Consider the following 72,089-nt stretch of genomic DNA (forward strand, 5'->3'; position numbering starts at 1 on the left):
ATTAATACATTAACTAATACTCCTACATAAATTAACTAACTTAGTTCATAAATTTAAGAAAAAAAAACTTACTTCATAAATTCTTATTTAATAATAAATGGTTAAATTATTATTAAATAAACTAAATATTTTATCTTTTAAAATATCAACTAAACTAATATATTTACAGATCGAGCTTTTAATTTTTTAAATATTATAAAATATTTTTTTTATTGATTTAAATTAGTTATCCTTTAATACACGTTGAATCAACCTGTTAACAATGATTTAATACAGTTAATTGAATAATAACATTTTCACTCATTTAACGAAACACAATCTAATTAATTTTATTTTTAAATTATAAAATTAAATTTTTTTACAGTTTTTATTTTAAATCATTTAATTCATACTCAATTTTTTCTAATTTTAAATTAATATTTATTAATTTTAAAATTATAAGACAACTTTTTTTTCAAAAAGCAAATATATATCACTAGCAATATAAATACATTGTATGATTATGTTTATTTTCATATTGCGTACTTACTGTATATTACTAGTTTTAAATATTTATTTTTTATTTAATTAAATAAAAAATAAAACATAATAAATATACATCACTAACAATACGAGCACATTGTATGGCTGCGTTTATTTTCATATTGCACTTCCATTACACTATACACACTAAATGTGTTTGAAGGATTACGAGGACAACGTGAATGGCTTGTAAGTATATATGCCCTATGCTCCTCTTTTTAACACCTTGATATTTATATAGTTGTAGTATTAATTATAAGAACAAAATTTAGAAATTTGATGAAAATTATAAATTGGACTAGACAACATAGTTATTATATCACTTATTTTCTAACATAGTTATAATAAATCCTTGTAATGCTTCAAATATTTGTTATGTTTAATTTTTTTATTTAATTAAAACTAGTAATATACAGTAAGTACGCAATATGAAAATAAATGTAACCATACAATGTGCTTATATTGTTAGTGATATATATTTGATTTTTAAAAAAAAAAAGTTGTCTTATAATTTTAAAATTAATAAATATTAATTTAAAGTTAGAAAAAAATGGAGTATGAATTAAATGATTTAAAAATAAAAACTGTAAAAAAAAATTAAGCACCCACTGGGCGTTCAACGCCAGTAAGGGTAGCCATCTGGGCGTTAAACGCCAGAGAGGAGCATCTTCTGGGCGTTAAACGCTAGAAAGAAGCACCTTCTGGGCGTTTAACGCCAGATTGACAGCATCCTGGGCGTTCAGAAAAATGCCCAGTGACAAAGGACCTCCTGGCGTTCAACGCCAGAAAGATGTATCAGCTGGGCGTTGAACGCTCAGGAGAAGCAACATTTGGGCGTTAAACACCCAAAACATGCAGCGTTTGGGCGTTTAACGCCAGGATGGTGGGGAGGAGGTAAAATTCGTTTTTCTTCAAAAATTTTCTAATTTTTATGTTTTAATTCATGATTTCTTGCATAAACATGTTTCCAAATATCATCCTTCAATTCCAAAAATTTTAATCCTAATTTCTAAAAACACTAATTTCTAAAATCCCTTTTTCAAAAATATCAAATATATCTTAATCCATAAACCCAAATATTTTTCCAATCCAACTCTTTTTCAAATCTTTTTCAAACTCATCATATCTTTTGAATTTCGAAATTGCCTCTCCCTCTATTCCTCTCCTATCCTTTCTTTTGCTTGAGGACAAGCAAACATTTAAGTTTGGTGTGATTTGCCATGATCACTGAGCTAAAACTCATCAAGATCATGGCACCTAAGGGAACAGGAAGAGCAAGGATGTGACTTAAAGGAACTGAAGCGTCAGAAGCTATTCCTTGAAGGACCAAGCACCCCACAGACTAGAGGAACATCCACTTCCCAAAATAAAGGTCGTTGAGTTCTAATCTTTGCCTTAACTCTGTGATAACTGTTCTTATTAGAAATTTACCTTAGAAGTTATATATTAGTAGTAGTAATTATTATCTCTACTTTGATTTTAATTCCAATTAAGTTATAATTTATTTTTCTCATCATCATCAAACATGAATAAAATAGTAGATTTTTAGAATAAAGAGGCAATATTTTTTTCGAGTTCTTAATAAGAAAAATTCTAATTATTTATATGTGGTGGCAATACTTTTTGTCTTCTGAATGAATGCTTGAACAGTGCATATTTTTGATATTGAATTTTATGAATGTTAAAATTGTTGGCTCCTGAAAGAATGATGAACAAGAGAAATGTTATTGATGATCTGAAAAATCATGGAAGTGATTCTTGAAGCAAGAAAAAGCAGTGAAAAAGCAAAAGCTTGTGCGAAAAAAAAAGGGAATAAAATAGAAAGAAAAAGAAAAAGCAAGCAGAAAAAGCCAATAGCCCTTAAAACCAAAAGGCAGGGGTAAAAAGGATCCAAGGTTTTGAGCATCAATGGATAGGAGGGCCCAAGGAAATAAATCCAGGCCTAAGCGGCTAAATCAAGCTGTCCCTAACCATGTGCTTGTGGCATGCAGGTCCAAGTGAAAAGCTTGAGACTGAGTGGTTAAAGTCGTGATCCAAATCAAAAAGAGTGTGCTTAAGAGCTCTGGACACCTCTAACTGGGGACTCTAGCAAAGCTGAGTCACAATCTGAAAAGGTTCACCCAGTCATGTGTCTGTGGCATTTATGTATCCAGTGGTAATACTGGAAAACAAAGTGCTTAGGGCCACGGCCAAGACTCATAAAGTAACTGTGTTCAAGAATCAACATACTACACTAGGAGAATCAATAATACTATCTGAATTCTGAGTTCCTTTGGATGCCAATCATTCTGAATTTCAAAGGATAAAGGGAGATGCCAAAACTGTTCAGAAACAAAAAGCTACTAGCCCCGCTCATCTAATTAGAATCTGAGCTTCACTTAAAACTCGGAGATTTTATTACTCCTTAAATTCTTTTTATCCTATTTTATTTATCTAGTTGCTTGAGGACAAGCAACAGTTTAAGTTTGGTGTTGTGATGAGCGGATATTTTATACGCTTTTTGGAGGTAATTTCATGTAGACTTTAGCATGTTTTAATTAGTTTTTAATAGAATATTATTAGTTTTTAGGCAAAAATCATATTTCTGGACTTTAATATGAGTTTGTGTATTTTTCTGTGATTTCAGGTATTTTCTGGCTGAAATTGAGGGAGTTGAGCAAAAATCTGAGTTAGGCTGAAAAAGGACTGCTGATGTTGTTGGATCCTGACCTTCCTGCACTCGGAATGGATTTTTTGGAGCTACAGGAGTCTAATTGGCGTGCTCTCAACGGCGTTGGAAAGTAGACATCCAGGGATTTCCAGCAATATATAATAGTCCATACTTTGCGCGAAGATAGACGACGTAACTTGGCGTTAAACGGCAAGTACATGCTGCTGTCTGGAGTTAAACGCCAGAAAAACGTCATGATCCGGAGTTGAATGCCCAAAACACGTTATAACTTGGAGTTCAACTCCAAGAAAGGCCTCAACTCGTGGATAGCTTTAGTCTCAGCCCCAGCACACACCAAGTGGGCCCCAGAAGTGGATTTCTGCACCAATTATCTTAGTTTACTCATATTCTGTAAACCTAGGTTACTAGTTTACTATTTAAACAACTTTTAGAGACTTATCTTGCACCTCATGACATTTTCAGATCTGAATTATATGCACTTTGACGGCATGAGTCTCTAAACTCCATTGTTGGGGGTGAGGAGCTCTGCAGCATCTCGATGAATTAATACAATTCCTTTGTTTTCCATTCAAAACACGCTTGTTCTTATCTAAGATGTTCATTCGCGCTTAATTATGAAGAAGGTGATGATCCGTGACACTCATCACCTTCCTCAATCATGAACGTGTGCCTGACAACCACCTCCGTTCTACATCAGATTGAATGAGTATCTCTTAGATTCCCTAATCAGAATCTTCGTGGTATAAGCCGGATTGATGGCGGCATTCATGAGAATCCGGAAAGTCTAAACCTTGTCTGTGGTATTCCGAGTAGGATTCTGGGATTGAATGACTGTGACGAGCTTCAAACTCCTGAAGGCTGGGCGTTAGTGACAGACGCAAAAGAATCAATGGATTCTATTCCAACCTGATTGAGAACCGACAGATGATTAGCCGTGCTGTGACAGAGCATAGGAACGTTTTCACTGAGAGGATGGGAAGTAGCCATTGACAACGGTGACACCCTACATAGCGCTTGCCATGGAAGGAACCTTGCGTGTGGGAAAAGGATTTCAAGGAAGAGTTGAAGTTCAGAGGACAAAGCATCTCCAAAACTCCAACATATTCTTCATTAAAAAGTAACACTTCCTTATTCCAAATACTTTGACTTCTTATCATTAAATCCAATTAATCTTATTGGCATCCTGACTAGGATTAATAAAATAAACATAGATTGCTTCAAACCAATAATCTCCGTGGGATCGACCCTTACTCACGTAAGGTATTACTTGGACGACCCAGTGCACTTGCTGGTTAGTTGTACGGATTACAAATTCGTGCACCTCATGTCTTTTGAATCGAAGACCGCAGCTCGTGCATTGTCTAGGAAGATCAGCATATAAGGCGCTGACAACACCTTCATGACGAACCTTCAAAATATCTGGATCGAACTCCATCCCAATGGAATCCTAAAACACGAATTCATTTAAATTACTATCTCAAATCAACAAACTAAAAAGGGAGGGAAACTAATAAAAGTATAGTTACCAGTCCGGTGGGTGGATTGGTGGGTGGATTAGTTACCGAGATCACACTGTGGTTCACTAGTGAACTAATCAAATCAAGATATGCAGGTGGTGGTTGACTTGTCGAAGCATTGGCATGGGGACGAGACATCATTTATGATGGAGCAGTTGGGAGGCTTGGACGTAAAGGTGGCAAGGTTCCCCATGTAAATGTAAAATTTGGCCCTGCATATCAGGTAATGGATTTGAGATGGGCGTACTTATTGAGGCACCATGTCCTTGCAAAGAGCTCCCATGAATAATTTGTGTTGAAGATGGAACTTGAGGTGGAAGAAACTGTAGTTGAGGTGCTTGTCCATGATTTTGCAGGTTAGAGGAAATTGGTCCAGTTGATTAGGCAACTATTCATGTATAAACATAGTTCTATTTGGACCATGACCCATATTGGTGTCATTATTAACATTTATTGGTTCAAACAGACTCCTAGGACATTTTTGCAATGGAAATGCTGGATTCAAGCCAGAAGGACGAGTAGCATGAGCATTGACAGCAGGGGGAGCAACCCCCATATTAAAGGGGTACTGTGAAGAATTAGATAGATCATTAGATAACTTCCTTTTCCTAGAGAATCTAACATTTGATTGCATAGAACTACTGTTTCTACTACAGTCTACTAATCCTGGATTCACATATTTCCAATTAAACTCCTCTTCTTCAGTGTCCTGCCATGATGCCAATGGAAACTTGCTCCCTAAACAATTTTTGCTAGGCTGCTCCACTAACAAAAGCTTAGTACTAGGAATTTCATGGCCTTTGTGACAACCATATGCCTCAATAAGAGCTCTTGGACTTTGACGTTGTTGTTCATCATTGAGATTATAAGTCTTGGAAGTTTGAAATATGTTCCAACCATCACTAGAAAATCTCTTTTGCTGCCATTCATTCAACCCTCCTTCTCTTGTGTTACCAATAATTTCTGTTGAGTCCAATCTATCGCCACCAACCTATGAGGACGAAAACCAACACAGCGTCAGAATGTAGTTTATCTCTCTGTAGGATCTCTTTTTCTATTAAGAGGTATAAATAGACACTTTTCTATTAAAACAAAAATTTGGTGGCTACATCATTCAGGTTGAGACAAAAAGTCTTAACGTATCAACAAAATCACTGATATTTTGCATACAACACATATTTCACACAAAAGCTTACATTATCCTTAATTGAACTAGAGTGTGTTAAGGGTTTCGTGACTTAATTCCAAAATATCAAGAGGTACAGTAGTAGATAATTAACAATTAGAATAAATAGAGGTGAGAGATAGAAAATAGGATAAAGAAAGGTTGAGGTATCAATATGATACTTTTAAGAAATATTATTCAGAAAAGAAGGAAGAAGAATGAGTAATGAAAGAAGATTCACTTGGGATTTGAGAGGCCAAACTCTCCACTAAATAGTCACTCCACTTATTCCCTGCCTAAAAGCTTTTCAGCTTTCTTATTTATAATATCTATATCCTAACTACTTCCCTAAACATGTGGAATAACAATAATTTGAAGTTTTAATCAGTTACGTGTTTTCCCCTCCTTCTATAAGTAAATTTAAAAGGAGTTAAATCCCGATTTGGTCTCTCCTGATTTGTTACAATACCCCTTATGAAGAGCCACCTTGTCCTCAAGGTGGAAAGATGGAAAGGCCAACTGCAGTTTGTCGGCCCGCTCCCATGTACTTTCAAATTCGGAAAGATTCTGCGACTTGATTAGCATTTCTAGGTTTCCTTGGTTGCTCATACGGTTGTCCAGAACTTGTTCAGGTTCCACTAGTAGTTCTCCTTCCTCGGTGAGAGCCTCAGATAAGCTTTGTGATTCCACTGAAGATCCCAAACTCTTCTTAAGTAGTGAAACATGAAAAATAGGATATATCTTTGCAGAGGGTGGTAGCCGAAGTTTATAAGCCGCCACACCAATTTTCTTTAATACTTCATATGGACCATAAAATCTGACACCGAGCTTCTGATTCGATCTGGTGGCAAGAGACTACATCCTATATGGGTGGATCTTTAAAAACACGAAGTCTCCTACTTCAAAAGTTACATCTCTCCTCTTTTTATCAGCAGCTTGCTTCATGCGATTCTGGGCTCTATTCAACTGAAATTGTAACTCATCGAGTGTCTGATTGTGGTCTTCCATTAGTAGTTTAACTTCCTCTACTGTAGATTCCAACCCCCCTCTTAACAATGGAGGTGGCTCCCTCTCGTATAAAGCTCGAAAAGGGGTCATGCAAATGGACCCGTGATAAGTAGTATTATACCAGAACTCAGCCCAAAGCAGCCAAGTGGACCACTATTTTGGCTTAGAGCCTGTGAGGCAGTGAAGATAGGTCTCTAAGCACTTGTTAACAGCCTCCGTTTGGCTGTCGGTTCGTGGATGATATACAGAGGACATCTTCAAGGAGGTTCCATCCTGTTTGAATACTTCAAACCAAAAGGCACTCATGAATATTTTGTCGCGGTCAGAGACAATGGAGGATGGAAACCCATGGAGGTGAACAACCTCCTTAATGAACAAGAGAGCAATGTCTTTCGCTGAGAAGGGATGTGCAAGCAGGTAGAAATGAGTATATTTGGAGAGTCGATCAACCACTACCAAAATTGTGTCCATCCCTTTAGACTGTTGTAACCCTCCGATGAAGTCCATAGAAATGTCAGCCCATACATTTGTGGGTATGGGAAGAGGTTGAAGTAGGCATGCCGGTTAAAGGGTGGAATGCTTATTTTTCTGACATACTTCACAATTTTTTACGAACTCTATCAGATCCGACTTCATACCTTCCCAATAGAGAATGGAGGAAATTCTCTTGTAGGTTCTAAAAAACCCAGAATGGCCCGCCAATTTAGAGCTATGAAACTCCATCAAAAGCTTAGGGATCTACTTGGAGGTCTTGGCAATCACCAGCCGCCCTTTATACATTAACTTGCCATTGATTAAATCAAATCCAAACACTGTCTTATCTCCTTTTAACAGCTTCTGCATAATGGTCTTTAACTTTTCATCTTCCAAAACCTCAGTCTCTAGTTCCCTCCATTCAGCAGCTATGGGAAAAGAAAGAGATGAGAAGTGGAACTTCCTTAAAAGAGCATCCGCAACTCAATTTTCAGTCCCTGCCTTGTACCGAATGTCAAAATTATACCCCAATAACTTGGATAACCATTTTTGGTGTCTTTCATCTGCAACTTTCTGGTCAAGGAAGTATTTTAAAGATTTTTGGTTTGTGAATACCATGAAATGCTGTCCGAGAAAATAGTGCCTCCATTTTTGGATGGCCAACACAATAGCCATTAATTCTCTTTCATACATGGATTTGTTTTGAGCTGTTGTAGAAAGTGTTTGGCTCATGAAGGCAATGGGGCACCCTTCTTGCATTAGAACTACACCAACTCCCTTTCCCGATGCATCTGTCTCAATCTGGAAGGGTTTGGAGAAGCGTGGGACTACCAACATAGGTAATGAGACCATTGCTTGTTTAAGCTGTTGAAATGCACCTTCCGCCTCATCAATCCAGTAGACATAATCTTTTTTTAGTAGCTGGGTCAGTGGCCAGGCAATGCCACCATATTCTTTGACGAATCTTCGATAATATCCCGTGAGGCCAAGAAAATCACGTAAACCTTTAAGGTACTTGGGTCGTGGCCAATCTAACATAACCTGGAGTTTTTTGGGGTCGGCTGCCACACCTTTTGATGATATGATATGGCCCAAATACTCAATGCAAGATCTTTCAAAGCAACATTTCTTTTTGTTGACCAACAATTGATTTTGATGTAACAATTTCAACACTTGCAACAAATGTCCGCGATGGATGTCTACATCCTTGCTGTAAATTAGGATGTCATAAAAAAACAATGTAAACTTACGCAGAAAGGGTTTGAGGATATTGTTCATTAGTGCCAAAAAAGTAGATGGTGCGTTGGAAAGCCCAAATGGAATTACTAGGAATTCGTAATGACCCTCAAGCATGCAGAAAGCGGTCTTGTGGATATCTTCCTCTTTCATCTGGATCTGATGGTATCCAGATTTCAAATCGAGTTTGGAGAAAACTGCACCCCCCTCTAATTCGTCCAATAACTCTTCGATTATAGGAATCGAAAATTTGTCCAAAACGATGATTTTGTTGAGCACCCAATAATCAATACAAAATTACCATCCGCCATTCTTTTTCTTCATAAGAATTACTGGACTAGAGAATGGACTAGTGCTAGGTCTGATAATTCCTATTTGAAGCATTTCCTTAACTATCTTCTCCATTTCCTCCTTCTGATAGTGAGGATACTAATAAGTCCGTATGTTGGGAATATCTGAATTCTCTTTTAATACTATGGCATGGTCATGTGATCTCTGAGGAGGAAGACCAGATGGGGATTGGAACAGATCATCGAATTGGCTCAAGAGTTCAGTTGTCTCAGGAGAGATGGTGACAAAATCTTCATCGGCTTCAGGGCGGAATAATGGAGTAACCAATAATCCTTTTCAACATTTTGCAGGGCTTGTAGAGTCACCTTACTACTGGCATAAGTCCATCCCAAGGTTGGATCACCCTGTAATGTAACCTTCGAACCATCTTGTACCCAGATAAGCGATAAAGTGTTGTAGTCGCCTTCAAATTTCCCAAGACTGGCGACCCACCCAGCACCCAAAACCACTTCGGATTGTCCTAAGTCCATAACCAAAACGTTTGCAATGATGGAAATTCCTTGCACCAGAATTTTGACATTCTAGCATCAACCTAACCCCTGCTCAATCGCGCCATTACCCACCTCGATGTGGAACGGAGGTAGGCGTATTAGTGGCAAACCCAAGGTGGAGACTAGAGTAGAAGAAATGAAATTAGCCTCAACATCTGGGTCTACCAAAATAACCACCTCCCTACCATTGATGACCCCACAAACTTTCAGAGACAGTGTGTGAAGAGCTATATCAGGTTCTGCCATGGTAGGAGCTACGTCAAGGTCTTGTGGTTTGTCATCATCCTCACCCAAAAGGATCAGCTGTTGGTGGCAAAATTTGCATGTGTGACTAGGATTTCACTTGTCACCACATCGAAAACATAATCCCTGTCGTTGTCGCTCACTCCACCCTTCATGGGAAATCTAACGGGAAGTAGGCTTGGATCCACTAGAATTAGAAGCAATAAAGGGCCAGTGTCATTCTTTGATTCTGATTTGGAAGTAGTAACAATGGTGGGCTTACTCTGGCCTACCGGAAGAGAGTGAGTATTGAGCCTGGCCCAATTAGAGTTTTTAGAAACCCCCCACCCTGAGCGTGATGTTGTATCTTGCTTTCTACCCCCTGGGTGCATTCTTTCCTCTTCCCATGCTAAATTCCTGGCTTCAATAACCATTGCTCGATCCATTAACTCCTGGAGGTTTTCAAAATCCTCCACTTTCAACTCTGATTTAATGGTCGATTTGAGATCTTCATGAAACATGCACAATAAGGTGTCATCTCCCAATTGTCAGTGAGAGCGCGTCGCTAGTTCGAAATCGCGGCGGTATGCCATCATTGAACCTGTTTGCTTCACCCGCAGTAATGGAGCTAGTGGGTTTGCCGCCGTGCCAGGTTCAAAGCGCTTAAGCAAGTCTTGTTTGAAGTAGATACACGTATGGAAAGTGGATTGGGATTCCCACCATTCGAACCACGTCAAAGCGTCACCATGAAGTGCTAGCACCGTGTATTCAAGCTTGTCCCCCATCGGAATTTCTGAGATGCAAAAATAGCGATCCATTCGCACTAGCCATCCGCTCGGGTCCAACCCATCAAAGGAAGGGATGTCCACAGAGTGATTGCCATCGCCCCTGTTCGGAATGGGTTGTCGTTGACATGCGCCTCTAGGATCGTCGTTGCGTGAGTGTCCACCTTCGCCTTGGGGTGTTGGTTGCTATGAACGTAGCACCAGTTCTTCCATTTGTTTCATCATTGTTTCCAATAATTGGGTTTCTTCAACGACTTGTTTTTCCAAACCATCCACGCGTTCTTCCATGGCAACGGTGGTGCGAGTAGAGACTATCTATAGGTACTAATCCCAGATCGAGGGCTGATACTGATTGTTAAGGGTTTCCTCACTTAATCCCAGAATATCAAGAGGTATAGTAGTAGATAATTAACAATTAGAATAAATAGAGGTGAGAGATAGAAGATAGGATAGAGAAAGATTGAGGTATCAATATGATACTCTCAAGAAATATTATTCAAAAAAGAAGGAAGAAGAATGAGTAATGAAAGAAGATTCACTTGGCATTCGAGAGGCCAAACTCTCCACTAAATAGTTACTCCACTTATTCCCTGCCTAAAGCATGTGGAATAACAATAATTTGAAGTTTCAATCAGTTACATGTTTTTCTCTCCTTCTATAAGTAAATTTAAAAGGAGTTAAATCCGATTTGGTCTCTCCTGGTTTGTTACAAAGTGTTCCATCTACTGCAAGGATTGTGGTTTAATAACATGTGCCCTAAGAATCGGTCCACGAAAATCATATGCCCCAAGGTGATTAGCAAAGGATTGTTGATTATTAACTGCTAGTAGAGATTACAATTGAGCTTCAATATTGCTTAGGACAAAGGGAAGGAAGATCTTTGACCAGGTACCAAAGAGACGCTGCAGAACAGAATGCAGATTGGGCTGGACCTGCCTGTATGCTTCATAGTAAACCTTGGCACACAATAGAATTGTTTCAATCTTTCAATAACATAATAAAATAAAAATGAAATATAAGTAGAAATAACCATGCTCTAATTGACCTACTTGAGGTAGACATAAAGAGAAGTGTTCAACATATTCCTAGCCAAAATTCTTCACAATACTGTCCAGAAGATAGAGAGAAGGAAGTTTTTTATCAGCAGGCACTTGACAGAGGATAGATTTAAACAATTGAGGAACCATGTAAACAACTGAGATTTAAATAATATTATAGCTTAGCTTTACTAATTTGCTACTGTAGAAATATCAGCAAAAATGCTTGACAGAATATCATCGTTATTTGCTAAATTAGAACTCAAGAGCAAAAGTAACATTTAAAAAGCCATTCTTTACAATTTCTTTACAGACAATTCTCATCATGCCTCTTTTTTTTTTTGCGGTAGGAAAATTGATCTCTGAAACTCAATCTTAAAAAAGGGTTGAGACTTTATTAACAGGATAAACCTTAAACCTTAACACATGTTCTTAATTACTCTACCTCTGAGATCACCAATATATGAGATACAGCTAGGGCCTGCCCCAATTTCACATTGTATGCTTCAATTTCGTTCCAGTTCACTTTCGTCCTTTCTACAGGATTCATGTGCCAATTGCTAGTTATCCGGAAAGTTATGTTATCCTAAAAGTTCTGTTCTTAGTTGAATAATAATAATAAATAATGATTTAGAATCCATTTTTTCTAATAAATCAAATTCAAGAACAGATGGAACGATGAAGCCCATTAGAATTGGAAGTAATGACTTTTCCTCCTATTCGCAATCAAATAAGACCGTAAAGCAAATAAAAAATAAAATATAAAATTAGATTGGACAAAAAAACTTAAATGCTGATTTATGGGTAACTGCAAAATTGAAACAACACCCATAGAGGGACAACTTTTGACCCCAATAAAAGTAGGGTTTTCTTGTTACAAATGGTGCAAAAAGTGATAACTTTTCGCAGCAATGGAGACAGAATTCAAGAATCCAGTTGCAAATGGCATCGGCGATGCCCTTGGCGTGTTTCCTTTGTTGGCCGGCAATGATAGTGAGATCGGTAATGAAGGGGTTCACATTGGAGTAAAGTTCTGACAACAAGAGCCCATACGTCCGAACAATTTCTTCGGCAGAGAAAACCTTGAGGTAGCCTTGGCGCTGTGAAAGTAGGGCGTTAAACCGGCCGACGAGCATGGAAGAAGAAGGCTCTTGCGTGATACCATTCGCCATTTGTGCGCAATAGAATTTTAGAAAACTTTTAACCTTGTCGAAGGAGAACTGGAGTTATGTCGAATTGAGAGAATATGAGATTGGATGAGATGTAAACGGCATTGTGGCTTCTAAATTACTATTTATAGAATTTTAATTAAAATTTGCTCAGGTTCAACAACAATTCTAATTTATTCAAGTATTCAACTCTGTTATCCAACAACAAAATTTAATCCAATGACGTATCCAACAACAAAAAATTTGCTTAGGTTCAGCAACAATGGTAAAAAATCAAATACAACAGCAACAACCACCAGATTCAACAACAATTCTAGTTAAAATTTTCTCAAGTTCAACAACAATTCTAATTTATTCAAAATTGACATTGAACCAGTGAAAGAACAGGGTCGAAAATTCAAAGAGAGCTCACCTGGTTGACTGGTTCTGAGATGTGACAAAACAAGAAGACGATGACCACCACCACCTGACGGAATAGATGATGCTTGACTGGTTTTGTCTGCTTTTACCACCGACTAAGCAAAGCAGGGGTACGAGACTGCGACGACGAGCTTATGAGTGCAAGGTCGAGAGCGAGAGAGTGATTAGTGCAAGACCGAAAGCGAGAGAGTGATGAGGTGAGGCTGTGAGAGACTGAGAGTGACAACTGACGAGGTGAGGGAAGAAATGAGAGAGTGACACGGTGAGGTGAGGCTGTGGAGTGTCAAGAGAGATGAGGCTGAGGGTGGGGACTCCATTCAGATTAGGTTTTAAGTTTTAACAAAGAGGGGTTAAAGCACCTGAAACCACCCCGTTTTTAGGTAAAATTAAAAAAAAACCCGAACCAGGTTGCATTAACCAGGACAAACCAGTTTTCACCGAATCTCATGCTTATCCAGTTTGATAAGTGACTCGGCCCGGTCAGATAACCGAATGACCGAGTTTTCGGTCCACCCGGATTTGATAATATTGTTGTCTGTACCTGTTAAAACATAATTAAATATATAAATAATTTTTTATTATTAACAATTCTGAGATATTTTAAATTTATTATAAATATTTTTGTATATTTTAAATATTTTAAAAGTTTAAAAATTCTTATAAATATTAAATATGACATATTATATATAAATATTAAATATGATATATTATATATAAATATTTTTATTAAAAAATATTTTTAAATAATATTTTCATTTTTATATAAAAAGAAAAATAATCAAGTCTTTTAACAAACTTCAGGCCAGACCAGATTGAATAACAGGCCAGACTTAGTGTGTTAAAAAATGTCTATAGTAGGTCAGACTCGGGCTAACTAACTACATGACAGGCTAGACCTGTTAAGAGCAAAGCCTGGTCTGTTTACACCCCTAATTCTAAGTCCCTGCCACCTAATACCCTATGTTGTTGCCATGCGCGTCAAGTCAGCATACCTTCGAATCTCCATAATCATGTGGGCTTGCAATGAAGGAGTTCTTTGTTAATCAAGTAATAACAACAAAAGTGATTAAAAACAAGAAATGCCTAAATCACATAAAAAGGATGCTTAAGACTGTATCATAAAATTCTTTTAGCAAATCATAAAATTTTATTACTATTTTATATTTTCCATACGCCAAACAATAGAATTCAAGAAAAACATATTAATCTAATAAAATGAAATAAGAAAAAACTAACACAAACTCATGAACTGCATTCCTCAGTGATTATTAAAACCAATGCTGGGTATGAGTAGATCATATTTAATCCAGAATCCAACATGCTAGCATATGTAAGATAAATCTGACGAAATTCTTAAAGCTGTACAGCCTTAGCAATTTTTTTATGGTTTTTCTCGTCCTACTTTTTCTTGTTTTCATCATGTCAATGAACATTCCATAAGGAGAAAAGGAAAATTAGATCCATTTATCACAAAGGTAAAAAAACAAAAAAAAATACTCAATATATATCATAATATATAGTGATCAAATAAAAGAACATACTTCTCCTTATCAACCATCTCCAAATCATAACTAATTATAGTATTCTAATAACACTTTACTTTAGGTTCATTATCAGTTCATGATTAAAAGCTTCCTCATAAAACTTCAAATAAATATTAGCACAAAATAAAAAGGAAAGTAACTACTATGAGTAAATTTATCAAAACAAAAAATGCATACTGTGTTTAACTTGAGAATAAAAGAGATTTATACTAAAGAAAGTGGAATTAAGGATCCAGCAAAGATTAAAGATAACACAACTACACAGCTTAAGATTTTAAAATAACATAACTACACAACTTATGATTTTAAGAACTCAGAGGCAAATAAGAGAGATCCTGACTTCAGGGTCCAAATACCCTACGTACAACAACGTCGTAATGATCACATTCGCAGCACCTGCTGCCCGGCTGCGAAGGAGCAGTTGCGACACGGTTCTGCAGTTGATGCGGGTTCATCGGCACCCTCTTCTCCTTCTCCCTCCATCGTGTTTTCTTCTCTGCTTCTTCCGTCTCTAATGCTTCTCTTTTTAATTTTTGATTTTTTTAGTGAAAAATGTAAACAAACAAACAAACATATATATAAGGATGAGAGATAAAGAATGATTTTGGAAGTGATAAACAGCTGGAAGTGTAACAGCCCAGACCACCCACTAGCACGATATTATCCGCTTTGGCACACAAGACCTCACGGTTTTGCCTTTGACAATAGCGATGATAGCCGAAGCCCCCCACACTCACTCGTCAAAACACGTCATGCTAGGGAGAGGTATCCACACCCTTATAAGGCATGTTTCATTCCCCTCCCCAACCGATGTGGGACCTTACAATCCACCCTCCTAGGGAAGCCCAACACCCTCACTGGCACATCGATCCGGGCTCCGGCTCTGATACCATCTGTAACAGCCCAGACCACCCGCTAGCACGATATTATCTGCTTTGGCATACAAGACCTTAAGGTCTAGCAGGTGGTCTGGGCTGTTACAGATGGTATCAGAGCCGAAGCCCGTATCGATGTGCCAACGATGGCGCTGGGCTCCCTTAGAGGGGTGGATTGTAAGGTCCCACATCGGTTGGGGAAGGAAACGAAGCATGCCTTATAAGGGTGTGGATACCTCTCCCTAGCATAACGCATTTTGACGAGTGAGTGTGGGGGCTTCGGTTATCATACCTATCGTCAAAGGCAAAACCGTGAGGCCTTGTGTCCCAAAGCGGACAATATCGTGCTAGTGGGTGGTCTGGGCTGTTACAAATGGTATCAAAGTCAGAGCCCGAATCGATGTGTCAGCGAGAGCGCTGGGCTCCTTTAGGGGGGTCGATTGTAAGGTCCCACATCAATTGGGAAGGGAAACGAAACATGCCTTATAAGGGTGTGGATACCTCTCCCTAGAATGACGTGTTTTGACGAGTGAGTGTGGGGGACTTCGGCTATCATTCCTATCGTCAAAGGCAAAACCGTAAGGCCTTGTGTGCCAAAGTGGACAATATCGTGCTAGCGGGTGGTTTGGGCTGTTACAGATGGTATCAGAGCCGGAGCCCGAATCGATGTGCCATCAAGGGCTCTAGGCTCCCTTAGAGGGGTGGATTGTAAGGTCCCACATCGGTTGGGGAGGGAAACGAAACATGCCTTATAAGGGTGTGGATACCTCTCCTTAGCATGACGCATTTTGACGAGTGTGTTTGGGGTCTTCGGCTATCATCCCTATCATCAAAAGCAAAACTGTGAGGCCTTGTGAGCTAAAGTGGACAATATCGTGCTAGCGGGTGGTTTGGGCTGTTACAGATGGTATCAGAGCCAGAGCCCGGATCGATGTGCCAGCGAGGGCGCTAGGCTCCCCTTATGTGGGTGGATTGTAAGGTCCCACATCGGTTGGGGAGGGAAAAGTAGCATGCCTTATAAGGGTGTGTATACCTCTCCCTAGCATGACGCATTTTGACGAGTGAGTGTAGGGGGCTTCGATTATCATCCCTATTGTCAAAGGCAAAACCGTGAGGCGTTGTGTGCCAAAGCGGACAATATCATATTAGCGGGTGATCTGGACTGTTACATGCTCCACATTCACACATCTCACATCTCCATGAAAGATCTCTATCAAACATCAAATCAAGTAAGCCTTCATTCGGTACAGTAGACACAGGCAAAGAAAGATGAAATGAAAATCATAGAGCACTTAAATGAGATGAATAAAATACTATATAACACAAAGTATTACATATAAATTGATATATATAATAAATAAATATTCAAATTTAAAAATAAAAAGAAAACAAAAGAAGAAATTTATAGGATCAATGACATCAGATTTGCAATCACAAACCTTATCACTTGTCAGAATCTAAATCCAAATTTTGGGAGAAAGTCAAACAACCACCAATCACCAAAACCACTTCTACATCATATAAAAAATATCTGAATGCTACAAACCACATCCTAAGAACAAAACTATGAATAATCTTTCAATGGAATAAACGAAAATATATCAGAGAGAAAAATATAAGTAAACAATTGATGAATTGAACTTCTAATTTTTTTCTCTTTAATAAAATCACTTAGTCTTGTGTATTTGTAGTGTATATTTGATACTTTTAAGGTTTGCTTTAATTTATTAAATTTTAATGATTAGAAACTCAACAAAAAGAAAAAGAACACAAAATTTGTAAATGAAATAATTAATTTTTAATGTGCAATAATGAACGTAAATGTTCATAAATATGAGTTTGTTGAGTCTTACAATACAAATTAATTAAAATTGGATCTATTAGAAATTAGGATTTTGTGAATAGTTCCTATATAAGATTGTGCATGAGGATAGAAATAAGCAATTTAGAAACCTTTGATCCTAATATAAGCTCATTCATCCGTGCACCAAGTTTGATTTTCTGGTTGTAATCTTTATTATGTTGTAATGAATTATGATGAAAAATTTTGGTATCATCTTTAGATTTATTGTTCTTCCATGTGTGAATAATGATGATGATCCCAATGTATATATCCCTTCTTTTACTTTGGATTTATGGGGTGAGTGATGTCCTACTATAAATGGGGGAAAGGTTGATTTTCAAAGCATGTGTTTCCTATCTAACTTGTTTGAGCAGTTTATCTCCGATAACTTCCATCTCTTGAGTAATTAACAAATGTTGTTATTTGTATACATTGGAAAGAAATATTGGTGTTGCCATTTGTCAGTATAATTTTGTGTTCTCCATTAATTGATACTTATTTTGATTCACTTGAATTCTATAGTTAGATCCATGAACAAGATGTGTAATATAATTTTTATAGTTTTCTCTTTTGATGTTCCTAATTGTTTGTTGCTTCGTCATTACAGCTATTGATTTGAAAATAACACTTCCTTGCTTATAAAAAATCATTAATGGAGGAAGGTTTGCTTCATAATTAATCAATGCATCAAAATTCCCTACAAATATGTTCTTTTGTTGTTCTTTGCTCAAGTTGAAAACATGATCAATATGCAAGTGAATGAAAGAAAAAAATGTTAGATTGTTAAATGTACATATAAAGAAAGTGATAGATACATAATTGGTTGGTTTTTCATTGTATGAAGTCATAATTTTGATTTTGTGTTCTTTATATTGACCTTTCAGGCATATGAACGAATGGGTGTTGATTTTGTGTTCTTTATTCTACAATATGAGAATTATCAAATTTTTTTTACATTTCTAAAAAACTGAAAATCTATCTTTTGAATTATAGTATTTTGTAGAGAGAAGGGGGCTTATTTAATTAGATCACTTATTGTGATAGAGTTTTTCTACTATTCAACTCTGCTTCAACTCTCAAAATTCTTATTTTAGAAAAATAATATGATAGAAGAAGCTATTCAACCAATGTCATTAAGTTATTATGTAAATACAATGCAATTGGTGATATAAAACGGAGTGTAAATTTAGATATTACTGATTGTTTTGGTGATATAATCTAGATTGAGCAGTAAGAGATAATCTAGATTTATGCCTATTATTATATTTATATTTTTTATATTATATTTGCACTTTTCTTGATCTTTTTATAATTATATTCTCATGCAAAACATCGTATTTCATGTTTTATATATATTATTACTTGGTATTATGTAGCATGACTGAAGTTTTTTTTAAATTAATTTTATCTTTTTGAGATTTAAATAATAATTATAGAACTATTTTTCTTTTTTGCCTTTTACTCTTGTTTGTTTCTATCTAAAGACATTTTTTTATTTAGTGATGGTTCTCATATTCTTTTGGAAAAAAAATTGTTGCCTCCATCTAATTTTTTAATCTGTGGGTAATATTGTTTTAAGCTCAAGTGATTTCGTGGCTGGAAGTGTCTCCAATTTTTGTGTTCAAATCAAGTCATTTGGTATATACGTAGATTCTATAGTTTGAGAATTTGAGTTATTTTTTGTTCAACTTTTTTTGAAACTATTAATGTATGTTAATTATATGTGTGTGTTAACTTATCGGTATCTAAAATAATACAATTTCTGTTAATAACCCAACAAGTGACATTGCATGTTTGAAGGATCCACAATGCAAGGTGATTTCTATAAAATTGTATACTCAATGAAGTATATGAGTAGATATTGATACTAAAGATTATTGTTCAGTTCTTTTGTATAAATGGTCTTTTTATTACAGTGAATATTTTTGCCTTTCTCATATTATTTAGGATGTTATTAGTCAGAGTGTCAAATGTTCACATAATCCAAGTGTTAAGCATGGTAGTGGTCTATTTATCAGAGATGAGGAATAATTTGTTATTCTAAAAGATTCAAATTATAATTGTGATGAGTATATGGATGAGTGTGGTATTTGATGTTTAGTTTTTAGTTTTAATAACTAAATTATTTTCCTAATATAAATTAAGTTGGTCTTTTAGTTAACTTTTTATCAAGGTTCGGAAAACCGAACCAGTCATCAAACCGCTCTAACTACTGGTTCATTGGTTTACTAGTCTAACCGGTCTAACCAGTGGTTTAACCGAAAAAACCGTTTTAAAATAAAATAATAAATAAATTATAAATAATCACCTTAAAATATAATTATAGTATAATATAAATATTAAAATAATTTTTAAATTTAAAAAACTACATTAAATGTCATCAATCAAATTCTTATAATCTTATTAATATACAAACTCAAGTTAAATAGTATAAAGAAAACTCAAATATTAAATGTCAATATAAAGATTTATCAATCATCAAAACATCAAGATGTTCTTGTGAGTTTCTTTTTTTCTGAGAAAGACAGGGTTTTCCCTTGTCCAAGGCACCAACGACCAGTATTCACCTCATACAATTCTGGAACATGAGTAAGCTCTTCACCTCTATGATATCTATCATTAGTCTTTGGAAGGACTTGTTAGAGAATGACCAAGTATGTTGCTTTCTTTTTCCCTTTTGCTCCTTTCTCAAATCTTACCTTACCATTTGATATCTTTTGCTTTCAGCTGCGAATAGAGCATAGGCAAGGTCGAGTAAGGGAAAATATACTTCCCTTCCACATACAAATATTCAAACAACTCAGGCAGGTATGCAGGAGATGGAAGACATTCAAAACAAAAGAGAACTCCAGCATGGTAGTGTTCTTAGTTCTTACCACCATCACATGTATCAATTAGATAAGTGGTTAATGGAAATACAAAACAATCAAAATAATGCATGCTTTTTTCTCAAGGTGTGATAGAATCTTATGGCATGGGAGAGGCATTCACCAATTATCTTATGTTCGTGGGGAGTCATGATTCTCTTATCATAGACCTGTGTATAGCATATTCTCAGCAGAAGTTGATCAAAGAAGCTCTAGTGTCCAAAATATTTCAGCAAAACCAGCCTTCAGCATTCCAAAACCAGCAAAACCAGCAACTACAAAACACTAAAATATGCCTACACCATTAAGCATTTAGCACATTGAAACATTCCAAAACACTAAATCTTCACCCAGCAAAACTAGCAACTACAAAATAAAGCCATTAGCAAATTTGAACAAAAAAATTAGGAGCCATCAGCAACTAGTAAACCAGAGTAACAAACTAACAGAGCCATCAGTAAACTAACAGAGCAATCGAGCCATTGAGAAATTAGAAAACAGTCACACTAAAACAGAGTAACAAACTAACAGAGGGAACGAGCCATCAGTAAAGAAGAAGAAGACTGAAGAATAAGACCAAAAATTGAGCTGCAAACCAAGTTACCAACAAACAGAAATCTGCAAACCAGCCAGTTAATTTTCATATTATTTATTTTATTTCTCATGCTAACCATCAACCAGAAATCTACTAACCAACAAACAGATTATTTATTTCTCATGCTAACCAAGAAACAGATTTTTTGATAGTCATGCTAACCAACAAACAGAGAAAGTTCACAATTAAACTGAAATCTGAGTTCAGTCAGTTCACAGAGGAAGTCAAAGTTCACAGAGGCGAAGAACAAAGAAGATGAGCAGAGGACGAGTCACTCACCGCGCGACGATGAAGACGATGGGACGGGCTACTGCCTGCTCGTGTTGAGAAGATGAAGACGACACAGATGGAGGGCTACTGGGCAAGGAACCAGGCGAAGAAGGAGGGTTACTTGGGCTGACGACCAGGCGACGGCGGTGGCGCTGATGACCGGTGACCGCGGCGACGAAGGAGGGCACGGTGGCAGGCTAAGGTTCGGGGCGGCTAGGGTTTACTCTTCTCTCACTCTGAGATGAATATGATTAAGATTCAGCAGTGAATGGGTTCGGGGGAAGAAAGGGGGGGTTGGGGTGCAGGGTACTCCACGGGTAGGGTCGGGTTAAGGGGTTTTTTTTTTAAACAATAAAACGGCATCGTTTATGCAGAACTGGCCTGTCACTGGTTCGGCCTAACCGGCCGGTTTTTGGCTGATTTGCCGGTTCTTTGCCGATTCTTTTCAGCACGGTTTTTACAGGAGGACTGGACCGTTTGCATTGCCAGTTCGCAGTTAAACCAGTCGAACTGGCCGGTCCGGTCCGGTTTTCAGAACCTTACTTTTTATTGACATGTTATCGTTAAACGTCCTTTACCTTATTCGCTAGCAACACGCAGTCAACAAAAAATTAATTGAATGACCAAATTAAAGCATGAATCTTTGAGAGACTAAATTAATTTGTGATTTTTTCAGAACTATTTTAAACATTAGCCCTTTTTAAATAGGATCATAATAACTTCCAAATATAGGCATAACAAGTTAAGATTTAAGAAATGTCATATGTAATGTTACTTAATCTCAATGGTGGTAACTGGTAAGTTTAATTTGTTCTATTTATACATTATGATTATTTATTTTAAAATTGTTTGGTGTTGTGGGTACCAAACTAAAGTTGGTCAGTGTTTTTCATCCCAAACTAACCTATTTTCAAGCGGAGCCAATCCACTCTCTTAATTGATACTTTCTCTAGAATATTTCGGAGGGTCATAAACCTTAACAATGGATTTTATAGTTGATCCAATAAAATAAAAAAATACTCCACCCTAAATTTTTTCCTAAACATTAATATTAGGATAACCATCTGCATACTTAATGAATTGAACATTCAGCTAGGGGTGTGCAAAAAAATTGGTTTTACTGAACTGAATTGAAACTGAACTGAAACTGTTTTAAATAAACCAGATTTTTTAAATAAAAAACTGAACTGAAACCATAGTTTTTATGAAAACCAGTTTATTAAAAACCAATTTTTATGGTTCAATTTAGTTTTAAACCAAATTAAAACTGGTTTTATTTAAACTCTAAAATTAGTTTTTACATATTCTTTTTTCTCTCTCTCCCCCTTCACTCTCTCTCTCTCTCTCTCCCCTTCCTCTCTCTCTCCTCCTCTCCCTCTCTCTTTCTCCCCATTCTCTCTCTCTCTCTCTCTCTCTCTCTCTCTCTCTCTCTCTTTCCATCTCTCTTCTTCTCTTTCTCCCTCTCCCTCCTTTCCCACTCTCTTTCCTCTCTCTCTTTCTCTCCCCCTCCTATCTCTCTCTCTCTCTCTCTCTCTCTCTCTCCTTTTCCCCTTTCTTTCTCCCTCCCCCTTCCTTCTACTCTCTCTCCTCCCCTCTCTCTCCCATTTTTTCCTCTCTCTCCCTCTCTCTCTCCCCTCCCCTCTTTCCTCTCTCTCTCCCCTCCTCTTTCTTCCTCTCTCTATCCCTTTCTTTCTCTCTCTCTCTCCTCCCCTCTTTCTTCCCCCTTCTCTCTCCCTTTTTTCTCTCTCTCCCCCTCCACTCTTTCCTCTCTCTCTTCCCCTCCCATCTTTCCTTCTCTCTCTTCCCCTTTCTTTCTCTCTCTCACCCCCTCCCATCTCTCTTTCTCCCTCTCCCTCCCCCTTCCTTCCTCTCTCTCTCTCCTCCCCTCTCTCTTCCTCTCTTCCCTTTTTTTCTCTTTCTCTCCTATCACTCCTCTCTCTCTCCCGTCCCTCCCCTTTTTCTTCCTCTCTCTATCTCTCATTTTCCTCTTTCTCCCCTTACTCTCTCTCTCTCTCTCTCGTTTTCCTCTCTCCTTCTCTCTCTCTCCTTTCTTTTCTCCCCTCTCCTTCTCTCTCCCACTCCCATCCCATCCCCCTCTCTCTCTCTTCCTCTTTTCCCTCTCTCTATTTCTCTCCCTCCCCTCCCTCTTTCTCCCTCTTTCTCTCTTTCTCATTTTTCTCTTTTTTCTTTCTCTCTCCTATTCCTCTCTCCTTCCTTTCTTTCTCTCTCCTTTCCTCTCTCTTTCTTCTCATTTCTCTCTCTCCTTCTTTTCTTTCTCTCTTAGTCTTTTCTCACTCTATATCCCTTTTTTTCTCTCTCCCCCTCTTTTCTCCAAAAAAGAAAGAGAATGAGAGAAAAAGAGAGAGAAGAGGAAAAAAGAGAGAAAGAGGAAAGATAGGAAAATGGGAGAGAAGAAGAGGAGGAGAGAGAGGAAGAGAGAGAAGAGAGTGGAAAAAAGAGTGCAAGGAGAGAGAGAGAGGATGATAGAGAGGGAGAGAAAGTGAGAGAGACAAAGAAAAAGAGAGAGAGGAAGAGGGAGAGGAAGAGAGAGATAGAGAGGAAGATGGATAGGGATATGGGAGAGAGAAATGGGAGAAAGGGATAGAGGGGAGAAAAGGGAGAGAGAAAGAAAGGGGATGGGAGAAAAAAGGGGCAAGGGAGAGAGAGATGGGAGGGGAGAGAGAGATAAGGAAAGAGAGGGGGAGAGAGAGAAAAGGAAAAGGGGGAGAGAGAGAGAGAGAGGAAGACAAAGAGAGGAAAGGGGGAGAAACAGGGGGAGAGAGAAAAGAGGAAGAGAAAAGAGAAAGAAAAGAAGAGGAAAAGAAGAGAGAAAGGGAGAGAGAGAGAGAGGGGAGGGAAAGAAGACAGGGAGAGAGAGAGAAAGAGAGAGAGGGAGGAAGAGAGAGAATATAAAATCTAATTTTATAAATACTGAGAGAGAGAGAGAGCGAAAAAAAGAGAAGGAGAAAGGGAGAGAAAGAGAGAGAGGAGGGGGAGAGGAAAGGAGAGAGAGAGAGAGAGAGAGAGAGAGAGAAAGAAAGAGAGAGGAGGGAAAAAAGTCGGGGAGAAAGAGGGAGAGAAGGGGAGAGAGAGAGGGGGGAAGAGAGAGAATATAAAATCTAATTTTATATACGTTGAGAGAGAGGGAGCGAAAGAGAGAGAGAAGGAGAGAGGGAGAGAAAGAGAGAGAGGATGGGGAGAGAAAGGGGAGAGAAAGAGAGAGAAAAAGGGATAAGGGAGAGAGAGAATGAGAGAATTGATAGAGAGGGAGAGAGAGAGAGAGAGAGAGAGAGAGAGAGAGAGAGAGGGGAGGGAGAGAGAGGGAGAAGGACAGAGAGAGAGGAAGACAAAGAGAGGGGAGAGGGAGAGAGAGAGAGAGAGAGAGGAAGAGGGAAAGAAGGGAGATAGAGAGAGGAAGAGGAGAGAGAGGGAGATAAGAAGAGAGAGTGGGAGAGAGAGAAAGGAGGGGAGAGAAGGAGAGAAGAGAGAGAGAGGGGGAGAGAGAGAGAGAGAGGAGGGGGATAGAGAGAGGGAGAATGGGAGAGAGAACAAATGTAAAAACTAATTTTATATATATTAAAAGTTTCAATAATTTTTCTGTCTGTTCAACTAATGTGAACAAAAATTATGGTCCTATGATGACAGCAAACCCAATTTAATCCACAAAGAGACACCTACAAAACTAACATTCTCTAATCCTAATCAGGTAAAAGCGTGTACAATCCCATAACCTTACTGAATCGGAACACCAGAATATTGATAACGAGAGCAATTAATCAATCAGGAATGAGGAATGAATCCGAAAAACCCTAGATCAAGGAGAAGCAGAAACCTAGAATGAATCAAGCATTGGCGGTTTTAGGGATGACGGGAAAGGCGGCACCCTTGGATTGGGAGTGATTAAGGGAGGCTCGTTCCTTGATCTTCTGCATCTGAAGCATGCGCTCCATGAGGAGCTCATACTGGCACTTCTCGTAGGAGTGACGCTCGTTCTCGCACTTCCATGAAAGGTAGAGCTCGGCCTGGCGGCACTTGTTGAGAGGGATGAGGAGGTGTGCGCACTGGTCCCTGTATGCAAGGGGAACCTTCGCTTCCACCATCTCCTCCTGTGTCGCTATCATCTTCTGCGATGAACCGGGAACCTCCATCTCTCACTCTCTCTGCACGATCACTTTCACTGCTTCTCTTTGTAACACACTGCTCGCTATCTGCGCTTCCTCCCTTATATTGTCTTCACTTCCCTCGCAATATTGAACATGCATCTTAATTCTTACCCAATCATTTTTTTATAAATTAAAAACACTCGATCAAAATATTTTTAGAGTAAAGTATGTTTTTGTCCCCAACTTTAAAGTTATTGCTAACGTTTCAATCGTCTTAATCGTCTTTATTTTTATGGCGCCCATCAGAAATCCCACGACGACGTTAAACACGAATTTTTAGCCATTTTTGTGAATTACACCAAGTAGACTTCAATATTTAAAAAAAAATTCACAAAGTAGTTACCTATTATAGTTTAATTATTTTCCGGGGGTTTTCGTGGAAGAAATCATCTCATCATAAAAGTGTTAGCATACACTTGGAATCATAGTTGTCAGAACCGGACGGGACCGACCGGTTCGACCGGAAAACCCGTAAACCGGATCCTATGCTGGTCCGGTCCGATATTTAGACCGTGTAAGGTAGAGAACCGATCAAATTCGGTGTGAACCGGTGAGAACCGGTCAAATTCGGCAAAAATCGGACCGGTCCGGGCCGTGGAAAATTTTTCAAAATGCTCCAAATGGGGTTCGAACCACTTCCTCCAACATAAAGCAAGCATGCTTCTACCACTAGGCTGAAATGTTTCTCATTAATTAATATACAAATTATAATACATATAGCATATTTTCTTTTCACTTATATTCAATTTATTTTAATTTCAAAGTCACTCATTTTTAAATCAATTACATTTTATTTAACTATAAATTTTATTAAATATATACAAATTAAAAAGATAAACAAAAAATTTAATTAATCACTATCTAATTTTTTTAATGATTATATGATATCTATTAATATTATTTTTTTAATATATTATTTAATTTTTTGTCTTCATATAAGGTTGATGTTGAAAATTGTTAGATGATATAGTTAAACTAGTCAAATAATTAAATTTTATATAATTATTTAATTATACCGAGTTAACCGATTCGACCAGTGACCCACCGGTTGAACTAGTCACCCAGTGACCCAGTAACCTCATCGGTTCGATCACCGGTTCGGTTTTGACAACTATGCTTGGAATAAGCCAATATGTGATGAAAATAGCAAGATAACCATCAAGTGCCATCTATGTGTATTTTATTTTTGAGTAAAATATAATTTTTTAATATTTATAATCAAGGGCAGAGCCACATAGAAGGTAGGGGGTGGGGGCAATGGCCTCCCCTAACCCTCAATTTTTTTCTATAAATTATACATAAAATTTAATTTAGCCCCCCTAAATATTTTATTTTATTTTATTTTAAATATAAAATTAATTTTTTGCCCCTCCCTCACATTGAGGTTAGCTCCGCCCCTGTTTATAATGTTTTTTAAAATTGTTCATAACCTTTAATTTCATTTAATTTTATTCTAATATTTTTTATTTATATTAAAACTACTTGGTTACATGGTTACATGGATGTGTAGCATCCCCGTTTTTATAAAACATTAAATATAATAACTTTTGTAAAAAAATCAATCATTTTTTTTGTAAGAAGAATCAATTAATATGGAATTTGGATCTTCTAAATTTTAAATTTTTACTTTAGAGGATAAAGTGAGATCTTTCACTATTGAATGCTTTTTTTTTCATATGTTCTCTTGGTTCCACCTATGAAATAAATGGCAATAGATCATACTTTACCCTCTAAATTGAAATTCAAAATTTAGAGGATCCAAATCCATTAATATGTAGATTATCAACATTCCAAAAGGATCAAATTTGGTATGTAAATTTTGTCTAAATTATATAAGCACAAATATCTAGCCTAAAATTTTTAGAATTGCTGTTATTATTTTTTTTGTGGTTGTTCATGATATCTCTCAATCGACAGATTAAAGACTAATTCGACGCGGATCTGAGTTTTATGTAAGAAGTTGCCGCTGGTCAATAGGTTATTACATGCATAAGACAAGATTTAAACTCTCGATATTTGATTTAGGGGACGAGTGAGCTGATTACTTGGTTAACCCAAGTTGGTTAGAATAGCTGTTAATGACTAGACCAAAAATTCAAGAAAGTGAAAGGATGGGCCAAAGAACAAAGTTATGGAAACAAAACTTGTCAAGGGAGTCCAAAATCAACAAAGAAGTAAGAAGGAGAAGGTTAAAGAAAAAAAAAGTAGAAATAAGAGAAAAATCGAAGGAACAGTAAGCCCAAAAACACACACGAAGGAACAGTAGTAACAAAAACAAGTATAAAAAAAAAGAAAAGGAGAATAGATAGATGAGGGGATCACTGGTCCCGGATTGGTTGTGCTTGTGCAGTTGGGATAGTCGCCGAGGGACTGAGTCACTGAGGCATAAAGATGAGATATGTAGCGGTTGCAATAAGTATATCAATGTTCTGAAAATCAGACCGGATTGGCCGGTCGAACCGATCTAACTGCGAACCAGCAGCTTTAACGGTCCGGTCAGGCATGCAAAACCGCTGAAACAAAAACCGGTGAAAAATCGCTGAACCGGCCGAGACCGGTCGGTTGGACCGAACCGGGAACCGGCCGGTTTGAAGGAAACGACGTCGTTTGCAAACTTTGGCCTACTGATTACTGAACTGAACCACTTCGCTTCTCACTCCTCTCAGCCTATGTTCTGCTTGCCCGAATCATTCACTCTCCCTTATCCAACCCTAGCTACTCTTTTCGACCCACTGCCGCGTCCGTCCGTCGAGCCACTGCCGCGTCCGTCCGTCGAGCTCGGCCACCGTTCGTCCGTGTAGCCACTGCACCCAAGTCTCCAACTCCCCTGCTCTCTTCTTCCGCGATCTCGCCCCATCCCCTACTCTTTGCATCTTCTTGCCATCGGCTTCATCTTCTTGCCGTCGTCTGGTCGGTGTCGTCCATCAATGAAAGGTCTGTCGGCGTCGTCTTCGAAGGTCAGTGAACGTCTTGCTCGCTTGTTCTTCAGTTGTTCAGTTGTTCTTCGTTTTTTCCTACTTTTTTATGCTCTGTTTTTGTGATTAGCTCTGATTTTGTGTGTTGCGATTTTATTGATTAATGAATGTTTTGTGATTAGCCCAGGTTCTTTACTGATTATTGGTTTTTACTGATGTGATTAAACACCATGGCAGTTAGATTACCTCCAGAAACGGTGCCAAGAATTGTGAATCCGCAATATTATTTTTTATTTAGGATTTAGGATTCAATTAAGAATTGGCTTTGGTATTATTTAAGAGCAGATTGCTGTTTTTGGCACCTGTATCACTAAAAAGTATTTAAAAAACCATAGTGTATGTGAAGCTGAAAGTGAGTGACATATTGTTTTCATGATAATTCAACTTGCTGCATTGCATTACTAAGTTTCTTTGTTCTAATGAATGAGAAAAAAATATAAATTGATATGAATCGAACAGGTTCTCCTCTTGTGAATAGGTTTTGCACTTGACTATGGAATAGGTAACTGTTATTGTTGAAATTATTGCTTAAAATGGATTTGTTACGCTGCTGTTGCTATAAATTAATTTATTTCTAGCTCTTGACCTCTTGTTAGGAAGTTTCAGATGCCACATACTTAATTCTGTGTTGTATGTATTGCAAAGGGTACAATGAAGGTAGGCCGGCTAGTAAAGGAATTAGCAGCCGATGTAAATATTAAACGCAAAGCTAAAGGACTGCTTCCACGTCCAGTGGGTTATGTAACAATTAAGTGTCAATTTTAGTTGTGTCATTCCTTTAATAATTATTTGACAAAAGAATTTCTCTTATTGCTCAAAAGAATTCCTTTCCTTATCTAATATCTATACATAAAAAACATAATTTAAACCGTATGGGTAGTAACTTTGTACTGCTTTCTCTGTTGCAGCATTCTTATAACTCCTAAATGATATAAATATAGTGAAACACATTGAGTGAAAGTTTGGATCAATAAATTGCATAACCAAAATAATCTATCTGATTGCTGTGTATAATCTTTATTCTATTTCTTGTGTTTTTCATTTTACAAAAATAAGTTTATTTTTCTTTTTAAGTTTTACACTAGTTCTCACTCTTTAGTACTTGTTTCAGATGAATATAACTAAGTTGAAGTGAATTATTCATGTCACTGTGTAAAGGTTCGAGCTGGAATAGTTGGATACCCTAATGTTGGAAAGTCATCATTGATAAACCGTTTACTAAAGTGAAGAATGTGCCCTTTAGCCCCAGACTAGGAGTTACCCTAATTGTTCATGAACTTGTATTCTGTTGAATTGAAACTAATGGCTTCTAATGTTGAGTACTTAACAAGTTTTTGCGAATTTTGATGATTGATGACAAATTTTCATGTTGGCATTTAATATTTAGATATTTCTTTTTACTATTTAACTTTTGAGTTTGTATTTTGATAAGATCATGTAGTTTTAGTGGATGACATTTCATGTAGCGTTTTAAATTTGGAAGATATTTTAAGATTTATATTAGATTATAATTATATTTTAGGATGTTTATTTATTATTTATTTATTATTTTATTTTAAAACGGTTTTTCCGGTTGAACCACAGTTGGACCAGTTGAACCAATGAACCAGTAACTAGAGCGGTTCGATGACCGGTTCGGTTCTCAGAACCTTGAAGTATATAGAGTTGGAATTCGCTCTTCTCTAATTCACAACTCTTAGTCGAAAATGGAGTACAGGAAAATCAGGGATGAGGTGCTTTTAATATGTAGCTGAGAAATTTGCTATCACATTTCTTCCATTCACTCAATAACAAACTAGAGTTGATTTGAGTTTTGATGCACCTTTGTGTTGTAGGGTGATGATAGGGAGACCGGCATCGAGGACGTTGAGAGTTTACGTGAAAAATCGGTTTTGCTGTCCGGTGCAGGTGCATAACTATCTTCTCTTCTTCTGTCTTATATTGTATCGGTTGGATAATTAGATGTATTGTATTTGCAACTTCACCATTGGAATAGCGTTAACCTCTTTTCCCCTGTTCACTGTTTTGCAGTCCTAGACAACCGTTTGGCCTCCGTGGGAGAAACCAAAACCGATAGCCACAGGGCGAAAGCAAAGTGGAAACTCAAGTCTGACTCCTGCTCCCACTCTCCGTTATCTTTCTGTTCAGTTCTTGTTCGATTTCTTAATCCTCATCCCATTTCTCTTGATATAGGTCAGTTGTTACACTTGCATTGACTATTCTTACTAGTTCGCAAGCCATTCTAATCGTTTGGTCCAAGAGAGCTGGCAAGTACGAGTATAGTGTAACCACCGCAAACTTTCTAGTGCGTATAGATCTCATATCTATGCAGTATGCACTCATTCCATTGATTCACTTTCTGCTTGATAACCCGAGTTGTGGCATTTGACCAATACATGGCTCCTAATTTATTGGTAATCTTTTGGTTATAGGTGGAGACTTTAAAATGTGCTATATCCCTTGTGGCCCTTGCAAGAATATGGAAAAAGGAAGGTGTCACCGAGGACAATCGGTTAGCATAATCCTTTTCCTTTAAGTTTTTTGATCTGATTGTGAATTTAGTGCAAGATTTTGGGTTATGTTTTACATTCTGTTGATGAAAAGGGAAAAAAGTTTGGATAACTAGTTAAAGAGGTGGAATAAGGTTTTTCTTACATTGAAAATTTGAGTGACAACTTGCATTTTGGCCATTTACAAGCAAGCACAAAAGCACAAGGTAACCAAAGTACATGTTTCTACGAACTCATAATGTTACTTTGGAAGCTGAAGCATTATACTGAGATTTTGGGTTGTATTCCTCAGGGCGAATCTTTACTACATTTCGATATTCAAGGATGGAAACAGGTCAGGCGACCTATTAAGGGCCTGTGGCTTGCTAAAATATAGAAGCAGGCTCAGGCTTTTTGAAAAGCCTGTTTATCTTAGCAACCTAGGCCTAGGTTTGCGGAAAAGCGAGTAGGCTTGCTGGCTGTCCTGGGCTTGTTTAGATTTAGAAATGTATATAAATGTAATGTAATTTAATCTACTAAACGCTTGTTAGACTTATCTAGCCTATTTTAGGCATTATGCATACATTTAGCCCATTTGAGCTTTAGTCTTGCATTGTGTGCAGTAAAAAAAATCCTCGCCACGAAGCCTTTACCCTCCTTAATGGGACTTCAAGTAAATTTGGGCAAGATTAATTCTTAGTAGTAGAACTTGGATGCCAATGATTCAATTGAGAGAAAAATAATAAATATACTTTTTTATTGTTAGTCAATATGTTTTTCTAAATGGCAGGCCAAGCTTAAGAACAAATCAGGCTTAGATTAATAAGCTTCAATATAGGCCTGGCCCGTTTCTACCATTACAAAGCAAAGCATTAACTCTTTTGCATGGTATGTTTGGAGAAAGAGAGAATAAAGAAAAGAAAAAGAAGGGGGGGAGAGGGGAGATTCTGAGCAGTAATGTTTTCAGTAGGCCAGTGGTTTCACTTGATAAGTCCTGTTGGTGATTTCATCCTTTTATCTAAGCATTATGACTTCTGTATGTGTATGTGTTTCCTTTTCTGATGAGAGATTTTTCATGTTGTCTGTTGTTGGAGAATGAATTTGAATAAGTCGTTGTATATTGTTTCTTGCATCTAGGTTGAGCACCACATTAGATGAAGTTATAGTGTATCCCATTCCAGCAGCACTTTACCTTGTCAAAAATTTGCTTCAGGTTGGTGATGCATGTCTATGTTTGTTATGGTCACAATTGATTATTATGTAACTTTGATTTTGCAACAGATACCATCCAAAATCTGATTGTATTTACTCTTCAATTTTATGGCAGTATTACATTTTTGCATATGTAGATGCTCCTGGCTATCAGATATTAAAAAACTTGAATATTATCAGTACAGGTGTTCTCTACCGAATTATACTCAAGAAGAGGTAGCTTTTGTTCTTTATTTTCAATATAAAAAAAATTGTTGTCAATTCTCATTTCATTATCATAATCTTTTGTTAAGGATTGAGGCAGTGTTTTGTTTCCACAAGTTTAGTTTATTACTTAATACTAATGGCTTAGTAAAATAATATTTAATTTTATTGATCGTATTGCCCTGGGGCTGCCTATTGTTGTGTTTTTATTTGCATTTCAGGTTAAGTGAGATTCAATGGGCTGCTTTTATTCTACTGACTGCTGGTTGCACTACAGCCCAGTTGAATTCAAAGTAAGACTAATCCAAGTCTGACATGTGGCCATCACTTTCATACTAATATATTATAATGTTCTTGTGGTACTGCTGTAAAAATGGCCCCCTATCTACAAGCTGTAATGTAACAAACAAATGTATCTGATTGAAGTGCTAGTGAGGAAGTTGGTTAAGATTGAGAGAAGAATAAAGGGATGAGAGATAAGAGTTAGGTGTGGAATCATTTGGTAATTGTAGAGATTAGAAGAGCTCCAACTCTTCCTAGTTCCTATCAGTTTTGTATACCTACTCTTTGCCAAATTCTCAGGTTCCTCAGCACATTCTCTGGAATCCTCACAAGACTATTCTATTGATCTAGGTGTAATGTGTCTCTCTACAAAAGAGAGCAATAGCCTTTTTAGATTTATTTTCCATTGTGTAAGTTGCTTGATTACTTTTGAAATTGTCTTTTTGGCAATTTGAATAGCATTGCTTTATCCATATTTTTTGGATTACTTTCCGACAATTAGTTTCAGAGACTTTGAAGCAGCAAAACGAGGAATATTTGGCCTTGGCGCATATCTGATACTTTCGGTGTTTATGGTTGGAACATAGTGAGAGTATAAAATGAGAAGAATTTTTTTGTGTTGGGGTTTTTTTTTTTTGGGGGGGGGGGGTGACGATTTCTTAACATAATTTTTCTGAGGAGGGATTGAACAGCTCTTCTAGCCATTAGAATGTTGTTTCTTTTGTTATTTTAAATTATGGAAGTCATATTATTAATTGATAATTATCTTTTAAATTTGTCTGAAAGATTGCCTTTTATTTTCAGTTCTGATCGTGTTCTTCAAACTCCCTTTCAAGGTTGGGTGATGGCAATTGTGAGTATTAGCATTTGCAGTGGCCTCTGTAACAACCCGAAATTGTGAACTCTTCTAGGGATGAATCTCTAGCAAAATTTTTGGTTGTTACAGTCTAATGTTAGAAACATAATAAAGCATGCATTTATGTCTTAGAATAATAATCATGAGTTATTTTTTTCATAAAGGTAATGGCACTCTTGAGTGGTTTTGCAGGAGTATATACCGAGGTAATTTTAATTACGAGCTAAATTACAGTGCTGTTGGTGTTGAATTTATTATTAATGCATGAGCTAAATTTTATTATTCAATCCAAAATTCAGTCGGCAGAGAATAAGTTTTTTGAGCTCTATAACTTCCCATTTTGTGATACATTTAACAATATTGGCAGGCTATTATTAAGAAGCGCCCTTCACGAAACATAAACGTTCAGAACTTCTGGCTTTATATCTTTGGCATGGGCTTCAATGCTATTGCAATACTGGTTCAAGATTTTGATGCTGTGATGAAGAAGTAAGTTTACTGTTCTTTCAGACTTTGGTTTTGTAGTTTATGTTGATTTTTCTACTTTTTCACCATATTGATTCTCTTTAAGGAATTCATGTTGAGGAGAATCTTTTCTCGTGAAAAGGGACAAGACATGCTCATAATATATATTGTGATCATAAAGTCATCAAGCATTATAACAGGAGAGTTATTGTAGTATTATGAGGCTTAGAATGAGCTCATCAATAATGCGTGTATTTCCCATATTCAGGGGATTCCTCCATGGATATTCGCCCATTACTGTTCTCATGATTTTCAATCATGCACTCAGGTAAAAATTGTTAATTGATGTTCTCTTGTAAAATTTCTTCAACTTGGGGAGTTTTACCTGGATTACCACCGACAGTTATGTATCTTGTCATTTGGAGTCATATCCATTATATGTCTCTTCAATTTTCAACTGTTGCCCCTTTTTAGGCTATTTTTTCGTTTTTCATGTTAAATTTGTCTCTTCACGTCTGTGTCTTGTGAAGCAAATGGAAGCAAAAGTTATCATTATTTAATGAGCAAACTACTATTTTTACTTATGAAAGTTCAAGACACTCACAAATGACAAATCTATCATGGATGAACAAAGCTAGCCTTGTAACCACAAAAGACGAGTTAATGACCATTTTTACCTTAAAAATTCAGAATGTTGAAAAACTTACCCTTGAATGAAATTAACGGTTAGGTACATGTGGGTAGTTTTGTCACATGGAGATCTTCTTTTGCGGGTTTAGCTTTGTTCTTTCATGGCTAGATTTGTCAGTTTTCCTAAATTTTCATTGCGCGTAAGTGTCACATTTATATTGTTTGTGCATCCAGTGGAATTGCTGTATCGATGGTGATGAAGTATGCTGACAATATTGTGAAGGTACGATGATGGTATAAGACTGCGTATTCTTATTCTATGATTATATTATCCACTAAATATTTAGAAGCAACAGTAGAACTTAACAGTTCCATGAGTTTAATTGTGAATCACTTTTAGGAGAATGCCAGGGATCCTGCAATATTATATAACTTTTATTATCATATATTAGTCTATCTTCTTTTTTTTTTCCTTCCAACACCACTTTATCATTATTAGCTTAGCACCACAACCTCGGTACCTCACCCTTCATCGGTGGCTACTCTTTGGCAGGTGCCAGAGGCCAAATATCTGGCGGTCACTCACCAAAAGTTAAAAAAATTTAAAATATAAAAATAATAAAATTAGGTTAAACATTCAAAATTAAACTTCCAAACCTAACACATTCAAAAATATCCAAATCATTTAAATGAACATTCAAGACTTAACGTCAGAAGAACACATAAGATTTCACTAAAGTGACATTTGAAAGTGGAATATCCAAAACTAAAAACACAAAATTCCATATAATCAAATATCCAAAACTCCATTTAATCAACCATCCAAAATTGCATGTAATTGAACATCCAAACTATATTTTAATTGAGATCCAAAATCCTACTAAAAAGAATATCCGAAAGATACTTACATTGAAACATCCCAAAACTAAAAATTTGTCGGATTATTTATTAAATATCTAAAATTTAAAAACCCTAAACCTAATGCATCAAAAAATCTCCAAATCATCCAAATAAACATTTAAAACCTTACTGAAAAAGAACATTCGAAAGCGAAATACCTATGTTGGATCCCCAAAAGCAAAAATTCATCAGATTCATTTATATTAGGTTAAACACCCAATTTTTTTGTCTTAAAAAAATATTTATGTTAGGGTTAAACATCTAAAATTAAAAAAATCTAAACCTAAAGCATCCAAAAACCTATTAAAAAAGAACATTCGAAAGTGGGCTATCTATTTTGAAACATCCACAAATACAAATTCAAATAACAGCTATGACAACAACAAATTGAAGCAAAACAATAAATAAAGAAGCAATTTTGCGCTTTATTGCACTTGCAAATCCACATAACAAACTGATTGGCAAAGCAGAACAAATTGGCACACACGGATAACCTAATGAGAGAGGAGGTAGTTACAGCGGCAACAAGAAGTCGGAGTGGTGGAGGCAATGGCGGTGACAAGAGTAAACAGAATCAAAGAGGTGGAGGCAATGATGAGAGCGAATAGATTTGGAAGCCAATGACAGCTTTAGATCTGGACGGCCACAACAATGACAACTCTAGATCTCTTCAGCAAGCTCGATGATGTAGCATATCTGGCCATCTTTGCAGAGATTGTCGACGAGGGCGGACATGCCGCAGGAGACGGCCATGGAGATGTTGGCAAGGGCACCGCCGGCAGCATTGAGATGGTAGGTTCGAAGTCAATGAGCATCTTGCTAAAGCTAATGATGAGGCCAGGGCAGAGAGGGGGAGGACGGTGGTGAAATCCATGGATGCAATGTGTAGCAAGTTGTAAAATGAAGAGAGAAAAAGTTTTGTTCTCCAGAGACAGAGAATGAAGAATGGGGTTGGTGGCATGAGGGGGTTGAGAGGAAGTGAAAGAAGAATAGGAAGATGAAGATGAAGATGAAGAGGAAGAAGAGGCAAGGACAGAGAGTAGAGACTGAGGGGTGATGATGAGGGAGAGAAAACTAGTTTCAAAAGAAAAGGGAACAATTGGTTAAAATTGGCTATTAAAAAATTGGTTCTTAATATTTTTTCTACTTAAAACCCCAAACCACACTGCTACTTCTACTACAACCCAAAACTGAACTACATGATTTCTTATGTATTGAATGTTCAAATTTGTCTAATAATAAACTATACATGATGAGGTATGCCACATCAAGTTTCAGCCTGTCGTGTCAGCTTTTAATCGTGACAAATTAACGGCATGGACCAAAAACCAATAATTTAAAATTCTTTTGGACAAAACAAAACCAATTCTATACCTATTGTCTAGAGCTGGGTCATGATGTGTGTTTTATATCACATGTAATAATCTATATGGGGGCTTACAGTTGTTTTGTTTGATTTATTTGGACATTATAATGCCTTTACAAGTGCCAATTTGCCAAATGATAGATATAGCCTATGAAGTGGAGTTCAATTGTATGATTAAGTTTCCAATTTTTGCATAGGTGTACTCTACTTCGGTGGCAATGCTTCTTACGGCAGTAGTTTCTGTCTACCTTTTCGGATTTCATCTCTCCCTTGCATTTTTCCTTGGTACAACGTAAGTTGCTGCTATATCCTCAATTTTTCTAACATGACGTGGTTATGCTTTGATATGTGAGCACACCAGGTTTTTTATTTTTTTCCCCATCATATCAACAATTGAAATTAAATTGTTAAAATCTTAAGTGCTTTAATGGCTTTGGCTCCTAATGTAACTTTAGTATGCACAAAATTTTATTAGCTCTTTTTATTTTTTTGTGCTTTGCTTTTTTGTTTTTGATGTTGGGCGTAACCATTTTCTTTGTCTCATCGCTTGAACTTAAACTTCTTGTTATGTTTGCAGTGTTGTCTCTGTTGCGATTTATCTGCATTCTGCCGGGAAGATGCAAAGATAGCTGTAACTACCACCTGGTTCTTTTGACCCCATTTCATATTCATACATTTTCAAATTGTTAATTAAATATCATAGTATATTTTGACGAGTTTAATTTTCATGTATGGACATTGTAAAACGTTTTACATAGTCATGCAATTACAATCATTATCATTCACGTGGTAAATGTAAAAGAGTTATTTTTGCTAATGTGACATTTATATGATTGGATGCGCGTGTAAAACGATTTTACACTGATAGTGTATTAAAATTAAATTCATATTTTCACATATATGTCTAGTAAATATATTTCACTCGGGTTATATTTGGCACACTGCTTAAATTAGAGGAAGGGAAAAAAAAAATTAAGTCAGCCGTATATCACTTGGGAAAAGTTTTCTAATTTAAAGGTAATTTGTTCAATGTCCTTATCAAGAGGTGGGAAGGAGAAATATGCCATATGAGCTAAGGTTTATTGGCGGTTATTACTTTACTTAACCCTCACATTTAGCAAAGTAACGGGAGAACATTTAACTTCTCGGAGAACATTTTAACTTCTCCCCAAGTTGGGTCGGATATTGATTTTAAGGATCCGTGTTGTAGGTTGTATATCAAATACAAGGTGGGTTGGCTTATGTTGCGTAGGTCCAGGAATGAACAATTTTTTTATTTGAAAAAATAAAATGTATGATATAATTAAAAATGTTACCAAATAAAAATGATTTTAATATTAATTATACTTTCTAGGAAGTGTTATCAGTGGTCAGAGCAGAATTCATCTTTTGTTTGAATTTTTTTTTTGTCATTGTTTACGCCAGAGTTGGATCAGGAGCCTGGATTAGTTGCGTGCCCATTTAAGTTGGATTGCATTGATATTTCAATTCTCTACCCTCAATTGTGCATTACAGGCTATTAAGAAATCGTGCTGTTTTTATTTTACAGGCTATTAAGAAATCATGCTGTTTTTATTTTGGAATAAAAAAATATTGATTTAAAATGTTGACAAAGTTATATATGAATTAACAAAATTAGTTTGATTCTATAAAAAAAAAGTAATTTATCCAGTTAAATCAAACACAAATCAATATTACTCAAATACAATAAATGAAGAGTGATCAAGTTTTGAAATTGTTTTGATAATAATGGAATTTCAGAAATACATCCAAATGATTACAGAAATATACCTAAACTATTACAGAAATATACCCAAACGGTTACAGAAAGAATTACAGAAATACACCCAAATGGTTACAGAAATAAACACAAAGAATTACAGAAATACACCCAAAACATGGGGGAGACAGTATATTTTTTCTTGAAATCTTTTAATGTTTTGCTGATTAAGGATGAGGCATATGGCAGAGACAATCTAGAAAAAAAAACCTAGAAGAACAGTAAATCAATATCTTGAATAATGTTTCTTCTTTTTTTCTGGTAATTTTTTATGGAGATTTGTATATTTTCTTCTTGATTTCTTCTACTCTTCGCGAGGAGTTGGAACGTGTCTTCAGAATCGTAGTTTGTTTCAAATGTCGCTTGAATTTTGACGGTTTGCGTTTTGATTGAGGAAGAAGAAGAAGAGTGCGGCATAATAAACGCGTGCGTTAGACGCTCGATTTTAAAGGAGTGGTGCGCGTATTTTATTCTTGGGTCAACTTGTATAGCTTGTAAGGTAAAAAGATTTGTATGTATAAGAGGCTTCATGTTCAATATATCTTTTTTATTTTTTATTAAAAAAAAAAGAGAAAAAACACAGCTAAGCAGAAACTATAAACACCATCTCCATTATGTAGCGTCAACTTGTTGAGTGTTTGACTGTTTTTATTCACAGCCAGCTTGATCGTGCGTGTCGCTCACATTGTATTATTATTTGACAGCCTTTAATTTAAGAAAAACCCACTTAATTCGGTTAACGAATAAAATTATTTATTGAAATCAAGAATATATATATTGTTTAGTTAGTATGATAATAATAAAAATAAGAAAAGAACTATTAATTAGAATGAAAGTTTCTGGTTATCGCTCAAGTTCCCATGATAAAAAGATGAAACATAATTCCTCTTTTTTTAACACCGAAAATCGGAAGTATGAAAAGAAAAAGAATAAAGTATTATTTTTAAAGTTTATAAAAAATTTTAAAAATATTTTTAAATTTTATTTTGTTTTAGTTTTATCTTAAAAATTTTTAATCTGCATCAAATATACTCCTAACAGCTAACTTTTTGAAAAGTATAAAACCAATCCAATAACAATATATGATAACTATGTTTGATTTATTTATGTTAAAGGTTATTTTTGTAAAATTATTGTTGAATATTATTGTCTTAAATTTTTTTGAAAAATTAGCTGTCAACGATATATTTGATACAAATCGAAAATTTTTAGAATAAAATTAAAACAAAATAAAACTTAGATATTTTTAAAAATTTTGATAAATGTCAAGTATAAAAAATATACTTTATCCAAATAAAAATAATTGATAAGGTGTGATACGTACTTCAAATGTTCGACATATGAAAGAGTTCGAGTATTATTTAGAAGATATTAATTTACATTTTTAGAATATTTTAATTTAATTTGATGTAGTTTGATTTTATTTATTTAATTACTAGATTGAACCTTATGTTTATGGGCTTAGGATTTTCTATATTTTAACCTAATAAGATGTTATAAATACCTCATAAATTAGGATAGTTGTAACACAGAATGATTTAGAGGTTTAAAAACCTTTTTTTTGTGATGAAACCATAATGTAGACAATTGAGGTTGAGGAGTCCCGCTTTTGCTGCATCGGGGAATTGAGTATAAGATTGAGTATAACGCATGTCTCAAGTTGGTCCTTTCATCCATTTTCATCACCAGAAAGCTTACCTGGCACATTTTGTTGACACCTGGCAAAAATGAAACGACGTCGTTTTTAGATTCGTGCGTAAATTTAACCAAAATGACGTCGTGTGATACTAGAAGGGTTAAAGTAAACCCAAAGTCACTATTTCCTCGTTATAGTAACCTCAATATACACTTCTTCTTCTTCCTTCTCTTGTCGATGCTGGACTCGGAAAGAATCAATGGTGTCTCAGTAGGCCAACTTGGAAGCTTTCCATGCTTGTCTCGTTTGCTTGTAGTGAAGAGGAAGACCCTGCCAACCAGCAGTTATTCAAGAACAGGTCAATAACAAAATCGTTATTCTCAACTTTCAATGCTCTGTTTTCATAACCGTTGTTGGGTGAAGGTTGTTATTCATTATTTTGAACTCTATTTGATCAGTAAATCGTTCAGGTAGTTGGATTATTTATGATAGTTGATAGTGTTAGGGTTCTTCTATTAGGATTTAAATTTTTTAAATGAATTTTCACTATGATCACGTGTGACTGATGCGTCTGATACAAGAATGTTACCAGTGATGCTATTTTTTTAAAAATTTTTAGTTGGTTATTGGTTAATATTTTTTTAAAGCATTTTATTCGAAGTTAGAATACATAGAGGATTTAACTTAATATTTTCTATTTTTAAATAGAGTTTGACTGATGCATGATTTAAAAAAGGATTAAACTTAGTGTACTTGTTAATCATCCTGTGTTTTTGAATCTTATCTACAGATGGATGATGGTATAATAATTGTGTATCATCATAGAGGTAGTTTTGTGACTAAGCCAAATGGCAGTATAGTTTATGAGACTGATCACACTGATGAGTTGACTGAACTAGATGAAAATGTACTAAATGTATTTTCATTAAAGAATTATTACAATATGTTAGTCTATGATAACATGGTAGAGTGTTTGTGGCTTGTTTCTGGTAGACCTATAAAGAGTGGCCTGAGAGCATTAAACAATGACAAAGAGTTGCTAGAGATGTTCTCAGTATAGTTTACTCAGAGACTATGCAGAGACTCTGCTTAAGAGTAATCCAGGCAAAATTGTGAATATTGGTACATGTCTTGACAGGGAGGATGTTATTTTTCAAAAAATGTATGTGTGCCTAGATGGATGTAAGAAGGGCTTCAAGGCTAGATGCTGTCTAATAATCAAACTGGACAGCGTCTTCCCGAAGACTCGATTTGGGGGGACAAATACTCTCAGCAGTGGCTCAAGACGCCAACAACCATATCTATCCAATTGCGTGGGTAATTGTTGATGTCGAGAATAAAGAGAATTTGAGTTGGTTTTTAGACCTGATACTAGATGATTTGGATGGCTACATGCATAATAGATGGGCGTTGATGTCAGACATACAGAAAATAAGTTGTTCGATTTGCATATTTTAATTTGGTTTTTGTTTATTAGCTAAAGTTTACATGTTCTGTACAATTTAATAGTGTTTTTATTTTTTGTTTTTATAATGACTCAAGTTGTTTGAATTAAGCAAGATAGTTTTATATTTGCTTATGAAAGAAATGAAATTATTTTTGTTGCTGCTACTTGGAATAGTTCATTCATTTGTTGTTGAAGTTACTATGAGATTGATGTAGGCTGACTTGTGCTTCTAGAGATATTAGTTGGAACTTTGTTTGTTTTGTTATGAGCTTTGTTTGAATGAAGTGAAACAAACAATTAATTGACCCATAGCATCTCAGATACTTTTTTGAAATATTTGATGATATTCTAGATTTGAAGCATAATATTTTACAATAGTTACTGTCATTGCTGCTTATTATGATAACAATGATTAATTATTATGAATTATTAAATCAATTAATATCTTTATTTTTCATAAATTATATTGTAATACAGCTTTGTCTATTTTATATTTTGTTCATGCCATTTCAATTTTAAATAGTTTTTATATTATACATTATTGTTTAAGATACATAATTTTCATTTCTAATTTGTCGTCAACTTCCAACTCTAGGGTAAAAAAATATACAATTAAATGCATAACAATATTTTATTTACATAATTCTTATCAGATTTACATATATTTTATCCCATAAAATTTCTGACCTATAATCACAAATTCAAAAATGACAACAACCACAAACATAATAATATTTCATATTTTTAACATTCTAATTTCATCTTTAACTGCACTAATTCTCCATTCCAAAGTTATTTTTTAATGGTCTTCACTAACTGGAGTTTCATTTCTCCCAACTATAACGTCTTCTTCTTCAATATTTGCGTAGGCAAAAAAATCACATCATCTCTTATCAGTAGTTTACAATACCAAAAATCCAGAAATAACATAAGAGGAAGATCAATTACAAAACCAAGAAGAATTGAACAAATAAGACATAAAATCAAGTTGTAATCATTCAACTAGCTCACATTATATAATTAGGACATCCATAAAATGGTCTCTTTGGATTAGAATTCGTCCCAAACCATCAAAGAGCATGTCGTATCCCACAACTGTATCAATGAAAAACCTTCCCACCTTTGTCATGATGTGTGTTTCTCACCCAATCACCATACAAACAAGTTCTGCTAGAACTGCCTGAGACTTCGTTGCTGCTCCTTAACATTCTCCCCTACTCACCAAAAATATGACAATTTGAAAGAATTGAGGCTGCTAGGTTTTATCTTTAAATTGTTGGGAAAAAATTGATACTTACAAGAATTTGACCATGTTATATAACTGTTAAAGTGTTAAGTGTCAACGAAATATATTAGGTCAGTTTTTTGATAACGCAAATAGATAAAAAGACCAACTTAAAATACACGATAAAGTTTTTTGATACATTTTGGGTCAATTAAAAATTTAAGAATTAAATTAAATCAAAAGACAAATTTCAAGAGTTATTTTAAATTTTAATTTTTAAATTAGTTGATGCATGCATGCATTTATAAAATGGAAAATAATGCATAATGATTTTAAAAGCAGGCGAAGGGGGGGGGGGTGATGTGACCATTGACCATACGTGGACCTAAGTAAGGTACAATAGGGTAGGTAAGGCCCAACAAACATTACACCTTCTCATGCTATTCTAATGGCTCCACCCACCCGTTATCCATGGATTATTCTTCTTTCATCGTCCCTTTTTTTTTATCAACTAAGATAAATAGTAATTCCTACAAAGAACAAAGGAGGAACTCACAAGCTATATAATGAATAAAAATTTATTTGAAATATATTTAAGAATAACTTGTGAATGTAGAGTAGAATGATGATGAGAAATTTGTTCTCTATTTTGAAATTATTTTTTGTTGAGCTGAGAAAATAAATAGTACGTCAAAAAGAAAAAAAAGTAACTAAAGCAAATAAATGTAGTGAATTCTATACTTTTATATCTTATTTTTTAAAAATTGGGTACATAATTATAGAGATTTTTTTTTCACAATATCTTTTAGTTGGATAGATTAAATTCTTAGTTGTGAATTTAAATTTTATTTAATAATTTATCGTTAATCAATAAATTGTTATATATATAAAATGAAATTCAAATTTTTAATATTTATTATGAGTAAACTAACCACTCGATTAGCTGAAGTTAAATTAGAAAGAGAATTTAAGTCGAGGTAGAAAATTTGTTTTTTTCAAGATATTCCTCAACTCGATAAGTTAAGAATTAATTTGTTGCGGATCAAAATTCTATTTTTAAGGGTTTGTCATTGACCAATAAGATATTACATACATAAGATGAAATTTTAACTCTCAATATTTATTTAAACGGACCAATAAACTAACTATTAGTCCAATCCAGACTCAGTTAAGTCTAGAAAATTTCTCTAATATTCTGTATTAAAAATTTGCTTAGAGGCTTGGGGCCCACCTTATGTTGGGTACTTTTTTTCTCTCTCAGAGATCCGGTGAATGATAGGCCCACCAAATAAAATAAGTGAAGGAAGAGTTACCTTCCCTACCTCCTAAGTCCTATGCTCTATTAGCCAATAGTCATAACGGTATCTATCTTTCGGCTTCTTTTTAATATTACTAGTACTAATTAACCAAATTTATCTACGATTTTTTTTTTTTTTGGGTAGATGGGGGAAAAACACAAGAGGACTATACCTAATCTTAAATAATATTTGAGTATTGTGATAAAATATTTTACCATGTCATTTCCATTGTTTATATGTAGACTTTATATGATATGTGTAATTATTGTTTCGATTTTCAATGAGACAAAGTAAAGCAAATGAATAGGTACATGACCAAGGTTGACTAAGTACCCAATGAATTTTTGGAGAGAACAGAAGAAGATTTTTTTTTTTTTTTTTACCCAAACGATATCTCCAACCCGACAAGTTAAAGATTAATCCATCGCGGATCTGAGTTTCATTTAAGGGTCTGCCGCTGGTCAATGAGTTGCTGCATGCACAAGGTGGGGTTCGAACTCCCGACACTTACTTAAGCGAACAAGTGAGCTGATCACTCGACCAACCCAAATTAATTGAGCAGAAGAAGAAGATCTTTGATGGTCGATAAAAAACAAAAAAAAAACCCAAAAAAATTAAAACAAAACAAAACAAAATGATGTACGTATTTTTTTTCCTTTTAACTTCTTGCATATGCTCTTTATATGCAGGTTAAGTTTTCACTTTATTAATTTGTACATCTTTTAAATTATGGTTCGACTAAATAATTCAATATTTTCCTTAAATCTAATCTCTATTTGTAGATAGATTTTGGTAGGACACTCGATGTAAAGATATAAATATATAAAAAAATTATTGAAAATAAGATTTTAAATTTTGCTTGTTAAAAAAATTATATATATAATTTAATTTTAATACACTAATAATTTAAAATATTTTACACAAATTATCTAATTATATATGTATTTTTACATGATCATTTATGTAGTTAATATCAAAAATAATTATTTTTTATGATATGATATATATTATATAATTAAATATATATATATATAAATTATTTTATACTGACATTATATTAAAATTAAATCAATTATACTCTTAACATATTTTTTAACAATACTCATATTTTATACATCTATCTAATTATTTTATTATAAAATGTATACTCATAAATGAACACATGAAAATAAAGTTGGAAATTTTATATCCTATAAAATATTAAATAAAAGAAGAAGATTGAGAGGGATGTATAGTAGGACCGTTTGCATAATTATGGAATTGTAGCTATCACCTAATAATTAGGAGTGCTGAAATCCAATAATAATGAAAATGTTGTTGGGATAAATGGAAGTGGGGGCAATGCTTAATCATATATTCAAATTGCTTTTTTGACCATAATATATACTTAGTAGATATGCTCATTCATCAAAATTATTATTGTTATTAGAACACTCATAGCTAGGATCATGTTTTATTCAAAAGCCATAATTAACTTAAAGGAATAGAGTCAAAAATGTGGGGAGATAGTGCATAACAGATACCATATTATTCCTCCATATTGGAACCATCATCATGTGTGATTTTTGTTTTACTTGATGCTTATACTAATGCTTGATTAGAAGTCAAATAATATTTAATTATCCAAAATCAAATTCAAATATCGGTAGAGATTTGGAGATTTTACAAATCATACGTTTTACACTTTTTCGTTTTTACTTATTTTAATAAGATAATTAAGTCACTATATATATATATTGTTCAATTTGTGATTAGTGCATCCTTATAGATTCCATAGGCTTAATATTCTAATCTATATTGTGGCACTTCTATCACACTTATCATCGGTGCAATGTTGAGAAACTATACAATAAGTCATGCCTTTATTAACTATATTATATGTTGGGACTTATATGTTTTGATTTGTTGGTAAGGACTACTTAATTTAATTAGAAGTGGCATCAAAGCAAATATTATAAGTTAAATTTTTTTGTTATCCACGGTATTTTTTAGTCCGATAGATCAAGAACTAATTCGTTGAAGAACGGAGTTCTATTTAAAAGTTTGTCGCAGGTCAATAAATTATTACATGCACTAAGTGGGATTCAAACCCTTAATACTTGTTTGGAGAATGTTATATATATCACTTCAATTATTATTAATGAATAATGATATAAATGCTCCTCCAAGACTCCAACCAACAACTCTAATTTAATAACTAGTATTTTTATAGATGAAAACATAAATTAAAAGATCCAGCCATGTTTTCTTTTTATATCTGTTTATTCTCTTACTTTTAGTGGTTACAAACCATTACCCAAAACAAAATTAGAGATTTTCAAAACTTAAAAATTATATGCATAAATTATAAATAACAGAATTATTACTATAGTTGTCTAATAAAATTGTAGGGACAACATTTTTATATATCACCCTTAAATTTACGATAATGTTTTTCTTTCAACAATTTAATTGTTGCATATTGAGGTGTGTCTTTAAAGAGATATGAAGGTTTTATTTGGATTAAATATTTGTTTTATTTTATGAATTTAGTTTGTATGTTTTTCATATACTTTTCAATTGTGTTGAGGTTTTGTATTTTTTATTTTTCACTACAAGAAAAATGTTTAGTACCGTTGAATTTACCGTCATCTTGTAGGTGACGGTATAAATAGCGCCGAAAACTCCTTTTCGGTGGATTTTTTATGGCCGACGTTAATTACCGGCGAATTTTTCGTTGTTTTTTTCAATAGATTGTCAAACCTGAGGTTGATTATTACCGTCGGATTATTTTGGCGTCATTTCACTCTAAATGGCGCCAAAACTTACTGTCGGATTAATCCGACGGAAAGTTTGCCGATAGCACAATTAATTTTTGTTTTTTTTATCGATTAATCTCGGATTAAAACTCTTGTAACCGAAATTATTATCAGAAATCTAAAAGCAATAGAAATCAACAAATTATTTTATTAAAAATAAATGGTATCAATACAATAAAATGTCACAGAAAAGTAATGCACCCTAAACAAACAAAAATGCATAACACCCTAATAGCTAAAGATCCTGAAAATCGTCTTCGTTGGCGATGGAGTAGGGGCTGCCGTCAGATCCCCAATAGCAGCGCTGCTACCTCTAGCACGCATCTACTGGCTGTACTCTCCCATTTGCTATTGTAGCCGATCGAGCTGCTTCAGCTTCTCTGTCGGGTCTGAGCTGGCGGCAATGCGTCCAACAATCTCTCGATGTCTCTGCTTAGACTGCTCCTACTACTGATGAAGCTCTTGTGTTAGCTTCTACACCTTCCTCAGGTCGATAACTTACTAGGGATCAGCAGGGCTGGTGGCAGAGGCAAAGGGAGAGGAAGCCGCCAACACGGAGGAGCGCAAGCCACTAGCGAAGAAGGAGCCCAACCCGAAGTGGCAATTCTTATGGGGTTCGGCGGCAGTCCGCACCAAATCCTGTTAGGATCCATGACTGAGGTCTTCGAGCCAGCTTCGTCGGCTCCACTAGACGACTGAGATTGCTATGTTGTAGCATCCAACCTCTGCTGATACACCTCCTGCGTCACACACGTTAGTTGTGATTAGGATAACAATTAAATAAACGAACTTAAAACTAAATAAAGCTGAAATTTAGGATTAATTTAAACTCACATAATGGGCTGCTGACCGCTCCTCAGCAAATCTCTCCTTGTTTGCCTTCAAAGTATGCGTAACTTGAAGATCTCCGCCAGTGTGGCCTCACGATCCAACAACTTAGACTACAAATTCATATATCAATCAAATAGTAAAATAAACAAACAAATTAAAGAATGACGGACAAATTCATATGAAGCATATTTTAATTTTAGTTTTAATTTTTCTATTTAAATGAAAATCATATAAAAATTTCGACAGAATCTCCCCTAAAATTCGGATTTAGCCACCCTTGAAGGGTTCCATCCAAACCAAGTTAATATCATTATTTTCACAGTCAACCATTTTCTAAACAATTTCAACAGCAGAAATCAACAAACAGATAAACAATCCATCATTTTTCAGCAATCTCAGAGCCTAATCTAACATATTCTAACCTATCCTAACCACCTAAATCCACTAAAATTGAATATTAAACACCCTAAACTCTACTAACTACTTATGTATCTTGATAACGAAAAAGGAAATTAAACATCGTAAAATCTTCTAACTAATTCAAGTAACTACTAAAACAATGTCGAAATTCTTACCAGCCTCGTGTTCGTCTTCATGAAGTTTGTCGACCCACTGGTATACCTCGACGACCTGGGCAAAGCCTTGTTGGCGATGTTCATCAAACGTCGACGCTTAAAGGCCTCGTTATATCTAAAATGAGCTTCCAGGTCATGTTTGATGTTTGGACGGATCCACTTTGTTAGGTGGTCTTTCCCCTAACAAACATCGCTCATCATCTGCTGAAAACATTTGGCGGCCTGGTAGTCATATATCTTGCGGATCATGAGGTTATGCTCCGCATCCCATATGAATTTCAACTGCACAAAGTGATTTACCAACATTAGTTACTTGGAATAAAATACATGGACTTAAATGAAGTAAATCACTTCTAACTAAATTGGGTTTTTACCGCCAACTTCTGAAACCAGTGCTATCTGGTTTCAGCTAGGATCTGCATTTAGGTGGGCTATGGATAGTCATACGTAGACTTAATGACCTCGGATATCTCCTGTGTGCAAGCATTGGGGGTTCGGTGCACACTGTCATAGAACAAACCGCATAGTAACAATCAAATAAGATAAACAAACTTAACATAGACAAACTAAAGATAATCAAACTTAATATTATAAAATTGAACTCACGACTACATGTTATCGGGCAAAATCCTCAGCCGGATGATGGCGGTGGTGGAGGGGCATCCTGCTCGGGGGGCATTGAAGACATCACCAACCACAGGCTCTGTCGACGGAGTCACTGCATCTGCAGGGAGCGTAGCAGACAGAGGCACCCAGTTCAGATTTGAGACCATGATAAACTACTGGTCCAATGGACCCTCCTATGACATCACAAGGGTCATCGGGGTAGCCAGGGTAGAGGGCGATGACTAGGTAGCCTTGGGGGATTCAATGGTTGCCCGCCCTCTACCACGACCACAGGATGACCCACTCGACCTACCTCTACTACCTGTCGTCATGTCTGTACAGCGAACATATTAGTAACATATTAATACCATAACAAACACCAATTAATAATAACATAAGAAGAAGCTCAAGAAATAACAAATAATTCTAAAAGTTTTTTAGTTTAGTAAATTTATAAAAATAACAAGAAAAATTGCAGTGTTTTAGTTTTAAAATAAGTACAGTAGGTTACCAAGAATGACATTTATGGCTTATTTATGGCTGTAAAGATTAGTTTAAGTTTGAATCTGTTGTCGAAAGTTCTAGGACTGCCTTCGACTTTTTTGGGACAATATATATTAGTTATGTGGGCACTGTTATCATACTGAGAACCTCTGGTTCTCATCCCATACATATTTTGTGGTTTTCAGATGCAGGTCAAGTGGCATCTTGCTGAGGCATTTTAGAAGTTTTTGAAGCGAAAAACTCTTGCCTTATGGGTTTCTATTTTCTTTTTGTTATATATATGTAGATACGTTATATCTCCATTGCATAGATTATGTTATGTCCTTCTTAGAGGTTGATTTGGAGAACCAGGTTCTGTAAGCTGTCTTTTGGGCCTTTTGGATTTATCTTGTATATACTAATATAAATATTCTCCGGCCAACCTTGGCTTCGTAGGTTGAGCCTGGAGCTTGAATATTTGTATCTTTGATACTCCCTTTTATTATTCATATATATATATATATATATATACATATATATATAAAGTTTTTCGTTGACGTGAGAGTTACGACTTTTGTTTTAGACTTTCCTTCAAAGGCTCCTCGTTGTAAAATTCCTTTCAAATATTATTATATATATTTTTACTTTTAGATGTCGTAATACCTTGCCACCTCAATTTTATGACTTAAGCATAAAATTCTATGTGGTAGGGTGCATACTTTCAACATTAAGTTACCTAGAACGACAAAAAATCAACAGCACATCAAAAAGCTAAATCAACAACAACCTTTTGGCAAATTCAACAATGAACTACTGAATCACAACACCGTCAATCAATTCTCAAACACAATCAAGCATAATGCAGACAAGTCTAACATTCACTAGCCGATAGTTCTCAGCATTTTTCTTGTAATTAAGACTTGCCGAAGTGGGATTCAGACAAAAGACTTAAAGGATCAGAAACAACAAGGTTACCACTAAACCAGTTTGCTTCTAGTTATATATTATACTTTTCTTAAAATATATTACATAATTATATATTATATTTTTTAATTAATATATATAATCTAAAAGATTCAATTAAATATAATTTTTATATTTATTTAATTTTTATTTTAAATTTATATTCACTCTTTTTTCATATTAATTCTTTTTTATTATATAAAAGTATTAAAATAAATATTAGATTTTATTAAACATTTATAAAAATTAAACAAAAATATTTTTATAATTATGAAAAAAAGTTAGCACTGATACTTGTATTGTATATACTCATACAAGCCTCATGCACAATTGTACTACAATTAAAATAGTCTACTTTTTAGTAAAAATAACCTTAACGCGGAGAGTTTAGAATTATCCAAACAATTAAAACAGTTCTAACATTAAAAAAGGTAAGAGTTAAACATCATCTAGATAATTTTAGAATCACAATTCATCAAAATCGATAGTGAAACAGTGAATTTTCACACAATCAAACAAGTTTTAACCAATCTCAACAGCAATTTTTAGCAACTCAATTAATAACTCAAAAGAATTTCAAACACTTTCAGCTAAAAATCAAAATTCAATAAACTAAACTAACCTATTCTAACCACCTAAAATCCACTAAACAACAAATTAATCTAACTAATTAACTACTAAAATCAAACTAACTAAATGAAATTAAACTTAACTAATAAAAAATTAGAAGAGATTTTAATCAAGAACCTTAAAGGGAAGGGGGTGTGATGCGACGGGAGCAGAGAAGAGAGAACAAGGTGGTTGGAAACGGCAGCGGTCTTTCCAGCAGCGGTAGAGGCGATTGGAGCAGCGGCGGCGGGAGCGACGGCAGGGGCTAGAGAGAGATTGAGAGGTGAGAGGTTAGAGAAAGAGAGGAAGGTTAGAGAAAGAAGAGGAATTCGAAATAAAGGGGAAGGGATTCGCAGTTCCAATTTAGGGCATGATTTCCAACTGTAACGTGGTTCGGATCACTAAAACACAACATTTCCATCAAACATATTTACCGTCAGATTAGTACGACGGTAAATCCGATGCTACAGTTGGTGCCCATTTGTCATTGTTTTTTGTCAAAAGTTACCAACAATTTTATCGTCGGAAGCCATTATCTGCCGGTAATTATTTCACATGACTAATTCATCATTAAAACTATCGCTAAATCAAACACTAAATTCGTCGATAAATGTCGCTGCTAAATCCAACGGTAATTTCGATAATTCTCAACATTTTTGTTTTTCTTGTAGTGTTTAAATTGAATTGTTGGAGCTATATACAACTCTATCTTATTGATGAATTTGATAAGACTTCATATGTTCCATAATGAATTAATATATCATATTAGATATATTTTTTGAAGAAAAAAATAGCTAGAATTTCATTAGTTGAAGATATACAACATAATTATTAAACCTAAATAAGACCGATCAAATCGATTTTAAAATTACTTATGCAATAGAATTGATCAAAACCACTTGACCTAAACCCGACCGAACCGGACAGATCTAGCTTAGGAATATAATGCATGTCTTAGGAATATAATGCATGTCTTTGTGCATTTTTATTTTATAAATTAAAGTAGCTCCCAAATTAAGTTGGGTTAGTTTAGTGGTTAGCTCATTAGTCTGTTTAAACAAGTGTCGGAATTCGAATCCTATTTGTGCATGCAGCAATCTATTGATTAGCGACAAATCCTGAAATGATGCTCAATATCGTGGCGGATTAGTTAAAAATAAAATAGCTCTTCGAATTCAAAAGGCATGAGAACCACTAAAGTTGTTTTGCTTTTTTTTAAATGTATTATATAAAATATTTTATATACATGTTAAATTATAAAATATATATTAAATTAATTAATTTTAAATAATTTGACTAATAATTTACTAGTTGAACTACTATTTCAGTGATTCTGTACTTTAATTGGATTGATTGGCGAATCGATTTTAATAAATATGATATAAAGTAAAAAAAAATAGCAAGCTTAACATTTTAGTAATGTGTGCTATAAAATTAAAAAATTTCTTTGTTAAGAGTGATATCATAAATAAATTTTAACACATGATATTTTTTATGTTTTAATATTTTTTTCTATTATAAAACAAACGATCTTTATTCTTAATAAGATTATCCATATGAATTCCAAGCATGCATGCAGATCCCTATACTGTTTAAAATCAACCTTTGATGAAAGGATTTTCAAAGACGATAAAAGACATGGCATTCTCCTATTAAATATCACATTAGATCCTATTATATATAAAATTGTATTTGGGCCCTTCAAGCATTGGACCATTTTTCTTTTCATTTTTTATTGCGTTGGTTGTCCTTTTAGCGAGGCACGCCAAAATAAATCCTAATCATTAAGATTGCATCTTAATCTAAAATTATTATTAGAATACAATGATGCTACTTTGATTGCTAAAAAGTGTATCAAAAAAGAACGTTTTGAGGAAAAAGTAAATCCTTCCCTTTGACCACCGGAAAAAAAAAAGGAAAAAGAACAGTATGAACAATAACATTATTATGTGTATATAGACACATGTTACGTTAAATTTTAAAAAGTTAAATTTAACGGTATTCATATAATTTTTTAGAGTATTTAAAAATATTCTAGATGATTTCAGAACATTTTAAAATGTTTTAAAAAGTTTCAGATACTCTAAAAAGTTTTAATGGACTCTGAAAGATTATAGAGTAATTTAAAAAAGTGTAGATATATATAGAAGTATAAAAAATAATATAGAATAAACTATAAATATTTAGAAAGTTATGGTAGAATAGATATTTGTAGTAAGGTTCTGAATGATCAATCTGAATTATTAATTAGATTTAATTTTAACAATCTATTAAGAAGGTGAATGGCTATAAATAGAGGTGAGAGTTAAAATTTGTGTGTATGGTCATTTATAACAAATACTTCAATAATAAAGTGTCATTTCCATCAAAACTTTATTTCTCTTATGTGTATCCTTAACTTTCTTGTTAAATATTAAGAGTTAGGCTAACTTGGTCTTAACTCAAGAAATTGAGTAAGTTCGAGTGCTGGCACGATAATGTTAAAATATGTCCAATATTGTGACACACAGCCGAAGATGGAAAAGACAAATAGAAAAACGAAATAGGAAAAACATCAATAAAACCGCAAAAACAGAAGGAAAAAAAAAACAAAAATGTTTAAATTTGAACTAATGAATTAAGTTTATTACAATCAATAGGCCACAACGAAATATGAAACTATATTATAAAGTTGGCACTTATACAAGTTGCTTTTTATCCAAATTTTTATTTAATTAGACAAGAAAGGAATCCACCAAAATGAAGAAGTTTCAGTCCATTATTATTCTATATATAGTGCAATTCTTCATCACTCATTATTCAACCACCCCTACAAGAAAGTCTCATCATATTAGTTAATTATCAAAGTTAATTTCTAGTTAGAATATTAATTCATTCATAAATAATTTGGTTTCTCTTTATATACCTTATGATTTTTGTTTTGCAACATCTTGTAAAGGGAAAATATATTCAGTCACACATGACTCAACACTATCTTCTAAATAAGAAATTCTTATTGGGATGTAATTTTTAGGGTTTTTATTTTCAATAACATAAATAATAAGAGTGGGAAGAGCACGCTTCATTGGGGTTTTTAGTATTTACTTATTTACTATCAGATATATTTCTTTTTTATATTATTGTTATGACTTCTTTTTTATTCCGAATATGTAGTCAAGACTTTAGTTGCGCTGTCAAATAGCAATAGTCGTAGTTTTGGACATTGGTTATTTCTAAAAAAAAAGTTTGATGCAAGGTACAAAGCATTTTTGTTCTTTAAAAAATTAAACTTAACATTGATAAAATGACAATGTAATATAATCAAATTCATCTTTTTTAATAATTGTTTAATTAAGTAGTAGGTGCAAGAGTTTTTTTTCCTATATATATATATATAACAAGTAACAATAATAATACCACCTACAAATATAATTGCGTGTGTATTTTAGGTTCATAATATTCTTTGTATTTGAAACTACAATAATTTGTTGTTTTCTAATTAAATAACGTGGCATATACGGATCTAAACAGGCAAATTTAAGTTGTCTCTCTCACATATATAAACAGGCAAATATCTTAGACAAGTTAACAATAAGGTAAAGATTATTTATCGTTTACATATATAATTGCCATTTAAAATAAAGCCAAAAAAGCTTACACATGTTTACTTTCTTTTTTCTCTTCTCTCTCTAATTTCTCTCTCTAAAAAATTAAAAAAAGTCGAATTCTGTATATCATATTATTAATATTATATATTGGAGTGTTTACGAATAAGATTGATTCAGAATTTAAAAATATCAAAACCAAATTGATTAAATTATAATTGATTCGGGTTGGTTTAAATTTGTTATTTTTAGTGAGCAAAACTAAATTAATCTAGATCGATTAAAATGGAATTGGATCAATTTACGTAATTGAGTATCCAATTAAAAATAAAATTTACAAAAACTTAAAAAAATCACCTAGTATTGTAAATATATAATAATAGTAATAAAAAAATATAATACATGATCGTTTCAAACGTAAATAACAATGATAATTTAAAAGACTTTAGGCTTAGAAAATAAATTTGTATATATATTATTAAATTTTATTTATTTTTTAATTAATATTAAATTAATTGAGTAATTAGATTGGTTCGGTTTCGACAATTTTAGAATTAATAACCAAACTAATTAAGATATTCAATTATCTATCAAATCCAAAATTAATATAATTGGATTGGATTGATTTTGAATAAATAATTGAAAAAAATGACAAATCGATCCCTGACTTTTTGATCTGTGGATATTTAAGTCTTTAAAGATTTAAAAATATATTTAAGTTTTTAACATCTTCAAAATTTGGACATATCGATCCCTGAATCTAATTTGTTCGATTCTAAAAACTCTGTCACGTGTGTATCCGTATCAATCAAGTCAGTATAATGGAAGTCATATTTGATTTTTCCATTGAGTCTGACAAACTCAAGTGAACATGAGGGATCAATATGTCTAAATTTTGAAAAAGTCAAAAACTTAAATATCTGAAAATCAAAAGGTGAATGACCTATTTATTTTTTTCTCTAAATAATTTAATTACTCGTACGTACTTGTGACATTCCTACTTATTTATCGGATCAAAATCTACTTTATTAGCATTAAATTTTAATCTAATTATTCACTTCAACCTTCGATGTAACTCCTACTTTTATTATTATGTTTGTTGTTCGTACACACATATATATTGTTTCGTGTGCAAATATCACAATTACCTTAAACCTAAATCTTGCATGCATAACTAGCAAAATTTAAGTCTTTTTGATTTGCCGGAATGAAAAATACTATAAGCATAAAAATAGAGTAATGTTAGGTCGATAATAATTTAAAATTATTTTATTTAACTTAATATTTATAATTTTATATATATAATATTTAAAATTTTGGTTAGTTTCTGATGTTGCAAGTGTTCCTCTAAGCAGAGGTTTTGGTTAGTTTTCTTTTTGTTTTCATATGGTCCTTGAAATCCCCCTCAAAATAAATAAATAAAATTGTTTAAAGCTCACTAAGACTAAACTATAGATATTATTAGTATGCGATTTTTAATGCATCTGGCTCTTTCTTGTGATGCCATTCTCCACAACTCAACTCAGCATCCATGCCCCTGCCAGCCTCCCATTCCCGATGCTATAAACCCTTTTTTAATAATAATAATAATAATAATAATATTATTTACTTCTCAAGGTTAATAATTTATATTTGTTCTAGTTTGTTTTGTGAAAATGTAACACTACCTACCATGCAAATGGACATCATTTACATGAAAGGGTCATCTAATTTACTAATTTGTCGACTGCAAGTAGTGACTCATTTCCAATTGAAGTAATTATTTTAGAGTAGATTAAATTACACTATACTTTTTATTCTAACATATAATATTTTCTTGTATATATATATATATATATATATATATATATATATATATATATATATATATATATATATATATATATATATATGTTTGTAGATGATATAATATTGAATATTTTTTACATAATTAGCTGTACAATAAAATTTAGATATCAAATCAGTTATCAAGTATTTATATATAAGAATAAACTATATTTTTATCTTTAAAGTTTATTAAAATATTTTTAAATTTTATTTTGTTTTAATTTTGTTTGTAAAATTTTTGATTTATATCAAATATACCTCTGACAACTAAATTTTTAGAAATTAGGATCACTCCAATAATAATATATAATAATCATGTCTAATTTACTTGTGTGAAGGTTATTCTTGTGAAATTATTGTTGAATTGATCTTAAATTTTTTGAAAAGCTAGCCACTAGAGATATACTTGATGCTAATAAAAAAATTTTGAGACAAAATTGAAACAAAATAAAATTTAAGAGTATTTTTGAAACTTTTAACGAACTTTAAGAATAAAAAATATGTTTTATCTTATATATAAATATATACGTTGTTTAATTCATTTTTAATGTGTATTTTATATTTTAATATATCTATTAAAAATATAACAATTTATATTACATCTTCCTATCAACTTAAACTTTTAAGGTATTAGTTAGTATCATGATATAGTACAGAACTCTATGTTTAAAAGGTTTAAAATTCGATTACTAGTGAGCCCCAAAAATATAAAAAATAGCACAAAATAAATAAAAAAAATCTATAAAAAATTAAACAAAAAAAACTCTTACTTGAGGTATAATGCTAAAATGCAATTTATCTCCTATTTTTTTATTTTATCCTCTAACATTTTAAAAGATGTAATTTAGCATCATTGTGATATACAGTAACAAAAATGTATTTTATTAGTTTTTTGTTGGCTTATTTTTTAAATTTTTTAATAAATAAAAAATATTATTTTTAAAAAACAAAAATACTATTAAAAAAATAACTTTTTTTGGACTTCACTACTGCAGATTGCTTATGAATTTAACAATCTGCACCAATTCGTCCAAAAACTCGACGAACTTCTCCTGTCACTGAGTTCGCCTAATAATTTGGTAATTTGTCTTTCAGTTTACCTCAATATAAATTGTGTTATTGCCTTCTCCTTTCACTCACTGGTTTTCCACCATTTCTTCTCCTTCTCTCCTTATTTTCTCACTGTAGTGCAAAGCAAATAATTTTAAGTAAATTTTTTTCATATTTTTTTTGTTATTTATATGATATTATTATATTAAATATTTAGATTAGATAATGTTGTGTAGAAATAATTTTTAAGTATTATAGAAATAAATATTTAAATTAGATAATATTATATAAAATAAATATTTATATTAGATTAGTGTATAATTTTAAATTTAATTTAAAATGTATTTAGATTAGTATAATATAATTTAAATGATAGTTTGTGAGGCAAATTAATTTTTATTAAGATTAACATGTTATCAATATCTGTAAAATAAATATGTTTTAATTGTATTTTAAGTGGCATTACATGAATATTTATATTAGTTTTGATCTAATTTAAGTTTCATTCGAATTTTAGCTTAGGCTTAATATGTTATGATTTTTTTAATTTTTGCATAAAATATGAAATGAATAATCAAAACTTGCTAAAAAACCACAAAAAAATCTTAAATAGATTAGACAGAATTGACCAAAATGCTAAGAGGCTTGAACAACGGATATAAGATTTAAATTATGTATTCAATGAATATAAAATTTATATTCTTTAGTCTCCAATCGCAAAATCCAGCCGATGAGTAATAGCTCAAATGGCATAGTCTTTCTATACTCAATAAAGAGGTTGCGGGTTCGAGTCTCCTATCTTTAGTAAAAAAAAATCGCAAAACCCTAATGGCTTTCAAAATCACCTCATAACATGCCTTTTAGTGGTACATTCGAATTTGGATTTGGCATATTTAATGTTACTCTCAACTTATATGTTTAGATTAATTATCAATCTTCTAATATTTATTCTAACATCCTACTTGATTGGATGTTGTTAATATCCAATAAACTCCTCTCTAGGTTAATCAAAATAAATAAATAAATAATTTCGACATATAGATTGTTTGATATTGAATACAATTCTACTAGAAAATCAACTCAATATCTATCAATTACCAGTCAACTCAAACAGGTTCAGTAACAAAAAGCTCAAACAACTAAAGAAACACCTCAAAAATTCACCCACTAGTTATCCTAATCTCACCTTTCAAGTTCACATTTAGAAATTCACCACATAATCCTTCCTCTTCCTCTCTCACTCGTCATTCTTGCTGCGCCGCCATCATCCGCCGGTGAAGTCACCGCCAACGGGGAACAGCCACCAGTGCCGAGCTTTCTACTGCCAACGCTGCCAATCGCGAGCTCCGTTTCGTTCAACGTTGTTGTTGCCGTCTCGGTCGACCTCTACGTCCTCCCCTATACCGCGCCGATCAACCCGCCGCGTCCACCCAGTTTTAGGCGTTGTCTTTGCCGGCGCCTCCACGCACCTTATGAGCGACATTCGTTCCCACTGTTGTTGCCGACCTTCCTCCTTGAGGTGCTACCTGCTGCTGCCCCACCACTGTCCCACCGTGAGTCTCCTGTTTCTGTTTTTATGCGTTTGAATATGTATCTATTTCTTTTTTCAAACCCTATATTAGAAGGAAGAAGTAATTGAGATTTTTTCCTTTGATTTGTGTTTTATAATGCTAAATTAGATGCGATTATAGATTGGATGTTATTGTTATTATAGATTGTATAGCTTTTTTTTAAGAATATTTTGTTCTTTCCGATTCAAAAAGTTGATGATTTAATTTGTTTTCTGTGCTGTTGTTTGTTCTTTGAATGGTGGATTCTGCATGCACGCTTTGTACATGCTTTTTTTTTAAAGGTGATTTGGGTGTTCAATACTAAAATTAGATTAAATTTACATTTATTTTAGTTTATTTAAGTTTGGTCTTAAATATAGTGCAAGAGTCAATTTATTTTTAGCATTGTTGATTTTTTATTATCAAGATCATGGATGTGAAGTTAAACATGTTTGCGGATGGTTTTAAAATTTATTGGGAATAATTGTAATTTAATTGACTCTACCTGTACATTCTCAACTGGGTTGTATGTTGTATGCACGATTTGAAATCTAACTACACAATCACAATTGATTCAGTTATCTAAAGATGGTGAATCGAGAACCTTTTTTTTTTCTCCAATTTTTAGATGTTTTCGTTCACATTAAAAGTATGTTCGTTTTGCTATGTATGCGGATGATTCTTTACTAGCTTTGGGGATGTTGCATTTTATGGCAGAATAGTTAAAAAAATTTTGACTATTTTTATACATATTCATCTAGGGTGTATTTCATAGGTGATTTAATTTTTTTGAATTGCTAAATGTTGTAATATAAATTAAATTTAGAGGTTTAAGTGTATGATCTGAATATGCGCAATTAAAATGGTAGCACGAACAAGGATTTTATGTAACTAGATATTAGATGTTGCTGTCATTAGATAATGAATGATTTTGTCTAAAAAAATTAAAACTCTATCCCATTCAAATAGTGTATGTCACTTGTTTTTAATACTATTGTTCCTTATCTAAATTGGTGGATTTCAGTAAATTTTTTATGGCGACAATGTATGGTTATTATATACATTTCCGTGGAATTATATTCAAAGTTCTGCTTATGTGAAATCTTACACAAAGATCTTTACAGATTACAAAATCACCTGATTTATGTTGCTGAAAAGCCTCGCTGCCGACTGTCGCGCGCTACCATTAACATACCCACACATGTGGATTTGGCTATGGAACTTATCCTTCTCTTTCTTTTTTCCTTCTTTGTCCTCCATTGCAGAAGACATGGAATTTTTAGGCTAGGTTCATATCTAAATCTATCAGATGTTGAAGCTCACTCCATGGTTGACTCCAATCCGAGTGAATGTCCGTCCCAGAAGCAGCTGCTTTAGCCATACAATCTACAACACTATTTGCATTTCTCTTAATTAAAAGAATACAAACTTTCCAATTCCAATTCATAACCTCCTGTATATACTTTGCCAAATCCCATTCCGGAATATCCTTACCAAGCATTCTTTGGTTTATCAAAAAAAGAGCTTCTAAACAGTCTGTTTCACAAATAATCTCACGAAATTCACTATCCCAAGCAAGAAGTAAATCTCTCCAAATTGCATGCAATTCAGCAAAAAGAACACTGCACACTTCGAATTTTTCAGTGCAACTTTTCAACCAACATCCATCAGAATTGCGAATGATACAACCAAAACCAGCATAGCCAAAAGGAGCAAAACAACTAGCATCACAATTCAATTTAACAGAATGAATTGGAGGTGGAACCTAATGCAAACAAAGCGAAGGAGGAGACAAAGATTGATGTCACTATTTGAGACACTTTTGATATATTTTTCTTTTTTTTAAATGCTATTCGACATATTTTTCTATGTAGATACCTGATTATTTTTGTAGAGATCTAAGTGGATGTTACTTTTGGTAAGCATCAGAATGTACTTTTTCATACTAAATAGATATTACTTTATACATTTTTTGAGTTTTATTGTGTTTAAATCATGCTCAGCACATTTTTTCGTGTAGGTACTTAGACCATCTCCAGTAGGAAATTCATTCCAGTTCCTATTTATGGCCCACTTGTCATAAAAAGTAACTCCACATCAGCTTTTGTGTTATAAACAGTAAATAGGAACTTAAAGCATATCTCTCTTCTTCATTAGGAGGAACTAACTTTAGTCCCTGTTGTGGTCCCACTTAATTAATTAATTAAAATACTTAAAATTAATGTAATTATTTTTTCAATAATATTATTTAAATTTATAAATTTAAAAATAATTCACTATTAAAAGATATTAATATTAAAAAAATCATATGTAACAATAATACACAATATATAATTCGGGATTACACTAATTTGTAAAATTACTTAATACAAAAAAATCATAATTAAACTCTATAGTTGACGACAAGCATTGTAAAATTGCCATATGTGTTCAATCAAGTCCTCTTTCAATTGTCTATGTTGCTGCCTATTTCGAAGTTGGGCATTTGTTTGGAGAACTTGATGGTATGGTGCAAAATCTTCCTCTCCCAACTAAGGTTGTGATAAGCCATTTTCGACATCATCATACTCTAAGTCTTGAGCAAAATTTTCTGCATAAGTGTCTCTTTCATCCTCAACAATCATATTATGTAATATAATACAAGCTCTCATTATGTTGGCAAGCTTCTTGTTTTTCCAAAAGCGAGCTCGACCACGTATAATTGCAAAACGTGCTTGCAACACTCCGAATGCTCGATAGAGGGGTTAAATATGGATGAAAATAAAAAATCTGGTGTTTGTGAATTTTAATTTTGTGGTTGGAATATAGGAAATTAATTATTATAAGGAGCTTGAAAATTGAAATTAGGAAGATTTTGTGGATTTGGATTTTGAAATGTATTTGGTAGTGTGAAGTTTTGATTTGAAACTTGAGAGTTTGAGGTTTGAGATTTTTGGGTATTTGGAGTTTGAGAAAAGTTTTGTAAATAATTGAAAAAATAGTTGAGTTGGTTTGGAATCATTTTTTCGAACAAAAAATAATATCAGCAGAACTTTGATTTCATAAACTTGGAAGAAGATGAAGAAGAGTAGAAGAAAGTGTGAGAATAAAAGTGTATGTAAGTGGTATATATAGAGTAATAAGATATTAATTTATTAATAATAACGGTAACATAGTAACGACTATTTTTTAACGGCTAATTTTACAACAGTTAATTTTAATAATGTCGTTAGTATTTTAAATTTTAAAAATAAACATAACCAATCCAACCAAAAATTATTTTGTAAGGTGTGAAAATTAAATTTTTTTAATGTAAGTAAATTTAATTAATTATAATTTAATATAATAATATAAATAATATTCAATATTAATTATGACATAAATAATTAACATAAATTATTAATTAAATAGAAATGTAATTATTTAATTAATTATTATTTAAATAATTAATATAAATTATTAACTAAATAGAGATATAATTATTTAATATAATTATTTATTATAATTATTACTAATTTAATTTTTATTTAATTATTTAATATAATTATTTAATTATTTCAGATTTTATATAATTATTTATTTTTATAATAACTTGTCAAGTGGCAAGTTATTATTAGTTAATATGAGTTCTTTTGAATAGGGACTCTCTCTTCTTAAACTATATGCAGGGACTCCATCTCTCTATACTCCAACGGTAGGTTCCCCCACATGTCAGAAAAAGTTGAATGAGAATCCAGCCGTTGGAGGTGCCCTTAGTTGTTTTTGCATAGATCTAAGTGGATGTTACTTCTGTTAAACATCAAGATGTTTCTTTTTCATACTAAATTGATGTTATTTTAAACATTTTTTCAATTTTCTTGTGTTGTAGTTATGAAAGACTGTATTTCTTTAAAAATTGCATGGCTTTTTTTTTACATCCTACTCGACATATTTCTCCGTGCAAATACCTGATTGTTTTTGCAAAGATCTAAGTAGATGTTACTTCTGACAAGCATTAGGAAGTTCATTTTTTATACTAAATAGATGTTACTTTATATATTTTACGAATTTTCTTATGTAGCAGTTATGGATGCCTCTAAATTCCTTCACCACCTTCCCAAGCAACATGCCATGTTAGGTTTAAGAAAAACTCTCTAACTACATTAACAACAATATAATGAAAAGATTAATTCCATAAAAGGATACAAACTTCATTCATTTTGCTTCTGAAATTTGAAATACCAACTTTCGAATATAATATAACAAACATAATGAAATTGTCAATAGAATTGGCATTGAGGTTATGACAAATTTAATGGGATAAAGGCCATTATTTAGTTAAAAATTCATGCTCATTGATTGTCTCTCTAGCAAGATTTTTATTTTTTACATTCTCTGATGCACTAAATATTTTTTATGCTCATGGATCTATTTGACTCTTCACTAGCTTGATAGTCATTTGAAATTTTTTCCTTGTACATCGTCCCTTTTCAAAATCTTCACTACAACATCCTTCTAATCTTGTATGCATACACCTCTAGGCAGGAGTTGCTGTGTCGTCAGTGGTTGCTGTGACAACCAAAGTTGTATTAAAAGCTCTTCGAGGCATAATAACAAACACTTGGTGTATAACAACTTAAACCAAATCAAATATCATATCCAAGCATTTTTGCAAAATTGGCCATAACATAATGAATTAATAGGATCAAATAATCTTAACAACTCCAACAACAAATTCAGCAAAATAACAATAAAACAGAAAATCTCTACATAACCCAACAATATTCAAATTATACCAGCAACAATTTCTCCATTAATTCAATAGAAAGTCATTTAAACTAGAGCAAATGAATTTAGTAGTATATTCCATTAATTCAATCAGCAAACTCAGAATAATTTCAAACAATTTCAGCAGCATTTTAAAAAAAATCAATAAACTCAGAATATTTTCAATTTCTCAACACAATTACACAATTAACCCAATAGTTTTAGCAACATATTCACAAAATCGGACAGTAAAATAGTGAATCTCCACACAATCAAACAATTTTCACACAATTTCAACAGTCAATTCTCCATTAATTCAACACAAAATAGCAAATCATGAATACAGTTAACCATTTTTAAATAATTCCAATAGTTATAGCAAATCAACAATTTCAACGCTTTCCGCTCAAACAAATTCAGCATCAATTTTTAGCAATACAATTCAATCCAAACACTTTTCAACACCTAATAACCTAAGCTAATCCTATCATACAACCTAAATCCACTAAAAGAAAATAAAAAATTAAGCTAAACTAATCATGAAATTGATTGAAAATTAAAACTGAATTCTAATCAAAACTAAACCATATTAAACTGACATAAAGGAATTAAAAAATTGAATTTGTTCAAAACCTGTACAGAATAATAGAATAAGAAATTAGGAAAAAACATGGAGGTTGCATGGAGACAGCCAGAGTGCGTCTCCAAACTCGCTGGAAGGAGGAAGAACAGGGAGCTATACTCTGTTTTGAGATCAGGTAACTTGGGCTGTTCTACTAGTTCAGTGTTAGAGAGTGAGACAGGATGGCACAGAGCGAGGGGCTGGAGCTAGGGTTCGGTGGCCCTGGAATTGCTAGCGACAACGAAGCAGGGGCAAGTGTGAAAGTCTGGTTCGCGGAGAGAGGAGAAAAGGGTTGGTGTGGTTGAGTAGGACAGAGAGGGCTTCGCGTTGGATGGTTCGGTGACGATGACAATGGAGAGGAGTGTGGACGGCGCGGCTGTGGGAGTGGAAGAGGGAGAGTGGGGGAAGGATTTTTGTGCGGCTATGGGAGTGTGAGAAAAAAAGAATGATTTCTGCCATTTTTAATTAGGGTTTATTTAATTAGCTCTTAGTTATTCAAATTTTAAATTTAAAAAATTTAAAATTAATTATTAAATAGAGTTGTTTAAAAAATTAGCTGGTTAATGTTGTCTCCTTATACTTTTTCTATTGAATAATGATTGAGACAATTCCTAATGGTTTAATTATTCTGCAGGTCCCTATAGTTTCACCGAATTTTCAATTAAGTCCCTATACTTTTTTCTTTTCAATTGGGTCCCTGTACGTTAATTTTTTTTCAATTAAGTCCCTGTTAACGTTTAACATCACAAAAAATGTTAGTCAATTGTGAAATAACTTAATTACCCCTATTTTCTATCTATAAACACTCTATGTTTCTGACTTATCTAAGGTTTCTCTTCTTCGTTTTTCATTTCCAGTTTTATCTTCCACAAACTTACAACTCAAAGTCAAGGAACCTCTTTTGATAAAAAGCTCAATTAACTATTAATTTGAATTTTTTTTATTTCAGTTTTGTACTTAGATAATTTAGTGTTTAATCTGTACAAAAAAAATTTGCATCTTAGATAATTTAGTGTTTAATCTGTACAAAAAAATTTGCATCATCATCAACATCGTTCACAGTCCATACGCGAACCAAAACCAGTCAAACAAAAACCAATCAAACAGCAAAACCACCCAAACCATAAAAAGTTTCAAATCCACGCACCCAATTTGAAATCCACAACTTCAACCAAACACAACCATATACATCATACACCAATTGATATCCGGTTATCACTAATCCAGAAACAAAATACCTGAAACTGTTCACCACTACCTTATACCTAACAGCCATCAACCATCACTCAAACACTAACAGATCTTCAACCTTCATAAAAAAACAGAAGCAGATTTGAAAAAAAAATAGAACAATTTTTTTTGAAGTAAATAAATCAATTCTTAAAAAAAATGTGTTGACAAAAAAAATCTTTTTTTTACTGAGACGGAACCTCCATCAGCGGCGTCGTCTGTCTTTCTGCTCCGATCTCTCTTTACCGAAAGCTTTTTCTGCATGCAGCAGCACCACGGCCCTTCTGTCACTTCTTTGCACCACTCCTCTGACTTTTTGCTCTTAACACCACTCACCGCTGCTATTCTTCTTCTTCTTAGCCGCTTCAACCACCATCACCATCGTCTCTTTTTCTTTCTGAAAAAAATAAATAATAAATAAAAGAATTTACTGAGTTTTTAAAAAAAAAGAGCAAAATAAAATTTACTTTGTGACCAGAAGCTTGCATGCACAGCCGGCGTTGTCTCTGATTTTTCGTTCTTCATCTATGTTGTTCGTCAGAAACAGAACAGAAAATCTGCCTTCTTCTTCGTCACCTCTTCTTTCTTCTCACTGTCATCCTTTGGGTCGTCACTGTCACCATCACCGGCGAGCTCCTCCTTACTCCTCGTCAGTGATCTGAGACTCTGCCGCCATCTCTGTCTCTTTCAGCAGCGAAGTCTTGTTCTCAATCGCCAGTAACATCTCTCTTCTTCTTCGGGATAAAATAAAAAGAGTGTTCTGGGTATTTTGAATAAATACATATTTGTTCAGCTAACCACTCCAATCATATAATAAGAATATTCGTTTTTAACCAAGAATATTCTGTTATCTTAAACGTTATACTCACGGTAGGGATTTAATTGAAAAAAAATTAACGTATAAGAACCCAATTGAAAAAAAAAATATAGAGATCTAATTAAAAATTTGGTGAAACTATAGAGACCTATAAAATAATTAAACCATTCCTAATTAATGTTACGTCCTCATCATCATACCAAACAAGACAGAATAATGTTATTAAGTAGTCCAATCAGATAATTCTTACTCTTTACAATGCAAAGACACAAGAATGAACAATAAAATAATACTTTTTGTAATAAAGTGTCATTCACTTTTATTGGATATCTATAATAAATTTTCTTCACTTGTTTGACTAATGACATGCAGAACAAAATTATTCGACATTGTTAGAGACCTCACCTTAATTGGAATATAGACAAAGATTGATTAAGCAAAATTAAATTAAACATATTCATTTTAATCTAATACGATTTTTTCATCATAATGAATTGAATACAATAGCATTTGAGACATTTCAGAGATAAATTTAGGTAAGGATAAAAAAGATCAGTAGAGATAAAATGAATGTAATTTTATTGGAATTTTTTATGACAATTTTATTGCAATTAATATCTCATATACCCACTAGTATTTGTAGGCAAAGAGTTTATTATAATTTTATGGATGATTTGGGGGCCAAATTGCCATTGCTTTGAACGAACTGAGTCACGCATCAAGACATATTGCCTAGATTATGGGCGAACTACATTGGGTGTATTAGGTAAATTCGTTGGAAAGAAAGAACATTGGGTGTATTAGGTAAATTCGTTGGAAAGAAAGAAGCACGTTTAGATTTTTTTAAAGTTTTTATTTTTGGTTTAGCAAATTTTTTTTCTTGTAAACGTAGAAGTGATTTTGCTATTAAAATCACGTTTACTAGAAGCAACTATTTGTAGCTTTAGTCCTAGATACTAATCATTTATTTATCTTTTATCAATTTTATTCTTTATGTATATTATTGTATTATTTATAGAATTCTTGTTATTTTTATTTATATAAGCTCTATTTTTCTATTATTTATTATTTTTATTTTTTTCAACCATTTATCTTTAATGTTTTTTTATTTTTATTTAAAAATATATTTTGTCTACTTTTATATGTTATTTTTATTTTAGTAAGTAAATATTAATTTTATTATAAAATTAACTAATAAGATCTATTTAAATATCTAAATTAAAATTATAGGATAATATAAAAAATTATTTAAATTGATATCCATTTTAGTAATTTTTTATCTAAAAGTGATTTTAAATAGTATAAACCAAACAATATTTATTTTACTATAATCTATTTTGATACAAAAATTACCAAAAATAAATCACTTTAACACAAACTTACTTTTTATCAAAATCAAATTTACAAAATCAATTTTATAATCCAAACACACACATTGTCGTCCGGCCAAATCGACTACACATTGGGCAAATTGGATCATCTCTCTCTTGGCGATTTACATACAAGTCCTAAAATAATAGAGAAAAAAAAAGTATTTTGATAATTTTTCTTTTTCAAAGGAAATAAATTTTTTTATTTTTTTTTAAGAAAAAATCTCCCTTGTATTTTACTAGCTCTAATTCCAAAATTATCCAACCAAATACCAAATTCAATGGATATTCTTGTTCAAAGTCCAAACACCCTTCCAACTGTAATTAAGAGCAAACGTTTCTTTCATGCGACATTGACACACTATGAGGTAACCTTTTTGTTGGACTTGCTATCATGACTCCAAGTTTTTAATTTAATTTTTATTTTTATTACTATTGTTATATTAATTATTACCACCACACTATGATGAATATTTTGGCACCGAAATTTTAGTGCACAGTAACAGTTTATTGCTTGGCCCTCTAGGCGTTCCAAAAAATGTCTTGTCATCTTTCTCTGTTCCTGTTCTATTTTATTTTTTACTTTAAATTTTAAAATAATAAAAGATGAGTAAAGTGGTAATTAACCTCCACGATTAAAATAATAGAAGAAAAAAATAATTAGAGATTAAAATAAATGAGAATTGTTGCGTCAGCCTAAGTACTATTAGATCTGTACAGAGGCTAGCTTACCTCACCTCAGCTTCATTAGTTTGAATGAGAATCTCTCAGATTTGAGATCTCAAACACCTATCACTTCCTTCTTCAATCCCAAAGATCATCAACAACAAACACCAACAATCACAAATTGGAACTCACATACATGTGATTCAACCAATTTCTTTTTTTCTTTTTTTTTATCAGAAAAAAAAAGAAGAGAAATATATGCAAGAAAAGGAGATAAAAATTAAAGTGTATAATTAATCAAATTAATGCTATGTATATGTTTCAATCAATTCCTTCATTCTAATGTGTCATTTTTTAGCACTACTATTTCCAACATAAGCTAAAAACTTAAGTAGTAATAATATATAACACCATAAACAACCATTCATTGATGAAGCTTCAAAATCTCCCAAATTAAAATCTCCCCTAGTAATAAGAAAGAAAAAAGAAAACAAAATTGGAAAATTCTATCTATCCCCCCAAAAAAGAAAAGAGAGATTTTTTTTATGTACAAGTATTATATCTCTCTTCCTCTTTTAGACTCTGAGCTCATGTAAAGGGAAGAAGAATAAGAACAGAGAGAGAAGAAAAAAGGAAAAACTCTTGGAACTCTCATCAAGATCCAATTTTTCTGCAACCCCAGATGAGAATGATGATGATGTTGTTCATGAATCACTGTATTCACGCCAGCAAATGAGCATTGTAACACAACGACGCATGATGTAGAAACGTGCCCTTTGTTCCTTAACAAGCCTCGCACACTTGGTTGCAAATGCACACTTGTTATTGTTGTTCTTGTTTCTCATGTGTTGTGATGACTTTATGAAACTAGTGTTTGTTGATGATGATGATGATGATGAAAACCTGCTGCTACTGTTACTGCTTCTCAACGAAGATGTTGATGAACAAGTTTCTTTCTTTGTTGAGAGCTTCCACTTCTCGTCGAAGTACAATGGTGCTGGTGCACCTTCCATCATCCTGCAGCTGCTACATGTAGACATAGAAGAAGCCATAGAGATTCAAGAACAAGAACAAGATGAAACAGATTGTGATGATTTTGCTATGTTTGTGTTCTCTTGTTTTCTGGTGGAAATAAAAGAAGAAAGAGAGAGGGGGAGAAAAAAAACTGTGGGCAGTGAAATGTTTAGTGAGTAAGAATTAAGAAAGAGAAGTGAATTAGTGATTTAAGGTTATGAGGGGGGAGAAGAAGCTGAGTATTTATAAAGGGAGGGGTTAGATTGGAATAAGAAAAATATGTGTGTGTGAGAGAGAGAGAGAGAGAGAGTCATGTGTGTTGCAGTGGGTATCACCTGGTTCCTCCCTTGCCTTGAGAGCCCCACCTTTTATTTATTTATTTTTTAATCTAATCATGCTTCTAAGTTTTTTTTTATTGAAAAATGTCAGATTTTTATTATTGTAATTTTTATGATTAAAAAACTGTGAATGTTGATGTAAAAGCTTGTCCTATTCTTGTTTCTGGTTATATTTTAAGGAGGCGTCTGTTGTTAATTTCAGTAACTAGTTTTTTAATTTCTTTTAGGGTTTCGGATCATTAAAATCGGTATTCTTGTTTTCATAACAGAGAAATGTTATTTATCCTTGTAAAATAGAGGCTTTAATTTTAAAACAAATTTTGCAAAAAGATTGTATACTCTAATTAAATTATTTATTTAAATAATGGGTGAAAAATTATTTTTTTTATTAATATAAATAGTTACTTTTTTCGTCTATTTTAACAAAATGTTAAAAATTTTAATCCTACTTATTATATATATCAATTTATTAATTAGTGACCAATTCTTAAATAAAATTTTAATAAACAATATTATATATTTAAATTTTTTTATTAATTAATTTAATTTAATATAACAAAAATTAATTATAATTAATATTATTTTAATTTTTATTATTTATAATTTATAAATAAATTTAGATGTGTAGTAAATTTTAATATACATCAAATTAATTCTTGATCTGGAAAGTAAAAGCACTTATATAAGTGAAAAGTTATTTATTAACAAAAGCCAAGAATCAAGTTTAACTAACTGCTACTAGTACCATGCATTTGAAGCGAGCATTGGATATTTTATTATTAGAATATATTAAAAAATAATAATAGTATATTATAATATTATAATAGATAGATTAAAGTGTTGTTATAGTGAGGTGGGTTCCCAAAGCAGACGTCAGTGATGAAAGGGAGAGACGGAATTGAATGCAGGAAATGAATCTTGCACTGATACTCTTCTCTACTCTCTACTTTGCTTATTTTTGGAGATAAAAAAAAAGGGAGAAGAAAAGAAATCAAGAGAGCCAGTGATGAATGCATAGGAAAAACAAAAATGATGGGGTGACTTTGCATTATTAGTGGGTGAGAAAGAGAGGCTTGTGCAAGTAACTAAGTAAAGTAAAATGAAGTCACTCTGTAATAAAAAAATAAATAAATAATTTTGTGTGTGTGTGATATATATTTCTGAGAAGAGTAAACTTTGTCAGCATTTGTGCCAAGATGTGTTTTTACAGTGGTCAAATTGGGGGGTGATACAGCTTTTTTCAATGTAAAATTTTTTTTCACTACATTTAGTTTTAATTTTTATATATTTCTAGATTTAATAAATGTCTCATTTTTATTTAAAATATCATCCAAAAAATAAATTTAATTAAATACTAATGAATATAAAAAGTGAATTTTTTTATATAATTAATGAATGAAAATTAAACTAGATTTTGTTTTAAATGTTACTTAATTTACTTTTTGGTGATTGTGGAAAGTTTTGGTGGTGAAAAAAGGCATTTCATTTTCCCTTTGTGAGCTAGAAATGCCTAATACAGAGGAGATTCTTATAAGGAATGGGGACCTGGGGCCAGAGGGGACCATTAGTGTTTTTATTTTATTTTATTTTATATTAAATTTTTTTTCTGTTAAATACTGTTTGCTAATTTACTTGCTATGATGGGGGGAAGTCACTTTTACTTCAACTGTGTACAGATAAAGCTCTCTTGTCTGTTACCAAGCTTCTGTTTTTTTCTTCAAAAAAGATTGTCATCTTCTTAGTGGAATTTAAGAATCTCTTCCCCAAAGTTCTTTTTTTAGGGCATGAGGATTTTTCCATGATCATTTCTGTCTCTTGGCTGCTTTTTCAAATCAATTACTGAAATTTGTTCTTGTTTACTATAGTAATTAAAATAAATACAATTAAGTTGCTCTTAAAAGAAAAGAAAAAACACTTCTGGAGAGGAATATTATTCTATTATTATTCATTAGTTTATTAACATAGTTTCCTTATTTTACAACATGATTAACATTTTCTTTTTCTTTTGTGGTAATATATAAATAAAATCTTAATTTTTGTTTACTCAAAATATCCTTGGAGTGCAAAAGAGAGTCACCCCCATAATGGTGAAAGTTTCAATCAGCACAATTTTTCATGTTTTTGGCAACAAAAAAAAATCTTGTTTGCAAATTACTCAACGGGTATCCAAACACTAAATTAGAAAAAAAAAAAAAACTTTGATAGTTGATTGAAATATTTAAGTATTTATTCATAAGTTTAAAAGCAATTATATAGAATTAGGTTATTATTTAAAGCATGGAGAAAAGAGAGGAAAATGTAAAACATAATAAGAATTCTAATTGATGAAATTGCAAAAAATTGAATCCTTAACTTTTCTGGTTGGGCCAAATTTCATCCTTACATGGTACAATTTGGTGTTAAATACGACACTGGAATTCAGGTATGTACTACAAATTGGA

At 33.3% G+C, this 72,089-nt stretch overlaps 2 protein-coding genes across 3 annotated transcripts; one reads left to right on the forward strand and one right to left on the reverse strand.

Annotated features, from left to right (window-relative positions):
* Positions 1–24,866: 24,866 nt before the first annotated feature.
* LOC112703973 (NADH dehydrogenase [ubiquinone] 1 beta subcomplex subunit 7-like) lies at positions 24,867–25,242 on the reverse strand. The gene has a single exon (XM_025755581.2). The coding sequence runs from the start codon at positions 25,208–25,210 to the stop codon at positions 24,905–24,907; it is 306 nt and encodes a 101-aa protein (XP_025611366.1). The 5' UTR covers positions 25,211–25,242; the 3' UTR covers positions 24,867–24,904.
* Positions 25,243–27,863: 2,621 nt separating this feature from the next.
* LOC112702491 (CMP-sialic acid transporter 4) lies at positions 27,864–37,501 on the forward strand. 2 transcript variants are annotated; one of them, XM_025753545.3, is made up of 16 exons: positions 27,864–28,182; positions 29,785–29,933; positions 30,036–30,108; positions 30,232–30,307; positions 30,394–30,505; positions 30,633–30,712; positions 31,827–31,902; positions 32,017–32,117; positions 32,327–32,398; positions 33,192–33,240; positions 33,408–33,449; positions 33,611–33,732; positions 33,977–34,036; positions 34,573–34,621; positions 36,802–36,896; positions 37,182–37,501. In XM_025753545.3, the coding sequence occupies exons 2-16, from the start codon at positions 29,907–29,909 to the stop codon at positions 37,231–37,233; spliced, it is 1,086 nt and encodes a 361-aa protein (XP_025609330.1). In that variant the 5' UTR covers positions 27,864–28,182; positions 29,785–29,906; the 3' UTR covers positions 37,234–37,501. The 2 variants fall into 2 exon arrangements, with proteins under 2 accessions (XP_025609330.1, XP_072055238.1); XM_072199137.1 differs by having other exon boundaries at positions 27,881–28,182; positions 30,394–30,484.
* Positions 37,502–72,089: the final 34,588 nt, after the last annotated feature.

Source organism: Arachis hypogaea, chromosome 7, assembly GCF_003086295.3.
Source record: "Arachis hypogaea cultivar Tifrunner chromosome 7, arahy.Tifrunner.gnm2.J5K5, whole genome shotgun sequence".
Classification (NCBI taxonomy): domain Eukaryota; kingdom Viridiplantae; phylum Streptophyta; class Magnoliopsida; order Fabales; family Fabaceae; genus Arachis; species Arachis hypogaea.

What these genes read in the sequence shown, in the direction of transcription:
- LOC112703973 (XM_025755581.2), bottom strand. Translation starts at nt 25,210, where the DNA reads ATGGAGGTTCCCGGTTCATCGCAGAAGATGATAGCGACACAGGAGGAG.
- LOC112702491 (XM_025753545.3), top strand. Translation starts at nt 29,907, where the DNA reads ATGGAGTACAGGAAAATCAGGGATGAG. An exon ending in ACAGGAAAATCAGGGATGAG is followed by an intron (nt 29,934 to 30,035) that starts GTGCTTTTAATA and finishes TTTGTGTTGTAG; the next exon opens with GGTGATGATAGGGAGACCGG. An exon ending in TTGCAGGAGTATATACCGAG is followed by an intron (nt 33,450 to 33,610) that starts GTAATTTTAATT and finishes CAATATTGGCAG; the next exon opens with GCTATTATTAAGAAGCGCCC.